Genomic DNA, 63,706 nt, shown 5'->3' with positions numbered 1-63,706 from the left:
GAACTCCAGGGAACCTTGGATGTCAGGGGATATACGAGAATGGATTAGGAAAAAAAGGAGGGCTTTTGGCAGATACAAAAGGCTAAAGACGGAGGAAACCCAAGAGGAGTACAAAAAGTGCAGGGGGATACTTAAAAAAGAAATTAGGAGATCAAGGAGGGGCCATGAAATAACACTGGCGAGCAAAATAAAGGAAAATCCTAAGATGTTTTATAAGTATATTAAGGGTAAGAGGATGACTGGGGAAAAAATAGGGCCCATTAGGGACAAAAATGGCAATCTGTGTGTGGAGCCGGCAGATGTAGGAGGGGTTCTAAATGAATTTTTTGCATCTGTTTTCACTATGGAGAAGGACGATGTAGACATAGAAATACGGCAGGGGGACTGTGATATACTCGAACATATTAACATCGAGCGGGAGGAGGTATTGGCGGTTTTAGCAGGCCTAAAAATGGATAAATCCCCAGGCCCGGACGAAATGTATCCCAGGCTACTGTGTGAGGCAAAGGAGGAGATTGCGGGGGCTCTGACACATATATTCAGAACCTCTCTGGCCACAGGGGATGTGCCAGAGGACTGGAGAACCGCTAATGTAATACCATTATTCAAGAAGGGGAGTAGGGAAAAACCGGGGAACTACAGGCCAGTGAGCCTAACATCAGTGGTAGGAAAATTATTGGAAAAAATTCTGAAGGACAAAATTAGTCTCCACTTGGAGAAGCAAGGATTAATCAGGGATAGTCAACATGGCTTTGTCAAGGGAAGATCATGTCTGACTAATTTGATTGAATTTTTTGAGGGGGTGACTGGGCGTGTGGATGAGGGTAACGCAGTGGATGTGGTTTACATGGATTTCAGTAAGGCCTTCGATAAAGTCCCCCACAGGAGACTGGTCAAGAAGGTACGAGCCCATGGAATCCAGGGTGCCTTGGCACTTTGGATACAAAACTGGCTTAGTGGCAGAAGGCAGAGGGTGATGGTCGAAGGTTGTTTTTGTGACTGGAAGCCTGTGGCCAGTGGGGTACCACAGGGATCGGTGCTGGGTCCCTTGCTGTTTGTGGTCTACATTAATGACTTGGATATGAATGTAAAAGGTATGATCAGTAAGTTCGCTGATGATACAAAGATTGGTAGGGTGGTAAATAGCGAGGAGGATAGCCTCAGTCTGCAGGACGATATAGATGGGTTGGTCAGATGGGCGGAACAGTGGCAAATGGAATTTAACCCGGAAAAGTGCGAGGTGATGCACTTTGGAGGGACTAACAAGGCAAGGGAATACACAATGAATGGGAGGACCCTAGGCAAGACAGAGGGTCAGAGGGATCTTGGTGTGCAAGTTCACAGATCCCTGAAGGCGGCGGAACAGGTAGATAAGGTGGTAAAGAAGGCATATGGGATACTTGCCTTTATTAGCCGAGGCACAGAATATAAGAGCAAGGAGGTTATGATGGAGCTGTATAAAACACTGGTTAGGCCACAGCTGGAGTACTGTGTGCAGTTCTGGTCGCCACACTACAGGAAGGATGTGATCGCTTTGGAGAGGGTGCAGAGGAGATTCACCAGGATGTTACCAGGGCTGGAGCGCTTCAGCTATGAAGAGAGACTGGGAAGATTGGGTTTGTTTTCCTTGGAGCAGAGGAGGCTGAGGGGGGACATGATTGAGGTGTACAAAATTATGAGGGGCACAGATAGGATGGATACGAAGGAGCTTTTTCCCTTCGTTGAGGGTTCTATAACAAGGGGACATAGATTCAAGGTAAAAGGTGGGAGGTTTAGAGGGGATTTGAGAAAGAACTTTTTCACCCAGAGGGTGGTTGGAGTCTGGAACTCACTGCCTGAAAGGGTTGTGGAGGCAGGAACCCTCACAACATTCAAGAAGCATTTGGATGAGCACTTGAAATGCCATAGCATACAAGGCTACGGACCAAATGCTGGAATATGGGATTAGAGTAGACAGGGCTGATTGCCGGCGCGGACACGATGGGCCGAAGGGCCTCTATCCGTGCTGTATAACTCTATGACTCTAACCTTGGACCTGGTCCTGTGTAATGAGCCAGGATTAATTAATAATGTCCCAGTTAAGGATCCCCTTGGAATGAGTGACCAGAACATGGTTACATTCCATATCCAATTAGAGGGTGAGATGGTTGGTTCTCAAACAAGCGTCCTGAGCTTGAATAAAGGAGACTATGATGGTATGAGAGCAGAATTGATCAAAGTGGACTGGGAAAATAGATTAAAGGGTAAGACGGTACATGAGCAGTGGTGTTCATTTAAGGAGTTATTTTACAACTTTCAAAAAATATATATTCCACTCAGGAAAAAAGGATGTAAAAGAAATGACAGCCATCCGTGGCGAATTAAAGAAATTAAGGATAGCATCTGACTAAAAACAAGGACATATAAGGTAGCCAAACGTAGTGGGAGGATAGAAGATTGGGAAGTCTTCAAAAGACAGCAAAAAGTAACGAAAGGATTGATTAAGAAAGGGAAGATAGATTATGAAAATAAATTAGCAAAAAATATAAAAACAGATAGCAAGAGATTCTATAGTTATATATAAAGGAAAAGGGTGGCTAAGGCAAACGTAGGTCCCTTAGAGGATGAGACCGGGAAATTAATGGTGGGAAACATGAAGATGGCAAAAATGCTGAACAAATATTTTGTTTCAGTCTTTACGGTAAAGGACACTAAGAATATCCCAACACTGGACAAACAGGGGGTTCTGGGGAGGAGGAGCTAAATACGATTAAAATCACTAAGGAATTGGTACTCAGTAAATTAATGGGACTCAAGGTGGATAAATCCCCTGGACCTGATGGCTTACATCCTAGGGTCTTGAGGGAAGTGGCAGTAGGGATTGTGGATGCTTTGGTAATAATTTTCCAAAATTCGCTGGACTCGGCAAAGGTCCCGGCAGATTGGAAAACTGCCAATGTAACACCCTTATTTAAAAAGGGTAGTAGGCAGAAGGCTGGAAATTATAGACCAGTTCGCCTAACATCTGTGGTGGGTAAAATTTTGGAGTCTATTATTAAGGAGACAGTAGCGGAACATTTGGATAAACATAATTTAATAGGACAAAGTCAGCATGGCTTTACGAAGGGGAAGTCAAATTTGCTTGAGTTCTTTGAAGACATAATGTACAGGGTGGATAAAGCCAGTGGACGTAGTGTGTTTCGACTTCCAGAAGGCATTCGACAAGGTGCCACATAAAAGATTATTGCTCAAGATAAAGAATCACTGGATTGGGCGTAATATTCTGGCATGGGTGGAGGATTGGTTATCTAACAGGAAGCAGAGAGTTGGGATAAATGGTTCATTCTCGGACTGGCAACCAATGGCCAGTGGTGTTCCACAGGGGTCGGTGCTGGGTCCCCAACTCTTTACAATCTATATTAATGACTTGGAGGAAAGTAGAGAGTGAGGAGGACATAAAAAACCTACAAGGGGATATAGACAGGCTGGGTGAGTGGGCGGAGATTTGGCAGATGCAATACAATATTGGAAAATGTGAGGTTATGCACTTTGGCAGGAAAAATCAGAGAGCAAGTTATTATCTCAATGGCAAGAGACTGGAAAGTACTGCAGTACAAAGGGATCTGGGGGTCCTAGTGCAAGAAGATCAAAATGTTAGTATCCAGGTGCAGCAGGTGATCAAGAAGGCCAACGGAATGTTGGCGTTTATTGCTAAGGGGATAGATTATAAAAACAGGGAGGTATTGCTGCAGTTATATAAGGTATTGGTGAGACTGCACCTGGAATACTGCATACAGTTTTGGTCTCCATACTTAAGAAGACATACTTGCTCTCGAGGCAGTTCAAAGAAGGTTCACTCGGTTAATCCCGGGGATGAGGGGGCGGACATATGAGGAGAGGTTGAGTAGATTGGGACTCTACTCATTGGAGTTCAGAAGAATGAGAGGTGATCTTATTGAAACATATAAGATTGTGAAGGGACTTGATCGGGTGGATGCGGTAAGGATGTTCCCAAGGATGGGTGAAACTAGAATTAGGGGGCATAATCTTAGAATAAGGGGCTGCTCTTTCAAAACTGAGATGAGAGGAAACTTCTTCACTCAGAGGGTTGTAGGTCTGTGGAATTTGCTGCCCCAGGAAGCTGTGGAAGCTACATCATTGAATAAATTTAAAACAGAAATAGACAGTTTCCTAGAAGTAAAGGGAATTAGGGGTTACGGGGAGCGGGCAGGAAATTGGACATGAATTTAGATTTGAGGTTAGGATCAGATCAGCCATGATCTTATTGAATAGCGGAGCAGGCTCGAGGGGCCGATTGGCCTACTCCTGCTCCTATTTCTTATGTACACGTAACCCCACCAGCAGGAAAATAAAGTTATCTGTTTTTAATACAACTAGACATTCTCTCTCTCTCTGCCTTTCGGGTCTCTTTCTCTCTTTGTCTGTCTAATTTAACCCATTGTGTATTCAGTATACTGGGACCTACTGTTTTCCGTGGCTAACCTGCCTGAACACCAACGACACCTTTGATTGGTGTGATGGTGTCCCAGCCTAATATAAGATATGGGATTTGAGAACCTCTCATTCACTCACTCACCTGACGAAGGAGATAATCTCCGAAAGCTTGTGATTTTCAAATAAAACTGTTGGACTATAACCTGGTGTTGCAAGATTCCTCACATGTATTCAGTGTACTCAGCTGTTTCTTGATATCATGTGGAGTGAATCGAATTGGCTGAAGACTGGCTTCTGTGATGGTGGGGATATTGGGAGGCAGCCGAGATGGATCATCCACTCGGCACTTCTGGCTGAAGATGGTTGCAAACGCTTCAGCCTTGTCCTTTGCACTCACCTGTTGGACTCAGCCATCATTGAGGATGGGGATGTTTACAGAGCCTCCTCCTCCTGTTAGTTGTTTAATTGTCCACCACCATTCACGACTGGATGTGGCAGGATTGCAGAGCTGATCTGATCCATTGATTGTGGAATCGCTTAGCTCTGTCTCTCGCATGTTGCTTCCGCTGTTTAGCATGCATGTAGTCCTGAGTTGTAGCTTCACCAGTTTGGCACTTCATTTTTAGGTACGCCTGGTGCTGCTCCTGGCATGCTCTTCTACACTCCTCATTGAACTAGGGTTGATCCCCTGGCCTGTTGGTAATGGAAGAGTGAGGAATATGCCGTGCTATGAGGTTACAGCTGAGAGCAGTAATACTGTCCTGACCTCTACTTTAGCTGAGATCAGCTAATTCAGGGCAGGTTTCATTTTTTTTCATTTTCCTTTTTTGTTTCCTTTCATCCATTAAAATGCCATTTTCACTTTTATATTATTTTTAATGTTCCTATTCAATCATTTATGTCTCAGTATTGATGTTAACATCCTTCATTAATTCGCTACATTTTCAGCACATCCGTGTAAGCATTCGATAATTGGCTGGCATTTTCCCTAATCAAAGCATATAACTTAATTACTAAATCCTAGCCTGTACAAAACATTCCATGCGTACCCTTTTTGCAGTTCTGAGTACACTTAGTGCAATCAATCTCCTGCCAAGTTTCACATTTTTAGAAGTCCAGTTGCTTGTGTTTGAAATAGATATTGTTTGAAGTGTATGAACTGTTTATTTTAATTTGCAGTTTATGGAGATCCTAAACCAAGCTTAACATTGACAAATCAAGTCTACATTATTGCAAACCTAACAGTACATTTTTGTTCACAGCAAAAAGTTAATCTTCTGCAGCCATTCTAAACTACTACAGGTACTATGTGCTATACCATTGATGCCCGTGTCCCCATTAAAACCATTAGTCTCCCTCACCCTGGTTGCCCCCGCCCCCGCCCCCCACCCCCGGTACGGCCCTCATCTCCGCTCCTTTAAGTCCAAGGGATGCAGACTTGAACATTTATGGTGGACAACTGGTTTAGCCATTCATCGCCAGATCTGGCTGGACCACATAAAGCACAATCGGGTCCTGTTCTCCTCTGCCAAAACTGCTCACTATTGCAGGGTCATCTTGGAATGCAAAGATAACCCCCGGCTTCTCTTCTCCACTACAAACCATCTTCTTAAACCCCTCTCCCCTGCCCTCTCCACCCTCACCTCCAACAACAATGCGAGGAGCTCATGGACTTCTCTGTCACTAAGATTGAGACCATCTGTTCAGCTGCTTCTGCCGCTTCCCACTCTTCTCAGAGCCCACCAAGCTAAACTTCCCCAAGGTTCCCCCCTGCTCTCGCCCTGAACACGCATCCTTCTCTAGTTTCTCTCCTATCTCCCCTCACGCCTTCTCCAAGCTCACCTTGACCATGAGCCCCACCTCCTGCTCCCTCGACCCCATTCCCACCAAACTGCTGACCCAACTTCCCTTCCTGGCCCCCATGTTAGCTGATATTGTTAATGGTTCCCTCTCCTCATGTACTGTCCCCCTCCTCTTCAAATCTGCCATCAGCAACCTCCTCATCAAGAAACCCACCTTTGACCCCTCTGTCCTTGTAAACTATCACCCCCATCTCCAACCTCCCTTTCCTCTCCAAAGTCCTTGAATGTGTTGTCACCTCCCAAATCCGTGCCCATCTTTCCCGCAACTCCACGTTTGAATCCCTCCAATCAGGTTTCCCTCCCTGCCACGGCCCTTATCAAAGTCATAAATGACATCCTATGTGACTGAGACCGTGGTAAACTATCCCTCCTCATCCTTCTCCACCTGTCTGCAACCTTTGACACGCTTGACCACACCATCCTCCTCCGGCGTCCAGCTGGGTGGGACTGCGCTCGCCTGGTTCCATTCTTATCTATCCAGTCATAGCCAGAGAATCACCTGGAATGGCTTCTCTTCCCGTTCCCGCACCGTTTCCTTTGGAGTCCCCCAGGATCTATCCTCGGCCCCCTCCTATTTCCGATCTACATGCTGCCCCTCGGCGACATCATCCAAAAACACGACGTCAGGTTCCACTTGTACGCTGACGACACCCAGCTCTACCTCAGGACTACCTCTCTCGATCCCTCCACTGTTTCTGATTTGTCACACTGCTTGTCCAACATCCAGTACGGGATGAACAGAAATTTCCTCCAACTAAATATTGGGAAGACTGAAGCCATTGTCTTCGGTCCCCGCCACAAATTCTGTTCCCTAGCCACTGACTCCATCCCTCTCCCTGCCACTGTCTGAGGCTGAACCAGACCGTTCGCAATCTTGGCATCTTATTGAGCTTCCGACACACATCTGCTCCATCACCAAGACCGCCTACTTCCACCTCTGTAACATCGCCCGTCTCCGCCCTGCCTCAGCTCATCTGCTGCTCTAACTCTCATCCATGCCTTTGTTACCTCCAGACTCGACTATTCCAATGCTCTCCTGGCCGGCCTCCCATCTTCCACCTTCCATAAACTTGAGCCCGTATCCTAACTTGCATCAAGTCCCGTTCTTCCATCACCCCCTGTGCTCAGTGACCTACATTAGCTCCCGGTCCGGGAACGCCTCGATTTTAAAATTCTCATCCTTGTTTTCAAATTCCTCCATGGCCTCCCCCCTCCCTATCTCTGTAACCTCCTCCAGCCCTATAACCCTCCTAGATCACTGCGTTCCTCCAATTCTGGCCTCTTGCGCATCCCCGATTTTAGTCACTTCACCATTGGCGGCTGTACCTTCAGCTGTCTAGGCCCTAAGCTCTAGAATTCCCTCCCTAAACCTCTCTACTTCTCTCTCCTCCTTTAAGATGCTCCTTAAAACATACTTCTTTGACCAAGCAATTGGTCACCTGTCCTAATATCGCCTTATGTGGCTCGGTGTCAAATTTTGTTTGATGATCACTCCTGTGAAGTGTCTTGGGACATTTTACTACGTTAAAGGTGCTATATAAATGCAAATTGTTGTTGTTGTAGTACTGTGTGCTTATGTATGGTGTACTATGTATTGTGTACTGACTGCTGTGTGGTGTGTACTGTGCTGTGTGGTGTGTACTGCGTACTATATGGTGTGTGGTGTGTACTGTAGTTGTGTGCTATGTAGTGTGTGTTGTGTGCTGTGTGCTTACTGTGTAGCATGTGATGTGTACTGTGTATTGTGTGCTGTGTAATGTGTACTATGTACTGTGTGCTGTGTATTGTGTGCTATGTGCTGTGTACTGTATATTGTGTACTATGTGGTGTGTACTGCGTGCTGTGTAGTGTGGTGTGTGCTGTGTATTGTGTGCTGTGTACGTACTCTGTATTGTCTGCTATGTACTTACTGTGTGCTGTGTAGTGTGTGGTGTGTACTTACTGTGTGGTGTGAGTTGTGTACTGTGTGCTTTGTGTTGTTTGCTATGTATTCTGTGTTGTGTGCTATGTATTGCAGAAGAGGCTGGGCTGCACATCAGTGCTTTTACATGGTTTAATGATTATGGGCTATAAATTGGACAGCATCGCACCCATTTTGTAGGTGCTATGCAGCCTCCTAAGGACCCAAAATGGTGTCCGGAATGCGCGCGCACACTTCCAGCGTAACGTGCATCAGACACCATCTTGGTAAAGGTGTTTTCACACGCGCAGATAACAAACGCTGGCACCACATAAAGTAGGGAGAATATTCAGTAGAACAGTGTGCAACACTGATTTTCAAATAAAACTGTTGGGCTATAACCCGGTGTTGTAAGATTCCTTACACTGATTTAAAGGGACAGATGCGATTTTGGAACTCATCGGTCCAGCCAACACACTGTCTTAACCACACACAGCTGAACAGATCGTAGCCGCCTGGAGGGCCCCCCACCACCGATATTTAAAGGGATCATGCAGGTTTAGCAGGTTAGTTGCTGAATTATTGCTTCTGGCTGCTGGTACAATTGTACGAGTTTGTTGAAGCTTCCTATACTTAGAGAAAGTTGCAATATTATATGGAGAGTGGTCTGGCAGATCCTGCATTACTGTTGGTGGCATTTAAAACAGTATGGTGAACAACCGCCAACCATGCGTAGCCTGCTAGGGCTCCCGCTGGGCACTGAACATGACTGGGAGCATGCAGAGAGGCCACACAGAGCAGATCAAGATGCAAGGAGAGGGAGGAGGACGCGCAGGGCACTGAGCAGGAGGCCATATCCAACGAGGGCCTTCAGGGGCCAATTCGCTTACCCCAACATGAGCAAAGATGTGGTTCACAAAAGAGGTCGTGACGGAGATATGTCAACTGCTGCAGCCTCAAAGCAGGGCAAGGACAGCATTGCCTGTGGTTGTGAAGGTAACCGTGGTGCTGAACTTTTACGGTTCAGGCTGCTGCTGGAGATATGTGCAACATCTTGCAGTTTGCAGTGCACTGCTGCATAAGGGAGGTCACTGAGGCATTGGACGAGCTGCGCAACAGATTCACAACGTTCCCTCTTGACAGAGAGAAGCGGAATGAGCGAGCATGAGGGTTTGCTCACATTGCAGGCTTCCCCGTGGTGCAGGGTGCCATTGACTGCACGCATATTGCTAAGCATGCTCCTCATCTCAACTTGGCCACCTTCATGAACAGAAGGGGGCTCCACTCTCTCAATGTGCAGCTGGTGTGCGACCACACGTAGTGCATCATGCAGGTCGATGGCCGCTACCCTGGCAGCAGTCATGATTCCTTCATTCTGTGGCAGTCCAATGACCCACCTATCTTTGAAAAGGCATGACAAGTCAAAGGCTGGCTAGTGGGCGACAAGGGCTATCCCCTCATGCGGTGGCTCATGACTCCGGTCAGGAACGCATGCACACATGCACAGCAAGCCTACAGTGAAAGCCGTACGGCCACACGAAATGTCATCGTGCACACCGTAGGTGTTCTAAAGCAATGCTTCCACTGCTTGGACCGTTCTGGAGGAGCCCTGCAGTACTTAGCGGAATGGGTGTCAAGATTTGTCGTTGTATGCTGCATGCTACACAACCTCGCCCTATCTGGCAAGACCCTGAGCCAGTGGCAGAGGAAGAGGTGGAGGAGTAGGTGGAGGAAGTGGAGGAGGAGCCAAGGAGGCAATAAGTGCACAGGCCCTGTCTGCCAGGGCTCTGTGTGCCCACTTTATTCAAGAGCGATATCAGTAACCTCAACAAGTCACCAACAGTTCTACACTCCTCACCTTTCCTCTCCCACATGCCCATCAAATCATCCTCCTTATGATTACACATTGCTTCCTCCCACAGCTCATTGCAGAAATAAAAACTGCAACGTCAAATACAAATTTATAAATCAACACATGAAATCATGTATACAACATTACACTATTCACCCTTGTGCATTTCCTTAGTGCCTATCGTTTGTGTGCCTTTTCCTTTCCTAGTGCTTGTATGAGGTGCATCCCCAGTGGCTGGAGCACGGGTGATAGAAGGCTGATGACCTTCAATAGAGCAGAGCGCAGATGGCCATGGAGGACAACCTCGAGCAGCTCTGGGCCTAGAGGGCCCGGCTTCAGACTGCATCATCTCGGCCTGGGCTGCAGCAGTCTGGCTTGGCTGGCTAACAGGCAACAACAAGGGCATGGCGGAGTGGCAGGGGTGGGAGCAGGAATGCTGTCACCCTGAGAGAGGACAGCAAGTTCGTGTTCCATGGCGCCACTGTCACTCTCTCGGGGCAGCACCTCAGCACTCCTGGTGATCTATTGGAGAACAGATTGCTGGACTGCTATGATGCCCTGGAAGCCCCAATCCACAGTAGTACCCAGAGCAACGATAGCAGCTGTCTGAGCCTGTAACGTAGCAGTCTGAGGTTCCAAGGCAGCAGTCTCAGCTCCAAATGCTGCACTCAGACCTTGGATGGCAGATGCTTGTGCTGTAATGGAAGCAGAGACATCAGCTATCAGACGCTACATCATGGTGGGTTCCACAGGTATGCTAATGGAGGTGACCACCCGTTCCATGTTGGAAAGGATGGGCTCCAAGATCTGCGCAAAGTCCTGTGCCAAGTTGGAGCTGGACTCCTCCATGCCGCTTCACATCGTGCGCAGACGTTCTGGTAGGCTTTCCAGTGCACCAAGCATTTGGTGGTGTACGCCCATCAGCCTTCTTCTGTAGCCTGGCCCATCAAAGTCATCATCTGACTCCTCGGCAGCAGAACTAGTGAGCGACCTTGCCCTCCAGCGAGCTGACATGTGTAGTAACCGTTCCCCCCGCCCCGGCTCCTGGGCACTCATGCCTGGTGTCTCACCACGTGCAGCTCTCTCCTTTATCCTAGCCTCTACATTACATATAGTATGTCTGAGCTGGTGGCTGCGAGTGTCAGATCAAGTGACTATGTAGCTTCAGTGTTCTCCTCCTCCTCCGCCGCCTCGGACAATGCCAGCTCCAGTTCTCGGGTATCTTCAATGGCAAAGGGACATGGGTTGAGTTGTGGAGCGGGGAGAGGAGAAAGTAAGACGTGCATGCTGACACCATCTGCAACTCGTGAGTCAGAAAAGATTGTGGGATGAGGGAGATGTGGAAAATGAAAAGGAGGATTAGGTATGCAGAGACCCTCATTGTCGATACCTCCAGCACCACCATTGGCCACGGTCACAGCAACGGCCCGTCCAATGGTCCCCAGTATTGTATCCTCCATGGGGGTGAGGACGTGTAGGCGTGCCTGTCCTCCGTCCGTTCCTGATGCCAGCTGTCATGCGCCGCCTTCTCCTGCAAGACAGAGCGAAGTGTATCAGTGAGTGTCCTGCCAGATGTTTGGATGATGTGGTTGTCACGGTTGAATAGTTGCCGGTGTGTGTGACCTGTGAGTTGTGTGTGTGGATTATAAAAGTGGTACTATAAGAGGGTGAGATGCAGCATCCGAAGTGCAGCACTGGGTACGGATGGGCAGTGTTTGTTGGTGGGTGGGTGGGTGACGGGGGGGTGTCGTGCGTGGAGCAGTTGGTAGGATGTGCCACTTGACACTTGAATTCACTCACCTTGACCACACTTTCTCCTGCACTGCATCCACATGCGTGGTGCAATGCTCCTGGCATTCACCTCCAGGTCCACTTCCACTACCTCTGCAGCTGGTGTCTGGAGGGTCTCCTGCATATACAGGATGGCCCTTCCTGCGTCCACCTCCTCCATCAAGGCCTCCAGTGCTGTAGGGTACTTACCCTTTCCCAATGATCGGCGTGACTCCAATATGGTACAATGGTGTTTTATTAAGCTTTACACAAAGGTCAGCACCTATATGCGCCCAAGCATTAGTTTACAGTTCAGAACAAGAACTATATCACCCGTTCCGTGCTGGGTAGAGGTCATGCCCACTTTGTAGGAGTCGTAAAGGAAGCTTCCACCCCGCCTGGGGTCTCTTCCGTCCATCGGCCTAACTCCACCTGGGGTTTCGTCTGTTCGTTGGCCCCTGGCCTTACTCCACCTGGGGTTTCGTCTGTTCGTTGGCCCCTGGCCTTACTCCGCCTGGGGTTTCGTCTGTTCATTGGCCCCTGGCCTTACTCCGCCTGGGGTTTCGTCTGTTCATTGGCCCCTGGCCTTACTCCGCCTGGGGTTTCGTCTGTTCGTTGGCCCCTGGCCTTACTCCGCCTGGGGTTTCGTCTGTTCGCTGGCCCCTGGCCTTACTCCACCTGGGGTTTCGTCTGTTCGTTGGCCCCTGGCCTTACTCCACCTGGAGTTTCATCTGTTCATTGGCCCCTGGCCTTACTCCGCCTGGGGTTTCGTCTGTTCGTTGGCCCCTGGCCTTACTCCGCCTGGGGTTTCGTCTGTTCGTTGGCCCCTGGCCTTACTCCGCCTGGGGTTTCGTCTGTTCGCTGGCCCCTGGCCTTACTCCGCCTGGGGTTTCGTCTGTTCGTTGGCCCCTGGCCTTACTCCGCCTGGGGTTTCGTCTGTTCGTTGGCCCCTGGCCTTACTCTGCCTAGGGTTTCGTCTGTTCGTTGGCCCCTGGCCTTCCTCTGCCTAGGGTTTCGTCTGTTCGGATCCAGATCCTCTCCTCGTTTGGCCCCTGCTGCCTGTTTCTTCTCCAGGGTCAGCCTTTGCTCCTGTCCTGGTTCTCCACAACCTAACTCTCACAATGGATCTCTCTTTTATGCCACTTTTGAGGGTGGGCACAGGGCTGGTATTGACAGAGGTGTTTACCTATTGGAATCTTTCAAAAGGGCGAGGTGGTCAATAAGGCATCGTGTAGATTTTTCTTCCACCACTAATTGCATTGACAGTGCACCTCCCCTTTAAGAGGTGCAGGCTGCCTTTAAGTAGCGTTGGCCACGCCCCATATCGGGCCCCATGCTGGTGCGTGCAGCCGCTCAACAGCGCAGGTAGCGCTGGCTGCACGCAGAAATCATGGAGATTATTAGGCAGCATGAATCTCGTGTGCTGCCTGCATCTCAACGACCGGGCGTGGGTTAATTGCGCACCGCGACCCCCGCGCCCAGTTTCGGGGGTTAACCAATTTAACCCCCCTACTGTTTAAATTGTCAGTCAGTGCTGCTAAGCTTTTCAACAACACTGCTCATCAACATTTTAAACAGCTAAGCAACCCTCTGCTCAGTGTTGCTTTCTTGGCTGAAGCTGTGGGCCTGTTACCTTCTAATCCAGATTTGGGCTAACAGCAATGAACAGAATGTATCAAGGAGGGAAGGTTTTGGATTGAGAGTTGATGGTAATGAATGGAGTGCTTTCCATATAGTGAGTTCAGCGTAAACCTGATCAGTTTAACTGAATTGTACAATTGATGGAAAGTGTATGGATTTAATACAAACGAGTTTTGGCAAGTAGCATTTGAGCATTATATTTGCATAATCACTATGAGCAGTGATCACATAAAGTGGATTCTATGGTATATGGATAGAAATCTAGCTTCTAGTCCGTTTCTGCTGCACCTCAAGTGTCACACAGTCATGTCATAAAGCATCACAATTGAAAATGTCACTTGAAATTGTACTTCCATATTGTTGACTCAAATGTCAGCTTCATAAAACACCAACAAATCATAGCCGAACAGATAGGGAATGTACGAATGAATAAGTAGTAAGTAGAAACAAAAGCAATCAATCAAGAATCAGCAATCAAACCATTCGGCCCATCGTGTCTGTGCCGGTTTTTTACTAGAGCAATCCAAAGCTGATCTCACTGCCCTGTAACTCTGCCCCGATATCTCTGCCTTTTATCCCTGCCCCGATATCTCTGGGATATCTCTGCCTTGTATCTCTGCCCCGATGTCTCTGCCTTATTATCTCTGGCCCGAATCTCTCGCCTGATATCTCTGCCTTGATCTCTGCCCTAAAATCTCTGCACTGATATCTCTGCCCCGATGTCTCTGCCCTAATATCTCTTGCCTGATATCACTGCCCCGATATCACTGCCCTGATGTCTCTGCCCCGATATCTCTGCCCCCGTGTCTCTGCCCCGATATCTCTGCCCCCGTGCCTCTGCCCCGATGTCTCTGCCCTAATATCTCTTGCCTGATATCACTGCCCCGATGTCTCTGCCCGCGTGTCTCTGCCCTCGTGTCTCTGCCCTGATGACTCTGCCCTGATGTCACTGCCCTGATGTCTCTGCCCGCGTGTCTCTGCCCCCGTGTCTCTGCCCCCGTGTCTCTGCCCCGATGTCTCTGCCCCCGTGTCTCTGCCCTCGTGTCTCTGCCCTGATGTCTCTGCCCTCGTGTCTCTGCCCTCGTGTCTCTGCCCTCGTGTCTCTGCCCTGTACCTCCGCTTCAAATATTTATCCAATTTTCCCTTTAAACACAGTGCTCTCTGCCTCAGCCACTCCCTGTGGCAAAGCATTCCACGTTCCAACATTCCTCTGTGTAAAGACATTTTTCCTAAATTCTTTCCCCATTCGCCTAGTGATAATTTTAAATTGTTGACCTCTTGTCATTGACTCCCCAGCTATAGGGAATGGGCTTTTACTATTGACTCTATCAAACCCTTCAATTTAAAAAACTCTATTAAATATCCTCTTCTCTGATCCAGTGGCAGTCGACCCAGAATCTCAAGCCTGTCATAACTATAGTCTCCCATCCCTGCCATACTCCTGGTCAATCTACACTGTATGTTCTCTATGGTTTTAATATCCCTTCTATAATGGGGTGCCTAAAACTGCACATAGTACCAGCATCAATGACATCAGGCAAGTGGGCGGGAGTCGGGTGAGCGTGGTGAGAGGCCGCAGCCGAGACCTACGGGAACAACCCCCAGCAAGGTAGGTGAAGGGTGGGTGCCAGGCGATCGTGGGAAGCCCAGGAGAGGGGAGGCCCAAGGGTTCCTTGTGGTGAACTCATGCTTCTCCTAGCTAACCCCCAAGGAAACCTTTAAAAAATAATGTTACCTTTTCGGCCCTCCTCTTTGTGTATGATGTAAAGGTACAATCTCTGGCTGCTTACTCTCAAGAAAACTGAAGAAACAGAAGATAAATTAGTACTGTTGAGCTCATTTAGTTTTGCGCTAGGGAGAATGTTAAATCCTTCCACCCAGCAGAGGCCAATCAGGAGCTAAAATATCCCAGCAGTGGACTTACCACTCTTTTCCTGCCCCGCGTCCATATTACCGTTGGGCAACTGAGGTGCCTGCCTGACTCAGATGGGAGCCTCATGAATAGATGTAAATCAGGGTCCCATGATATCATTAGGACCCCAAAACTATTTTAATGGTCTGCCAGGAGGAGCATAGAAAACATAGGAACTGAAGTTCCTCTCAAGCCTGCTCCAACCTTCAGTTAGATCATAGCTGATCTGTACCTCAACTCCATTTACCAGCCTTTGATCCATGTCTCTTGATACCATTAACTAATAAAAATTTATCAAACTCAGTCTTGAAAATTTCAATTGACCCAGCCTTTTGGAGAGAGACTTCCAGATTCCTACTACCAAAGTGCTTCCTGATTTCCCCAATGGCCTAGCTCTAATCTTAAGATTGTGCCCATTGTTTGGGATTCTACCACAAGAATAACAGAATCATAGAATTACAGAAAGGTTACAGCACGAAACGAGACCATTCGGCCCATCGAGTCCACGCTGGCTCTATGCAAGAGCAATCCAGCTAGTCCCACTCCCCTGCCCTTATCCAGTAGCCATGCAAATTTTTCCCTTTCAAGTACTTATCCAGTTCCCTTTTGAAGGCCATGATTGAATCTGCCTCCACCACCCCCTCGGGCAGTGCATTCCAGATCCTAACCACTCACTGTGTAAAAAAGGTTTTCCTCATTGGTTCTTTTGCCAATCACCTTAAATCTATGTCCTCTGGTTCTTGACCCTTCTGCCAACAGGAACTGTTTCTCTCTATCTACTCTGTCTAGACCCTTCATGATTTTGAACACCTCTATCAAATCTCCTCGCAACCGTCTCTGTTCCAAGGAGAACAACCCCAGCTTCTCCAGTCTATCCACGCAACTAAAGTCCCTCATCCCTGGAATCATTCTAGTAAATCTCTTCTGCACCCTCTCTAAAGCCCTCACATCTTTCCTAAAATGCGGTGCCCAGAACTGGACACAATACTCCAGTTGTGGCCGAACCAGTGTTTTATGAAGGTTCATCGTGACGTCCATACTTTTGTACTTTATGCCTCTATTTATAAAGCCCGGGATCCCGTATGCTTTTTTAACCACCTTCTCAACCTGCCCTGCCAACTTCAACGATTTTGCAAATATGTCCTCAGATCTCTCTGTTCCTGTACCCCTTTTAGAGTTGTGCCCTCTAGTTTATATTGCCTCTCCTCGTTCTTCCTACCGAAATGTATCACTTTGCAATTTTCTGCGTTAAATTTCATCTGCCACGTCTCCGCCCATTCCACCAGCCTGTCTATATCTACTTGAAGTCTATCACTATCCTGCTCACTGTTTACTACTCTTCCAAGTTTTGCATCATCTGCAAATTTTGAAATTGTGCCCTGTACACCCAAGTCCAAGTCATTAATATATATCAAGAAAAGCAGTGGTCCCAGCACTGACCCCTGGGGAACACCACTGTACACCTCCCCCAGTCCGATAAACAACCATTCACCATTACTCTCTGCTTCCTGTCCCTTAGCCATTTCTGTATCCATGTTGCTACTGCCCCCTTTATTCCATGGGCCGCAATCTTGATGATAAGCCTACCTTGCGGCACTTTATTAAACGCCTTTTGAAAGTCCATATACATCATATCAACTGCATTGCCCTCATCTACCCTTTCTGTTACCTCATCAATAAACCCTATCAGGTTAGTTAAACACAATTTGCCTTTAACAAATCCGTGCTGGCTTTCCCTAATCAAGCCTCATCCCACCCTCGGTCCAAGTGACTGTTAATTCTGTCCCGGATTATCGTTTCCAGAAGTTTCCCCACCACCAAGGTTAAACTGACTGGCCTATACTTGCTGGGTTTATCCTTACACCCTTTGCAATTCTCCAGTCCTCTGGCACCACCCCCGTATCTACGGATGTTTGGAAGATTATGTACCTCCGCAATTTCCACTCTTTACTTCCCTCACCAATCTAGGATGCATTCCATCTGGACCGGGTCACTTATCTACTTTAAGTACAGCTAGCCTTTCTAGTACCTCTTCTTTATCAATTTTCAGCCCATCCAGTATCTCAACTATATCTTACTTTACTGAGACTCTGGAAGCATCTTCTTCCTTGGTAAAGTCAGATGCAAAGTACTCATTTAGTACCTCAGCCATCCCCCCTGCTTCCATGAGTAGATCTCCTTTATGGTCCCTAATTGGACCCACCCCTCCTCTTACTACCCGTTTACTGTTTACATGCCTGGAGAAGACCTCTGGATACCCTTTTATGTTGGCCGCCAGTCTATTCTCATACTCTCTCTTTGCCCCTCTTATTTCCTTTTTCACTTGCCCTCTGAACTTTCTATATTCTGCCTGGTTCTCACTTGTATTATCAACCTGACATCTGTCATACGCCCCTTTTTTCTGTTTCATCTTACTCACTATCTCTTTTGTCATCCAGGGAGCTCTGGCTTTAGTTGCCCTACCTTTCTGCCTTGTGGGAATGTGCCTAGACTGTACCTGAACCATCTTCTCCTTTAAAGGTCGCTCACTGTTCAATTACAGTTTTCCCTGCCAATCTGTGATTCCAATTTACCCGGACCAGATCTGTTCTCATCCCATTGAAATTGGCCCGCCTCCAATGGAGTATTTTTACTTTAGAGTGGTCCGTGTCCTTTTCCATAGCTATTCTAAACCTTATGATACTATGATCGCTGCTCCCTAAATGTTCCCCCACTGACACTTGCTCCATTTAGCCCACCTCATTCCCTAGAACCAAGTCCAGCAATGCCTCCTTCCTCATTGGGCCGGAAACGTACTGGTTAGGAAAGTTCCCTGGACACATTTCAAAAATTCCTCCCTTTCTGTGCCCCTTATATTATTATTGTTATCCCAGTCTATATTAGGATAGTTGAAGTCCCCAGTTATCATTACTCTATAGCTTTTGCACCTCACTGTAATTTCCCTGCAAATTTGCTCCTCTATATCCTTCCCACTAGTTGGTGGCCTATAGAATACACCCAGTAGTGTAATGGCACCTCTTTTATTTCTTAACTCTAACCAAATAGATTCTGTCCTTGACTCTTCCAGAACATCCTCTCTCTCCAGTACTGCAACATTCTCCTTAATCAATACTGACACCCCCCCCCCCCTCCTTTCTTTTCTTCCCTATCTTTCCTGAACACCTTGTATCCAGGAATATTTAGTACCCAGTCCTGCCCTTTTTTGAGCCAGGTCTCCATTATCACCATGACATTGTATTCCCATGTGATTATTTGCTCCTGCAGCTCACCAACCTTGTTTACCACGCTTCGTGCGTTTATACACATGCACTGCAAAGCAGTCCTAGACTTTCTTGTACTCTGTCTTAGTCTGATCCCACGTAATACTGTACCATTACTTGCTCTAGTGCTATCTTTCTCTCCCGATCCTTTGTGCCCCTTGATTTTCCTTTCCAATGCTACATCCTAATGCCCTTCCCCCTGCCAAATTAGATTAAACCCCCCCCACAGCACTATTGAACCTCCCTGCGAGGGCATTGGTCCCAGCTCCATTGAGGTGCAACCTGTCCGGCTTGTAGAGGTCCCACCTTCTCCAGAACCTGTCCCAATGCCCCAGGAATCTAAAGCCCTCCCTCCTGCACCATCTCTCCAACCACGCATTCATCTGCTCTATTCTCCTACTTCTATGCTCACTAGCACGTGGCACCAGGAGCATTCCGGAGATTACTACCTTTGAGGTCCTGCTCCTTAATCACTTTCCTAACTTCTTAAAATCTGCCTGCAGGACCTCATCTCTCTTTCTACCTATGTCGTTGGTACTGATATGGACCATGATCTCCGGCTGTTCGCCCCCAACCCCCACCCCAGAATGTTCTGCAGCCGCTCAGTGACATCCTTGAAGCTGGCACCAGGGAGGCAACATACTATCCTGCAGACATGTCTGCGGTCGCAGAAACGCCTGTCTGCGTAAATCTCCTCTGTACCCTCTCTAGTGCAATTACATCCTTCCTGTAATGTGGTGACCAGAACTGTACACAGTACTCAAGCTGTGGCCTAACTAGTGTTTTATACAGTTCTAGCCTAACCTCCCTGCTCTTATATTCTATGCCTCGGCTAATAAAGGAAAGTATTCCATATGCCTTCTTAACCACCTTATCTACCTATCCTGCTACCTTCAGGGATCTGTGGACATGCACTCGAAGCTCCCTCACTTCCTCTATTCCACTCAGTATCCTCCCATTTATTGTGTATTCCCTTGCATTGTTTGCCCTCCCCAAATGCATTATTTCATACTTCTCCGGATTGAATTCCATTTGCCACTTTTCTGCCCACCTTGACCAGTCCATTGATATCTTCCTGCAGTCTACAGCTTTCCTCCTCGCTATCAACCACATGGCCAATTTTTGTATCATCTGTAAACTTCTTAATCATGCCCCCTACATTTAAGTCCGAACCATTAATATATATCACAAAAAGCAAGGGGCCTGGTACTGAGCCCTGCTGAACCCCACTGGAAACAGCCTTCCAGTCACAAAAACACCCGTCGACTATTATCCTTTACTTCCTGCTACTGAGCCAATTTTAGATCCAATTTGCCACTTTCCCTTGGATCTCATGAGCTTGTACTTTTTTGACCAGTCTGCCATGTGGGACCTTGTCAAAAGCCTTGCTAAAATTCATGTAGACTACATCAAATGTATTACTCTCATCGACCCTCCTTGTTACCTCCTCAAAATATTCAATCAAGTTAGTCAGACACGATCTTCCCTTAACAAATCCACGCTGACTGTCCTTGATTAATCCGTGCCTTTCTAAGAATTGATTCCAATAATTTGCCCACCACCGAGGTTAGACTGACTGGCCTGTAATTATTCGGTCTATCCCTCTCTCCTGTTTTAAACAATGGTACAACGTTAGCAGTCCTCCAATCCTCCGGCACCACAGCTGTATCCAGTGAGGATTGGAAAATGATGCTCAGAGCTTTCGCTATTTCCTCCCTTGCTTCTTTTAACAGCCTGGGATACATTTCATCCGTCCCTGGTGATTTATCTACTTTCAAAGATGCTAATCCCCTTAATGCTTCCTCTCTCACTATGTTTATCCCATCCAATATTTCACACTCCTCCTCCTTAACTACAATGTCTGCATCGTCCCTCTCTTTTGTGAAGACAGACACAACCATACCAACATCGTCCGCCTCCACACATAGGTTACCTTTTTGGTCTCTAATAGACCCTACTCTTTGGCTGTCCAACCCTTTTTCTTTGTGGGATCATGTTTACTGAACCCCTTGAACGTCTCCCATTGCTCTGACATTGATTTACCTTCGAGTAGCTGTTTCCAGTCCATTTTTGCTAAATCACTTCTCAGCTTAGTAAAATTGGCCTTTCCCCAATTGAGAATTTTAACACCTGTTCTATCTTTGTCCTTTTCCATAACTATGCTAAAACTAACTGAATTATGATCACTACCAGCAAAATGCTCTCCCACTGATACTCCTTCCACCTGCCCAGCTTCATTTCCTAAAACTAAATCCAGAACTGCCCCCTCTCTTGTTGGGCTTACTATGTACTGGCTAAAAAAGTTCTCCTGAATGCAATTTAAGAATTTTATACCCTCTATACTCTTCACACTGTTTGTATCACAGTTAATATTAGGGTAGTTGAAATCCCCTACTATTACTGCCCTATTGTTTTTGCACTTGTCAGAATTTTGCCTACATATTTGCTCCTCTATCTCCCTCTGACTGTTTGGGGGTCTATGTTCCTTCGCTCAAACCATAAGGCCTAATTTGATGATCCTTCTAACATATCATTCTCTCCTCACAGCTGTAATTGTTTCTTTAACCAAAATTGCCACCCCTCCTTTTTTTTTATCCCCCTCTGAAAACCCTGTAACCAGGAACGTTGAGCTGCCATTTCTGCCCCTCTTTAAGCCATGTTTCTGTAATAGCTAAGATATCATATTTCCACATGTCTATCTGTGCCCTCAGCTCATCTGCCGTATTCACTATACTCCTTGCATTGAGGTATATACCTTTAAGCACTGCCAAACTCCTGTGTTGTTTATTTTCTAACCTTTGTTTCCTCTGCCTTCCTAAGTCACTTACTAATTTTCTGCCTTCCATTTCCAGTTCTGCTTCTCTCCAATCTGAATCTACACTCAGGTTCCCATCCCCCTTCCAAACTAGTTTAAACTTTCCCCAACAGCACTACCAAACTTCCCTGCAAGGATATTGGTCACATCCTTGTTCAAAAATGGGTGTAAGGATAAACCCAGCAACTATAGGCCAGTCAGTTTAACCTCGGTGGTGGGAAAGCATTTAAAAACGATAATCCAAGGACAAAATTAACAGTCACTTGGACAAGTGTGGATTAATAAAGGAAAGCCAGCACAGATTTGTTAAAGGCATCTCGTGTTTAACTAACTTGATTGAGTTTTTTGATGAGGTAACACAGAGGGTTGATGAGGGCAATGCAATTGATGTTATGTATATGGACTTTCAAAAGGCCACATAATAGGCTTGTCAGCAAAATTGAAGCCCATGGAATAAAAGGGGCAGTGGCAGCATGGACATGAAATTGGCGAAGTGACAGAAAACAAAGAATAGTGGTGAACGGTTGTTTTTTGGACTGGAGGGAGGTGTACAGTGGTCATAGAATCATAGAAAGTCACGGCACGGAAGGAGGCCATTCAGCACATCATGTCCGTGCCTGCCAAAAAAGAACAGCTTAATCTCACATTCCAACACTTGGTCCGTAGCCCTGTAGGTTACGGCACTTCAGGTGCACATCCAAGTACTTTTTAAATGAGTTGAGGGTTTCTGCCTCTACCACCCTTTCAGGCAGTGAGTTCCAGACCCCCACCACCCTCTGGGTGAAAAAAATTCTCCTCAGCTCCCCTCTGGTTGGTGTTCCCCAGGCGTATTAGGACCACTGCTTTTTTTGCTATATATTAATGACTTGGACTTGGGTGTACAGGGCTCAATTTCAAAACTTGCAGATGACACAAAACTTGGAAGTGTAGTAAACAATGAGAAGGATAGTAATAGATTTCTAGAGAAAAAGATAGACTGGTGGCATGGGCAGACACATGGCAGATTAAATTTAACGCCGAGAAATGCGAAGTGATACATTTTGGCAGGAAGAACGAGGAGAGGCAATATAAACTAAATGGTGCAATTCTAAAGGGGATGCAGGAACGGAGAGGCCTGAGGGTATATGTGCACAAATCTTTGAAGGTGGCAGGACAGATTAAGAAAGTGATTAAAAAAGCATACGGGATCCTGGGATTTATAAATAGAGGCATAGAGTACAAAAGCAAGGAAGTTATGTTGAACCTTTATAAAACACTGGTTCGGCCACAACTGGAGTATTGTGTCCAATTCTGGGCACCGCACTTTAGGAAGGATGTGAACGCTTAGAGACAGTGCTGAAAAGATTTACTACAATAGTTTGAGGGATGAGGAACTTCAGTTACGTGGATAGACTGGAGAAGCTGGGGTTGTTCTCCTTAGGGCATAGAAGGTTGAGAGGAGATTATATAGAAGTGTTAAAGATCATGAAGGATTTAGATAAAGTTAATAAAGAGAAGCTGTTCCCATTGGCGGAAGGGTCAAGGACACATATTTAAGGTGATTGGCAAAAGAATCAAAGATGACATGAGGAAAAACTTTTTTGCACAGTGAGTAGTTATGATCTGGAATGTGCCGCCTGCAAGGGTGGTGGAAGCAGATTCAATCGTGGCTTTCAAAAAGGAATTGGATAAATACTCGAAGGGAAAAAAATTTGCGGGGCTCCAGGAAAGAGAAGGGGAATGGGACTAATTGGATAGCTCTTACAAAAAGCAGGCATGGGCGTGATGGGCCGAATGGCCTTCTTCTGTGCTGTAACCATTCTATGATAAGTAACCACATTAATACTGACTATATAAATAGACTAACAAATGCTGTGTCCATTTAACCTCCAGCAACAACCATCAATGTCATTAGATCTGGTATCTTGCTCAAATGGCCATTATTCACATGTGAACCTATTATTCAATCATGAGGGGGTATCATAACTGAAATGAGTGCAGCGGGCACAGAGTGACCAACTTGAGAGTTTAGCAAGTGTGGGAGTTCGAAGTGGGGGAAGGACGTGCTACTTTGCCTTGCTTTTGCTAAGTTTTTCCGTAGAGCGGCGGCGGACCTGAGCAGCAGCAGACCAAGAACGGGGATAAAAGCAGCAGCAGACCTGCAACAAGAGAAAACTGTAGTGTGACGTCATAGGTGAGACAAGTAAGTGATTGATAGTGACTGAGGGCTAAGTTTTAAGTTAACATATAGCATATAATTAAATTTTAGAAACTAAACTTAATTTAATTAATCTAATAAATTAAACGAGGTAAACAATTTGATTAACACTAAATTAATTAAATAAATAAAATAATGGGAGAACAGGATATGTGCTGCTCCTGCAATATGTGGGAGCTTGTGGACATTTTTGTCCAGGGCAACTACATCTGTAGTAGGTGTCTGCGGCTCGAGTAACTTCAGCTCCGAGTTGAGGAGCTGGGGTCCGAGCTGAGGACATTGCGAGACATCAGGGAGGGAGAAAGCTACCTGGACAGAGCTCCAGGAGGCAGCCACACCCCTTAGATTAAATTCTTTAGAATTGACACGTGGTCAGGGACAGGAGGGTGTGACTGCGAGTGAGGCAGGTATGGGGATCCTGGAGATAGTATTGCAGCAGCCTCAGTCCCAGCGCTTGTCCATTAGATTTGAGGTTCTTGCAACCCTTGTGGACAGTGCGGGGACTGCGGGGAGGACGAGCAAACTGAACACGGCACCATGGTACAGGAAGCCGTTCAAGTGTGGGGAGTAAAAAGGAAGGTGGTTGTAGTAGGCGACAGTATTGTTAGGGGGATAGACACTGTTCTCTGCAGCCACGAGCATGAGTCCCGAAGGCTATGTTGCCAACCCGGGTGCCAGGGTTAAGGACATCTCCTCGGGGCTGGAGAAGAACTTGGAATGGGAAGGGGAGGATCCAGTTGTCGTGGTCCATGTGGGTACCAACAACATAGGTAGGACCAAGAAAAAGGTTCTGCTGAGAGTTTGAGCAGCTAGGGACTAAATAGGCAGACCCCCAAATAGTCAACGGGAAATTGAGGAGCAAATATGTAAGGAGATTACAGGCAGCTGCAAGAAAAATAGGGTGGTAATAGTAGGGGACTTTAACTTTCCCAACATTGACTGGGACAGCCATAGCATTAGGGGCTTGGATGGAGAGAAATTTGTTGAGTGTATTCAGGAGGAATTTCTCATTCAGTATGTGGATGGCCTGACTACAGAGGGGGCAAAACTTGACCTCCTCTTGGGAAATAAGGAAGGGCAGGTGACAGAAGTGTTAGTGAGGGATCACTTTGGGACCAGTGATCATAATTCCATTAGTTTTAGGATAGCTATGGAGAATGATAGGTCTGGCCCAAAAGTTAAAATTCTAAATTGGGGAAAGGCCAATTTTGATGATATTAGACAGGAACTTTCAGAAGTTGATTGGGAGAGTCTGTTGGCAGGCAAAGGGACGTCTGGTAAGTGGGAGGCTTTCAAAAGTGTATTAACCAGGGTTCAGGGTAAGCATATTCCTTATAAAGTGAAGGGCCAGGCTGGTAGAAGTAGGGAACCTTGGATGACTCGGGAGATTGTGGCCCCAGTCAAAAAGAAGAAGGAGGCATATGACATGCGAAGGCAGCTGGGATCAAGTGGATCCCTTGAAGAGTATAGAGATTGCCGGAGTAGAGTTAAGAGAGAAATCAGGAGGGCAAAAAGGGGACATGAGATTGCTTTGGCAGACAAGGCAAAGGAGAATCCAAAGAGCTTCTACAAATACATAAAGGGCAAAAGAGTAACTAGGGAGAGAGTAGGGCCTCTTAAGGATCAACAAGGTCATCTATGTGTGGAACCACAAGAGATGGGTGAGATCCTGAATGAATATTCCACATCGGTATTTACGGTTGAGAAAGACATGGATGTTAGGGAACTTGGGGAAATAAATAGTGATGTCTTGAGGAGTGTACATATTACAGAGAGGGAGGTGCTGGAAGTCTTAACGCGCATCAAGGTAGATAAATCTCCGGGACCTGATGAAATGTATCCCAGGACGTTATGGGAGGAAATTGCGGGTCCCCGAGCTGAGATATTTGAATCATCGACAGCTACAGGGGAGGTGCCTGAAGATTGGAGGGTAGCAAATGTTGTGCCTTTGTTTAAGAAGGGCGGCAGGGAAAAGCCTGGGAACTACAGACCGGTGAGCCTGACATCTGTAGTGGGTAAGTTGTTAGAGGGTATTCTGAGAGACAGGATCTACAGGCATTTGGAGAGGCAGGGACTGATTAGGAACAGTCAGCATGGTTTTGTGAGAGGAAAATCATGTCTCACGAATTTGATTGAGTTTTTTGAAGGGGTAACCAAGAAGATAGATGAGGGCTGTGCAGTAGACGTGGTCTACATGGACTTTAGCAAAGCCTTTGACAAGGTACCGCATGGTAGGTTGTTACATAAGGTTAAATCTCACGGGATCCAAGGTGAGGTAGCCAATTGGATACAAAATTGGATTGACGACAGAGACAGAGGGTGGTTGTGGAGGGTTGTTTTTCGGACTGGAGGCCTGTGACCAGCGGTGTGCCTCAGGGATCGGTGCTGGGTCCGCTGTTATTTGTTATTTATATTAATGATTTGGATGAGAATTTAGGAGACATGGTTATAGAACAAAGAGATCTAGGAGTACAGGTTCATAGCTCCTTGAAAGTGGAGTCACAGGTGGATAGGGTGGTGAAGAAGGCATTCGGCATGCTTGGTTTCATTGGTCAGAACATTGAATGCAGGAGTTGGGATGTCTTGTTGAAGTTGTACAGACATTAGTTAGGCCACACTTGGAATACTGTGTACAGTTCTGGTCACCCTATTATAGAAAGGATATTATTAAACTGGAAAGAGTGCAGAAAAGATTTACTAGGATGCTACCGGGACTTGATGGTTTGACTTATAGGGAGAGGTTGGATAGACTGAGACTTTTTTCCCTGGAGAGTAGGAGGTTTAGGGGTGATCTTATAGAAGTCTATAAAATAATGAGGGGCATAGATAAGGTAGATAGTCAAAACCTTTTCCCAAAGGTAGGGAAGTCTATAACGAGGGGGCATCGATTTAAGGTGAGAGAGGAGGGATACAAAAGGGTCCAGAGGGGCAATTTTTTCACTCAAAGGGTGGTGAGTGTCTGGAACGAGCTGCCAGAGGCAGTAGTAGAGGCGGGTACAATTTTGTCTTTTAAAAAGCATTTGGACAGTTACATGGGTAAGATGGGTATAGAGGGATATGGGCCAAGTGCAGGCAATTGGGACTGGCTTAGTGGTATAAACTGGGCGACACGGACATGTTGGGCCCAAGGGCCTGTTTCCATGTTGTAAACTTCTATGATTCTATGATTCTAAATTAAAAAGCAGAACCACAAAAATAATAATCTTTGGATTATTACCTGAGCCACGGGCAAATTGGCACAGGGTCAATAGGATCAGAGAGATGAATGCGTGGCTCAAAGATTGGTGTGGGAGAAGTGGGTTTCGATTCGTGGGGCACTGGCACCAGTACTGGGGAAAGAGAGAGCTGTTCCGTTGGGACGGACTAGACCTGAACCATGCTGGGACAGAGTTCTAGCGAATCGAATAACTAGGGAGGTAGATAGGGCTTTAAACTGAATGGGGGGGTGGGGGGGGGGCGGCGGTGGTAGGGTCACGGTGGAGAGAAATCTAGAATGCTAAAGAGAAAAGACAAAGAAGCAGTGCAGGAAAGTGACTGGGGTAAGGATAACCAGATTGTGTCAGGAAGGGACAGAGTGTACAAACAAAAGAGTGCACTAACAAATAGGGTCCGGGTAAGAAAAAATGGTAATAAGACAAATAGGGCCATAATACAAAAAAATGTTAAGGTGTCTAAAAATGTTAAAAAGACAAATCTAAAGGCACTGTATCTGAATGCACGAAGCATTCTTAATAAGGTAGATAAATTAACAGTGGAAATAGATGTAAACAGACACGATATAATTGCGATTACAGACATGTGGCTGCAGGGTGACCAGGGCTGGGAGCTGAATGTCCAAGGGTATTCGATATTTAGGAAGGACAGGCAAAAAGGAAACGGAGGTGGGGTGGCATTGTTAGCAAAGGCTGAAATCAGAGCAATAGTGAGAAAGGATATTGGCTCAGAAAATCAAGATGTAGAATCAGTCTGGGTGGAGTTAAGAAGCACCATGGGGCAGAAAACACTGGTGGGAGTTGTCTATAGGCCTCCACAGTTGTGGTAATGTAGGGGATGGGATCAAAAAGGAAATTAGAGATGCATCTAACAAGGGTACTACAGTAATCATGGGTGACTTTAATCTGCATATAGACTGGCCAAACCAAATTAGCAATAATACTGTGGAGGATGAATTCCTGGAGTGTGTACGAGATGGTTTTTTAGACCAGTACGTTGAGGAGCCAACCACGGAACAGGCTATCCTAGATTGGGTATTGTGCAATGAGAAGAGTTAATTAACAATCTTGTTGTGCGGGGTCCTTGAGGGAAGAGTGACCATAACATGATCGAATTCTTCATTAAGATGGAAAGTGAAGTAGTCCAATCCGAAAGAAAGGTCCTAAATCTAAACAAAGGAAACTACGAAAGTATGAGGAGTGAGTTGGCTCTGATAGATTGGGATTGGGGGTAATATACTGGCATGGATTGAAAATTGGTTAACAGACAGGAAACAGAGAGTAGGAATAAATGGGTCTTTTTCTGGGTGGCAGGCAGTGACTAGTGGGGTACCGCAGGGATCAGTGCTTGGGCCCCAGCTATTCACAATATATATCAATGATTTGGATGAGGGAACCAAATGTAATATTTCCAAGTTTGCTGATGACACAAAACTAGGTGAGGTCGTGAGTTGTGAGGAGGATGCAAAGAGGCTTCAAGGCGATTTAGACAAGTTGAGTGAGCGGGCAAATACATGGCAGATGCAGTATAATGTGGATAAATGTTAAGTTATCCAGTTCGGAAGGAAAAACAGAAAGGCAGAGTATTATTTAAATGGTGATAGATTGGGGAATGTTGATGTACAAAGGGACCTGGGTGTCCTTGTACACCAGTTACTGAAAGCAAATATGCAGGTGCAGCAAGCAGTTAGGAAGGCAAATAGTATGTTGGCCTTCATTGCAAGAGGATTTGAGTACAGGAGCAAGGATGTCTTACTGCAGTTATACAGGGCCTTGGTGAGACCACACCTGGAGTACTGTGTGCAGTTTTGGTCTCCTTACCTAAGAAAGGATATATTTGCCATCGAGGGAGTGCAGTGAAGATTCATCAGACTGATTCCTGGGATGGCAGGACTGTTGTATGAGGAGAGATTGGGTCGACTCGGCCTGTATTCACTCGAGTTTAGAAGAATGAGAGGGGATCTCATTGAAACATATAAAATTCTGACAGAGCTAGACAGACTGGATGCAGGGAGGATGTTTCCCCTGGCTGGGGGGTCCAGAACGAGGGGTTACAGTCTCAGGATACAGGGTAGAACATTTAGGACTGAGATGAGGAGAAATTTCTTCACTCAGAGGGTGGTGAACCTGTGGAATTCTCTACCACAGAAGGCTGTGGAGGCCAAGTCACTGAATATATTTAAGATGGAGCTGGATAGATTTCCAGACACAAAAGGCATCAAGGGGTACAGGGAGAGAGCGGGAATATGGTATTGAGATAGAGGATCAGCCATGATCATACTGAATGGTGGAGCAAGCTCGAAGGGCCGAATGGCCTACTCCTGCTATTTTCTATGTTTGTGATAGTTATTGTCTATTAACAAATTAAGGCTGAGTTCAATTCAAGATTGATAATGCAGAATTAACAGTAATTACCAAAAAACTAATGTTATCACAGAAGTATATTGCTATAAACATTAAGTATGTAGCAATATTGGTTCAGTTGGTAAGGGCAGCATGGAAATGAGCCATAAGGACCAGAAGGTCAAAGGTTTGATTTAACTGATCTAAACCAGGGTAGCAGTTGAGGTGTTAAAATTGGCCACGTTGCCCCTGGATTATGGAGGGAAGGACTGTTCAAGTTCCATCTCCCTGATTACTATCTGTGACCTTTTCTGGAAAGTGTTCATGTGCGGATGTCAGATTAGGAAAATACTGGGCTTAACTGTGATGCCTCTAAGGTAGAATATCCTGCTAATTATCTAAGCTAACATGTGAAGAATAGATACTTGGACAAGGTACAGGAGGATGCTCATGGAAAAGTACCTCAGCATGAGTCAGCACCTTCAGGAGAGAATTGGTGGAATTTAATCGGGTAGAATAAAAAGCATACAGTAGCATTACCACAGAGGAATTTGTAATAGTTCTTGTTCTTATGCACATTGCAATGGCCACAAATGACATTTTTGTTATTTGAACATTACAGGCAGCATGTGATATATGTCTGTCTATTCTTTTAATACTGTGTTAAAATTGTACATATATACAGTTGCAGTTCTTGAAAACTGTCAGAGAAATGTATCCTAGCAAGATTCGCTATAGAACGGATTGTTCCAAATTCATGTTCAGTGACGCTGAAAGGACAACTGGCTCTATCCTCTAAATTGATTGAAACAAATCGCAGAGTACAGTGGGAGCGCAGCAATCAAGTTAAGCCATCAGGAAATACTTCTTTGTGATTTGACTCAAAAAACAGACCATTAGACAGATCAGTTTTCTTCTTAATGTAAGTTGCCTCACTTCAAAGCTGCGTTTCAAGCTGAAATCATTTTCGGTGTACAAAGGTTGAACTGTATGCAGGGACTACAGTAGCAGCTGGTCTCTGTACAGAACAGAAATACTTCTTTTTAAATTTATTTCCATGTAGTATATTTGGATTTTCAAAAGGCATTCGATAAGGTGCCACATAAAAGGTTGTTATACAAGGTAAGGGCTCATGGGGTTGAGGGTAATATACTAGCATGGATAGAGAATTGGTTAAAGGACAGAAAAGAGAGTGGGATAAATGGGTCATTCTCAGGCTGGCAGGCTGCACCTAATGGAGTACCGCAAGGATCAGTGCTTGGGCCTCAGCTATTTACAATCTTTATTAATGATTTAGATGAAGGGATTGAGTGTAATGTATCCAAGTTTGCTGACGATACAAAGCTAGGTGGGAAAGTAAACTGTGAGGAGGACATAAAGAGTCTGCAAAGGGATATAGACAGGTTAAGAGAGTGGGCAAGAAGGTGGCAGATGGAATATAATGTGGGGAAATGTGAGGTTATTCACTTTGGTAGAAAGAATAGAAAAACAGAATTTTTTTTAAATGGTGAGAAACTATTAAATGTCAGTGTTCAGAGAGACTTGGGTGTCCTCGTACAAAAAACACAAAAGGTTAGTATGCAGGTACAGCAGGCAATCAGGAAAGCAAATGGGATGTTGGCCTTTATTGCAAGGGGGTTGGATTACAAGAATGAGGAAGTCTTCCTACAATTGTACAGGGCTTTGGTGAGACCACACCTGGAGTACTGTGTACAGTTTTGATCTTATCTAAGGAAGGATATACTTACCTTAGAGGCATTGCAACGGAGGTTCACTGGATTAATTCCTGGGATGAGAGGGTTGTCCTATGAAGAAAGGTTGAGTAGAATGGGCCTATACTCTCTGGAGTTTAGAAGAATGAGAGGTGATCTTATTGAAACATATAAGATTATGAGGGGACTTGACAGGATAGATGCTGAGAGATTGTTTCCCCTTGCTAGAGAGTATAGAACTAGGGGCATAAACGCAGGATATGGGGTTGGCCATTCAAGACTGAGATGAGGAGGAATTTCTTCATGCAGAGGGTTGTGAATCTTTGGAATTCTCCACCCGAGAGGGCTGTGGATGCTGAGTCATTGAATATATTCAAGATGTGGAGATGCCGGTGATGGACTGGGGTTGACAATTGTAAACAATTTTACAACACCAAGTTATAGTCCAGCAATTTTATTTTAAATTCACAAGCTTTCGGAGGCTTCCTCCTTCCTCAGGTGAACGTTGTTGGAAAATGAATATATACGAATATATTCAAGGCTGAGATGGATAGATTTTTGGATTCTAGGGGAATCAAGGGATATGGGGATCGGGCAGGAAAGTGGAGTTGAGGTCGAATATCAGCCATGATCTGATTGAATGGCGGAGCAGGTTCGAGGCGCCGTCTGGCCTACTCCTGCTCCTATTTCTTATGTAAAGAACATTTCTATGTTACTTCCCGTCATATTTTCATTTTTGGATCCATCATGACAGTTCAAATCTTATGTATATGTAATAGGTTTTCACAAGCATTATTTATAAGATGATGCACTGCACCTTATTCAATTGCAGAACTAAAAAAGAAAATACTTGCATTTATACAGCACCTTTCACGACCTCAGGACGTCCCAAAGCAATTCACAGCCAATTAAGTACTTTTTAAGTGTATTGTCATTGTTGTAATGTAGGAAACGTGGCGGCCAATATGCACACAGCAAGGTCCCACAAACAGCAATGTGATAATGACCAGATAATCTTTCTCTTGTGATGTTGGTTGAGGGATAAATATTGGCCAAAACAGTGGAGAGAACTCCCCTGCTCTTCATCAAATAGTGCCATGGGATGTTTTACCTCCACCTGCGAAGGCAGATGGGTCCTCGTTTAACGTCTCATCCAAAAGACGACACCACCGACAGTGCAGCATTCCCTCAGTACTGCCCTGAAGTGTCAGCCTAGATTTTGTGCTCAAGTCTTTGGAGTGGGACCTGAACCCATAATCTTGTGACTCAGAGGCGAGAGTGCTACCTCCGAGCCACGGCTGACACGTTAAATTTAATTTACATTCAATTTAAATTTACATTCAATTTAATTGAGGTATTTCTTGGTGACGCTCATCGGTACTAAAAATGCTCATCCCTCCTCTGTTCTGATAATAAAAATGAACTGTTAGAATCTGTTAAATAAACATAACTAAAGGAATAACTTATTTATGCATAGAGTAATTGGTAGGCCAGATTTATGAGGCATGACGTATAACTTTTAAATTCGAACTCACCACTCCTTATGGTCTCGATGCTCTTTAGTACTGATTGTGTTGTGTAAGATGTTCTTGAGGACCTTCCCCATTGCAAATGCTAATCTAATGGGGTTTAGCGACTAGCCAGTCACCATGTAAAAGCTAGTTTCTTGTTTATCTTTGTTGCAGTGGACTTTGACTTAGTCAGAGCTTTTAAAAGGAATTAGGTCAATTGGTTGTTTGTGAGAAGATAGAGGGATACGTTTTTTGGTAAAAAGATCAAAAATGGTCTGTATATATCTGAAGCAGGAACAGTGTAACCTGAGTGAACACCCACTGACATTGTCTCCTTTTTACCTTCTTCTGCTCCATCAATTACAGTGATTATTCATGTTGTAAGTAGAGATGTCAATATCTGATAAATCCTACAGATGGGATTTTTGGTCATAAGTTGTATATGTCAAACTTAAAATATAATTGCTTTTAAAAGCAGCAAGTTGCATCTATTAGTTCATCAAAGGGAATATTGAATTTTTCTTTCTCTGTTCGCAGTTTATCTGCCCGTGGGATTTCCAAATGTTTTCCCTTGCCATAATTAAAGATCTCTCCTCTGACTCCTGTCAGCCACAGTGATGGAGGGAACTGACTTTTTCATATTGGATGTGCTATTTCTGAAAATTGAAAGATCCGATCTGAAGGGAGGCAGTCTATCAAAAAGGGTTGAATTCATTGGGCCTAATTGCTTTTTCCTGTTCCTAAAAATGTTTATGTTTTTATCAAAACTAAGGGCCAGAAATTTTAATGGAGGGATTTCACTAGCACTATGAATACTGGCATAAACCTGTCTCTACAGTTACCAACATAACAACTTGCACAGCTGTAGTACCTTCCAAAAAATGTGAAAGAGTCTATGAGCTTGAGTGTTTACAAGACGTTCACTTCATTTACACTGAGCATTGTGCAGGAGCCCATATTTTTCAAGACTCCACTGGTCATGTGGAGACTCCCTGGTAGTGGCCCCAGAGAGAGCTCATCAGTCCCAGGATATTGGCCAAGGCATTAAGCAGAATCCAGGGGGTGAGGCAATTGGGAGGGGGAAAGGGGAGGGGGGAGGGTGTGGTCGCCAGCAGCGACCAGGAAGATGCCAAGTAGAAAAATAAAAACGGACCTATTGGGAAGCAGGCTCCAGAATGGAGCATGCTGCAGTCAGTCGCTAACGAATGTTGGAAGCCAAAGAGAGCCTCATATAGACATTAGACTGCCTATTTGCGAGGGAGAGGGCATACCACCTGTTTCAGGTGAGGACCCTGGACGCCTGTACAGGAGCCTTTACCATTGTGGCAGGCGGTGCACTTCCGATCCAGAATGTGCACCCACTCGCTGCCCATCATATTGAATGCTTAGAAGCCCGTTTTACCTGTGTATTTGTTGTGTGCTAACAAATTTCTAGGCCATGGGATCTATGATTTTATGTTCTAGTTTTGTTTGCAGTATAAAAATTCACTAGTTTGCTTTGTTTTTGGAGCCAGGTTCTCTGTTCTCTTTCAGAAATCTTGTTGACAAGATACCAGAGGAAGTAAGATATTATAGACCTAACCACCTGTACGGATTCTTAATAATGTTATGGGCCTGCTCCTTTCTCTAATATTGATTGCCCTGCTAATCGGGAACACAGGAACTGGAAATGCTGCCACTGATATATAATGCAGGTATGACATTGCTGTTAATTGTTTTCATTAGGGAGGCAGTTTGTTCTTACAGCAGAACTATGTGGAGTGCCTTGAGTTTCATTTTGGTTACTCACTATAAATGAAGTGAACATCTTGGAAACATGATTACCAAAAGAAGATAAATGATCTTCTAAGATGCTTCCAACAGTCCGAAACACCTTTCAATCACTACATGTCCACCTTCTTGGCAGTGAAAGAAAAACACTGTGCAGAAAGAGGTGCAGGGAGATAAAAGAGGTTACAAAACAGAGGCACATGCATATGAAAAACAGACTGTCATTTATAGAGTGCCCGTCACGACCCCAGGCCATCCCAAAGCTATTTACAGCCAATGAGATACTTTTGAAGTGTACTCAATGTAGGGAAAGCCAGCTACAATCCTCAAGAACAGTTTCCATCAAATGAAATGTTTAAGCTTGCACATAAAATCACTGCACAGAAGCCTCGATTTTCTGATGGATGTTTTTGAGGAAAACAAAGAAGCCGCGATAAAGGCCTTACTCAAATTTCTTTTTATTTGTTCATGGGATGTGGGCGTCGCTGGCGAGGCCAGCATTTATTGCCCATCCCTAATTGCCCTTGAGAAGGTGGTGGTGAGCCACCGCCTTGAACCGCTGCAGTCCGTGTGGTGAAGGTTCTCCCACAGTGCTGTTAGGAAGGGAGTTCCAGGATTTTGACCCAATGACGATGAAGGAATGGCGATATATTTCCAAGTCGGGATGGTGTGTGACTTGGAGGGGAACGTGCAGGTGGTGTTGTTCCCATGTGCCTGCTGCTCTTGTCCTTCTAGGTGATAGAGGTCACGGGTTTGGGAGGTGCTGTCGAAGAAGCCTTGGCAAGTTGCTGCAGTGCATCCTGTGGATGGTACACACTGCAGCCAATGTGCGCCGGTGGTGAAGGGAGTGAATGTTTAGGGTGGTGGATGGGGTGCCAATCAAGTGGGCTGCTTTGTCCTGGATGGTGTCGAGCTTCTTGAGTATTGTTGGAGCTGCACTCATCCAAGCAAGTGGAAAGTATTCCATCACACTCCTGACTTGTGCCTTGTAGATGGTGGAAAGACTTTGGGGAGTCAGGAGGTGAGTCACTCGCCGCAGAACATCCAGCCTCTGACCTGCTCTTGTAGCCACAGTATTTATATATAGCTGGTCCAGTTAAGTTTCTGGTCAATGGTGACCCCCAGGATGTTGATGGTGGGGGATTCAGCAAAGGTAATGCCGTTGAATGTCAAGGGGAGGTGGTTAGACTCTCTCTTGTTGAAGATGGTCCTTGCCTGGCACTTGTCTGGCGTGAATGTTACTTGCCACTTATCAGCCCAAGCCTGGATGTTGTCCAGATATTGCTGCATGCGGGCACAGCCTGCTTCATTATCTGAGGGGTTGCGAATGGAACTGAACACTGTACAATCATCAGCGAACATCCCCAATTCTGACCTTATGATGAAGGGAAGGTCATTGATGAAGCAGCTGGAGATGGTTGGGCCTAGGACACTGCCCCGAGGAATTCCTTCAGCAATGTCCTGGGGCTGAGATGATTGGCCTCCAACAACCATCTTCCTTTATGCTTGGTATGACTCCAGCCAGTGGAGAATTTTCCCCATGACTCCCAGTGACTTCAATTTTACTAGGACTCCTTGGTGCCACACTCGCTCAAATGCTGCCTTGATGTCAAGGGCAGTCACTCTCACCCCACCCCTGGAATTCAGCTCCCTTGTCCATGTTTGGACCAAGGCTGTGATGAGGTCTGGAGCCTGGTCCTGGCAGAACCCAAACTGAGCATGGGTGAGCAGGTTATTGGTGAGTATGAGCCGCTTGATGGCACTGTCGACGACACCTTCCATCACTTTGCTGATGATTGAGAGTAGAGGGTAAGTCAGTAAGTATTTAGTTAATTGGTTAGTATTTTTTAGCGGTTAGTGTTTTAGATAAACAGTAAATTGCCTTAAAGCTAAACAAACAATTTAAATAACTGTAGCTAACTGTAGTCACCATGGGAGACTTGGCTGCATGGGGGGCAAAAGAAATGCAGTTGTTATAGGGGATTCGATAGTCAGGGGGACAGACAGGCGTTTCTGCAACCACCGACGTGAGTCCCGCTTGGTGAGTTGCCTCCCTGGTGCCAGGGTAAAGGATGTCACTGAGAGGATGCAGAACATGTTGAGGGGGGAAGGACAACAGCCAGACATCGTGGTCCATGTGGGAACTAATGACATAGGAAGGAAAAGGCTCGAGGTCCTGCAGTCAGAGTTTCAGGAGCAAGGGAGGAAGTTAAAAAGCAAGATCTCAAAGGTAGCAATCTCTGGATTACACCTGTGTGCCACGTGCTAGTGAGTATAGGAATAGTAGGGTTGATGAGGGTAGTGCAGTTGATGTGTGTATGGATTTTCAAAAAGCATTTGATAAAGTACCACATAATAGACTTATTAGCAAAATTAAAGCCCAAGGGATTAAAGGGACAGTGACAGTGGGATACAAAATTGGCTACGGGACAGAAAGCAGTGAGTAGTGGTGAACAGTTGTTTTTCAGACTGAAGGGAAGTATACAGTGGTGTAACCCAGGGATCGGTATTAGGACCACTGTTCTTTTTGATATATATTAATGACCTGGACTTGGGTATAGAGGGTATAATTTCAAAGTTTGAAGATGACATGAAACTCGGAAATGTAGTAAACAATGTGGAGGATAATAACGGACTTCAGGAGGACATAGACAGACTGGTGAAATGGGCAGACACAAGGCAGAGAAGTGTGTAGTGATGCATTTTGGTAGGAAGAATGAGGAGAGACATTATAAACTAAATGGTACAATTTTAAAGGGGGTGCAGGAATAGAGAGACTTGGGGGTGCTCATACACAAATCTTTGAAGGTGGCAGGACAAGTTGGGAAGGTTGCTAAAAAAGCGTATGGGATCCTGGGCTTTATTAATAGAGGCGTAGAGTACAAAAGCAAGGAAGTTTTGCTAAACCTTTATAAAACAATAGTTATGCCCCAGCTGGAGTATTGTGTTCAATTCTGGGCCCCACACTTTAGGAAAGATGTCAAGGCCTTAGAGATTTGGTACAAGGGATGAAGGACTTCAGTTATGTGGAGAGGCTAGAGAAGCTGAGGTTGTTCTCCTTAGAACAGAGAAGGTTAAGGGGAGATTTGATAGAGGTGTTCAATATCATGAATGGTTTTGATAGAGTAAATAAGGAGATACTATTTCCAGTAGCAGAAGGGTTGATAACCAGAGGACACAGATTTAAGGTGATTGACAAAAGAGCCAGAGGCAACATGAGGAAACATTTTTTTATGCAGCGAGTTTTAATGATCTGGAATGCACTGCCTGAAAGGGTGGTGGAAGCAGATTCAATAATAACGTTCAAAAGGGAATTGGATAAATACTTGAAGGGAAAAAATTTACAGGGCTATGAGGAAAGAGCAGGGGAATGGGACTAATTGGATGGCTCTTTCAAAGAGCAGGCAGAGGCACGATGGGCCGAATGGCCTCCTGCTGTGTGCTGTATCTACTATGATTTCATGACTCCGAGTGAGGCCCCGCCCATAGTACACACCTCATCGACGTAAAATGAGTGCATGACTGTGTGATGGGCAGGGCCTGCTTTGCATTGCTTTCTAAAGCAGGAATGCTATTATTCTTGCATTGAATGCTTTGATGTCTAGTTTTTTTGGCAGTTGACATTTCTCTTCCTGTGCACTGAACATCCTGCATACTTTGTTTCTCTCCTTTTGTTGAAAACCTACGTTAGGCTAAGACATAGTTTTTCAGAGTCTTGGTAAATCCTGCTGCAGTATAAGTTGTAACTAACAGAATTGGGAGGATGAGAATCCCTTTGGCTGTTCCCATGGTGCTGCATGAATTTAACAAGAAAAACTGGTTCATGGGGACATGACACCATAAGAGGTATGTTTGTAGTTGTCAATTCCGAAGGACCCATGCTTACAGACCAAGCCACTAGTATCAGAGTATGCCACAGAAGACCTGTCTTCAGTGCATCTATGTTGTTGCAGAGACAGTGATGAAGCTATACCACAGGCTGAAGACTGATTTGCAAACAACTTCAAGAACTGCCACAGTTTTCCTCAATAATGTGATGGTTGCTATGGCATTAAGCCTCTATGTAATAGGATCCTTCCATGCCACCTGGGAGTTCATATACCAGAAAAGCTGGTATGCAGTTAATTCCTGTATAAAGCAAGTAACATGAGCTATGTTTGCCAGGGGAAACATCTTCAGAACTTTTCCAGTGGAAATTGGCACTATAGATGGAACCAAACTTTTGCGGCCTGGATGAGTCAGTGTTTCATATCTACATGGAGTATGAGAGGTTACAGCCCCTCTTCCACGATTTGAAGGGGCTGCTCCTCAACTTCCGGCTGCACATCAGTCCCACGCTCCTAATCTTTGGCCACCCGGTGTGGAGGAGGGTGGGCAAGTCGGAGGAACTCCTCGTGGGTCTACTCTTGGGCTTGGCCAAGGTGGCCATTCACAGGTCCAGGTTGGACGCAGCCTGTGGGGGTGGTCACTCTGGCTGCCTGCCTCTCTTACACGGCTTTGTTCACGCCAGGGTGGCCCTGGAGAAGAAGCACAAGGTGTCCGCCAGTACGCTTGAGGCCTTCCAAGACCAGTGGGAACCGTAAGGATTGGAATGCCTAGTCGACACCAGTAACAACATTATGATTCAATTTGACAAGTTTCCTTTGACCTTTTTTTTATAATTTGGGTTTCATTAGTTGTCCCCCTTAAAAAAAATGGAAGCAATATGATGCATACATCTACAGGAAGAGGTACTAATCCATAAATGTGCAGGTGATTTCAGACCACAGAAATGTCATACTGCCACGAAGCCTTCTTTATGCAGCGGTCCACAGTGCATAAATTATTTGACAATCTGAGTGAATAAACAGGTGGCTGGTGGTACAGACTAGGCTACCTTTTTCATCGATGGCTCATGACCCCATTTAGGAATCCCTATACAACAGAGAGCAGATACATTAAGGCCCATTCCACCACCCGAGTTTCTGTTGAGCAGACATAAGGGTGCTGAAACAATGCTTCCATAGTTTGGACTGCTCAGGTGGGGTGCTGGTCTACAGTTTCACTAAAGTCTCCAAAAGCATCACTGTATGCTGCATGCTGTGTAACTCTGACATCCAAAAAGAAGTGAGCATGCAATAGGATGAGCAGTAGACTAATGGAGCTGAATGTGTACAGGAAGATGATAAGAAAGATCAGGAGGATGATATGGACGAAGGTGGTGCACAGGCAGGGGAATTGGTGTGAAAGTTTGTCGTCAAGATCTACTTCCAGTAATGGACACCACCCGAAATTTTGTTTTCCCAAAGAACTGACACAAGTTGTAGCTCCAAGAACATGCTACATGTTCCTTCACAGAAGCTGAAGTAAAGAAAGAACTTGCATTCATATAGCGCCTTTCATGGCCATAGGATGTCCCAAAGCGCTTTACAGCCAGTGAAGTACACTTGAAGTGTCACTATTGTAACATAGGAATCATCTTTCAACACTCTTCAGCACACAATACCTTGCTACAGCCCTGCGCAATAAGCACTGAGGGTGGATTTCCTTGTCATTTTTGTAATATTAGTGGTGTATAAATGGGGAACGAAAATTTTTGTGGCAGGAAAATCAAATAGGAACTGTTTTTGCACATTTTCAGCCATTAAATCGCTTCCCAAGTTTCTACAATTATTTAATCGTTGTTACACATTTTTGAACTAGCCAGCCTGTTCGAAAGTTTCTATTATTACAATAAAAAATTGCGAGAAACATTGCCTGCTGCTTTTATCAATTGCAAGGTATACATGAGCTGGCCAGCCTTGCCTTGATCTCCGAGAGACCAAATTACTGAGTGTGCAGCAGTCCTTCACCATAGTAGATCTCCATAGCCTAAAGACATTATGGACAATTTTGCCAGTCCACCATTGAAGGTTGCAAAACTGAGAGCAGGGCACGCTTGAATTTTCGATATGCACTGTTGGAGGGCAAGGTTCCCTACTAGCAGCGCAAACTCATAAAATTACCACTATTATGCACTCAGATGTTTAAAAATAATTACACTTGAAATTCACAAAATCAGTCATTGTGTATTTCATTGTTTACAGAATTATAAACTACTGGGCAATTTGGGCCTGCATGGCGTACTTGCCTTGTGGGATCATCAGTTGTATGTCCCATGGTGTACTTTCAGTCTCTTTAGTCAAAGGCTGTTGAACTCTCATCGGCAGTTTCTAATACAGTACTGTGTGTGCAGCTTTAGAGTCATAGAGTCATACAGCACGGATAGAGGCCCTTCGGCCCATCGTGTCCGCGCCGGCCATCAGCCCTGTCTACTCTAATCCCATATTCCAGCATTTGGTCCGTAGCCTTGTATGCTATGGCATTTCAAGTGCTCATCCAAATGCTTCTTGAATGTTGTGAGGGTTCCTGCCTCCACAACCCTTTCAGGCAGTGAGTTCCAGACTCCAACCACCCTCTGGGTGAAAAAGTTCTTTCTCAAATCCCCTCTAAACCTCCCGCCTTTTACCTTGAATCTATGTCCCCTTGTTATAGAACCCTCAACGAAGGGAAAAAGCTCCTTCGTATCCATCCTATCTGTGCCCCTCATAATTTTGTACACCTCAATCATGTCCCCCCTCAGCCTCCTCTGCTCCAAGGAAAACAAACCCAATCTTCCCAGTCTCTCTTCATAGCTGAAGCGCTCCAGCCCTGGTAACATCCTGGTGAATCTCCTCTGCACCCTCTCCAAAGCGATCACATCCTTCCTGTAGTGTGGCGACCAGAACTGCACACAGTACTCCAGCTGTGGCCTAACCAGTGTTTTATACAACTCCATCATAACCTCCTTGCTCTTATATTCTATGCCTCGGCTAATAAAGGCAAGTATCCCATATGCCTTCTTTACCACCTTATCTACCTGTTCCGCCGCCTTCAGGGATCTGTGAACTTGCACACCAAGATCCCTCTGACCCTCTGTCTTGCCTAGGGTCCTCCCATTCATTGTGTATTCCCTTGCCTTGTTAGTCCCTCCAAAGTGCATCACCTCGCACTTTTCCGGGTTAAATTCCATTTGCCACTGTTCCGCCCATCTGACCAACCCATCTATATCGTCCTGCAGACTGAGGCTATCCTCCTCACTATTTACCACCCTACCAATCTTTGTATCATCAGCGAACTTACTGATCATACCTTTTACATTCATATCCAAGTCATTAATGTAGACCACAAACAGCAAGGGACCCAGCACCGATCCCTGTGGTACCCCACTGGCCACAGGCTTCCAGTCACAAAAACAACCTTCGACCATCACCCTCTGCCTTCTGCCACTAAGCCAGTTTTGTATCCAAAGTGCCAAGGCACCCTGGATTCCATGGGCTCGTACCTTCTTGACCAGTCTCCTGTGGGGGACTTTATCGAAGGCCTTACTGAAATCCATGTATACCACATCCACTGCGTTACCCTCATCCACACGCCTAGTCACCCCCTCAAAAAATTCAATCAAATTAGTCAGACATGATCTTCCCTTGACAAAGCCATGTTGACTATCCCTGATTAATCCTTGCTTCTCCAAGTGGAGACTAATTTTGTCCTTCAGAATTTTTTCCAATAATTTTCCTACCACTGATGTTAGGCTCACTGGCCTGTAGTTCCCCAGTTTTTCCCTACTCCCCTTCTTGAATAATGGTATTACATAAGCGGTTCTCCAGTCCTCTGGCACATCCCCTGTGGCCAGAGAGGTTCTGAATATATGTGTCAGAGCCCCCGCAATCTCCTCCTTTGCCTCACACAGTAGCCTGGGATACATTTCGTCCGGGCCTGGGGATTTATCCATTTTTAGGCCTGCTAAAACCGCCAATACCTCCTCCCGCTCGATGTTAATATGTTCGAGTATATCACAGTCCCCCTGCCGTATTTCTATGTCTACATCGTCCTTCTCCATAGTGAAAACAGATGCAAAAAATTCATTTAGAACCCCTCCTACATCTGCCGGCTCCACACACAGATTGCCATTTTTGTCCCTAATGGGCCCTATTTTTTCCCTAGTCATCCTCTTACCCTGAATATACTTATAAAACATCTTAGGATTTTCCTTTATTTTGCTCGCCAGTGTTATTTCATGGCCCCTCCTTGATCTCCTAATTTCTTTTTTAAGTATCCCCCTGCACTTTTTGTACTCCTCTAGGGTTTCCTCCGTCTTTAGCCTTTTGTATCTGCCAAAAGCCCTCCTTTTTTTCCTAATCCATTCTCGTATATCCCCTGACATCCAAGGTTCCCTGGAGTTCTTGGAACCACCCTTGACCTTTACGGGAACATGTTGCCATTGTATGGTCTCAATCTCCCTTCTGAAAGACTCCCATTGCTCCGATGCGGATTTTCCTACAAGCAGCTGATCCCAGTCCATTTTGGCCAGATCCTGCCTTATCCTATTAAAATCGGCCTCCCCCCAATTTAGAACCTTTATTTCCGGCCCCTCCCTGTCCTTTTCCATGACCACCTTAAATCTCACCGAATTATGGTCACTGTCACCAAAGTGCTCACCTACTAGCACTTCTTCCACTTGGCCGGCCACATTCCCTAGAATTAGGTCCAGTACCGCCCCCTCTCTTGTAGGACTTTCTACATGCTGGCTCAAAAAGCTCTCCTGGATGCACGTTAAGAATTTTGTACCCTCTAAGCCTTTTACACTCTGAGTATCCCAGTTAATATTGGGGAAGTTGAAATCCCCCACTATTATTACCCTATTATTTGCACAATTTTCTGAGATTTGCCTACATATCTGTTCCTCTATCTCCCCCTGACTGTTTGGGGGCCTATAGTACACTCCCATCAAAGTGCTTGCCCCCTTTTTGTTTTTAAGCTCCACCCATATGGCCTCATTAGAGGAACCTGCTAATATATCATCCCTCCTTATGGCAGTAATTGATTCTTTAATTAATATTGCGACCCCCCCCTCCTCTTATACCTCCCCCTCTGTCTCGCCTGAAGATTCTGTACCCCGGAATATTGAGCTGCCAGTCTTGCCCCTCCCTCAACCATGTCTCTGTGACAGCAACAATATCATACTCCCATGTGTTTATCAACACCTTCAGTTCATCCACCTTATTCTCAAGACTCCTTGCATTAAAATAGATGCCATCCAGCCTTGCCCTTACATATTTGCCCTGTCTTCCAAGCTGACTTGTTTTTTTCTCTATATTTGGCTGCACATCACCCCCTATTGTAGCTCCACTCTGTATCCCATCCCCCTGCCAAGTTAGTTTAAACCCCCCCCAACAGTGCTAGCAAACCTCCCCGCAAGGATATTTGTCCCGCTCTGGTTCAGGTGCAACCCGTCCGACTTGTACAAGTCCCACCTTCCCCAGAAGCAGGCCCAGTGATCCAGGAAACTGAAACCCTCCCTCCTGCACCAACTCTTTAGCCACGCATTCATCTGTTCTATCCTCCTATTTCTATACTCACTAGCCCGTGGCACTGGGAGTAATCCAGAGATTACAACCTTTGAGGTCCTGCTCTTTAATCTGCTACCTAGCTCCCTAAATTCTTCATGCAGGACCTCATCTCCCTTCCTACCTATGTCGTTGGTCCCAATGTGGACCATGACCTCTGCCTGCTCACCCTCCCCCTTGAGAATGCCCTGTAGCCGCTCAGTGACATCCATGACCCTGGCACCAGGGAGGCAACAAACCATCCTGGAGTCACGTTTACGGCCACAGAAACGCCTGTCTGTTCCCCTTACGATAGAATCCCCTACCACTATAGCTCTTCCACTCTTTTTCCTCCCAGCCTGTGCAGCAGAGCTACCCCTGGTGCCAGGAAGTTGGCTGCTGCTGCCTTCCCCTGATAAGTCATCCCCCTCAACAATATCCAAAGCGGTATATTTGTTTGAGAGGGGGATGGCCACAGGGGACCCCTGCACTGCCTGCCTGCTCTTCTTACTCTGCCTGGTGGTCACCCAATTACTTCCTGCCTGTACAACCTTTACCTGCGGTGTGACCATCTCACTAAACGTGCTATCCACGACGTTCTCAGCATCGCGAATGCTCCATAATGAATCCATCCGCAGCTCCAGTGCCGCAATGCGGTTTGTCAGTAGCTGCAGCTGGATACATTTCCCGCACACATGGTCGTCAGGGACACCGGAAGGGTCCCTGATTTCCCACATAGAGCAGGAAGAGCATAACACGGGGCTGGACTGTCCTGACATGACTTACCCTTTAACTAATTAATTCAAATTAAATGAATCCCACCAATTTCACTTCAATTAAAAAGGTATACTCAAGGGCCCTTGCTGAACAGCAGTCCCCCACTACACAACAGAGACCAGAGAATCCACAAACTCTAACCTTAGACAAATTCAGCAGGAAAATACTTACCAGCCAATCAGTTACCTCTTCCTTGGTGACGTCCCACTTGGATTACTTTTTGCTTCTTATTTATCTTAGGTCCAGGAGTTAAGTCCCTGTGATGTCACACAGTAGTTGTCTCTTGGACACATCCTGAGCAGTGGCCTTGACAGAACAGATCAGGTTAAACATCACAACTGTGCACCAGATCCCAGACGATCTATGAGCAATACGATGGGAGATCAGCTAGGTTTTTTTTCACAAAAGGTGATAGTTACAAGACCACAAATGTTTTCATTCAAACTATAGTTTATGTGGCTTGAGCAAGTACATATCCCAGATGTGTATATATGCAGATGAAAACATTTGTGTTTTCACAAGTATCAACCTTTTTGGAATTGTGATGCCACACTCAGTTAACTTTTTAGGGCCATTCTCTAGTAATACTTAGAATTCATTCCATTAATAAGGCTAACACTAGTTCTGAGCTGGAAAACAGCACTATCTTTTTATTTTTACTCCCCCCTCTCATCAAAGTTAGCACACAGAGGAGAATTTAAGAAGATATAGGGAAAGGGCAAGGCAATGGCACTAAATGGTTACCTCATTCAGAGAACTGGCACAGGAGTGATGGGACAAGTGATCGCCCTCTGTGCTGTAAAATTCTATGATTCAATGAAAATAAGATGGTTCTGAAGCTGGGAGAATAATTATGGAACCAAAAAGGGAGCCTGATGCGAGCCAGAGCCAGGGGTTGTGCTGTCACTTGGTAACTGTGGGGTATTCAGCCTGAGGTATTGGCTCTGGAACTGGTATGATGGAAGCCTGAGAAGCGACACGAGGCAACGTATGAGAAAGGGAAAAGAGTAGCCAGAATGCGGGAGGAGTTAGAGATAGGAAACAATCTCTGAGGAGCTAGTGAAGGAATATCATAGATATTCTTGTGTGCCAGAGGGACTCCCTTACAGCCCTTGTTCCCTGGGAGAATGACAAAGAAAGACTTGTATTTATATAGATAATCCATACTTGTATTTATATGGATAATCTCCGAAAGCTTGTGATTTTCAAATAAAATTGTTGGACTATAACCTGGTGTTGTAAGATTCTTTACATTTGTATTTATATAGAGTCTTTCACGACCCCAGGACATCCTTCACAGCCAATTAAGTACTTTTGAAGTGTAATGGAGGAAACACATTGAAGGTCTCTCAGGGGCTGAGCCCACAGGCTGTCCCTCTCCCCAATCTCTTGGCTCATTCTCTGCTCTGTGTTGGTTGTCTCAGACCAGACGGCCCCATGTTTCCGCACCAGACCGCGGGCCCTGATGACCATCAATGATTCTTCCCAGATTCTTCACACTGTCACCCAGTCACTGCATCCATTCCCCCTATTCACCCAGTCACTGCATCCATTCCCCCTATTCACCCAGTCACTGCATCCATTCCCCCTATTCACCCAGTCACTGCATCCATTCCCCCTATTCACCCAGTCACTGCATCCATTCCCCCTATTCACCCAGTCACTGCATCCATTCCCCCTATTCACCCAGTCACTGCATCCATTCCCCCTATTCACCCAGTCACTGCATCCATTCCCCCTATTCACCCAGTCACTGCATCCATTCCCCCTATTCACCCAGTCACTGCATCCATTCCCCCTATTCACCCAGTCACTGCATCCATTCCCCCTATTCACCCAGTCACTGCATCCATTCCCCCTATTCACCCAGTCACTGCATCCATTCCCCCTATTCACCCAGTCACTGCATCCATTCCCCCTATTCACCCAGTCACTGCATCCATTCCCCCTATTCACCCAGTCACTGCATCCATTCCCCCTATTCACCCAGTCACTGCATCCATTCCCCCTATTCCCACGCACACTCCAGGTGACCTTTCGCCCATTGTGGATTTTTTTCCTTTTAACTTTCTTCCTATTTCTTTACACTCAGGGAGCACAGTGACATTACAGTATAAATAATCGGGTTTATAATCGCCATAACCTGAGGTACCGCACGAGCGCTCGCTCCCCTCCTGCAGCCGCGGGTTTGAATCCGGCCGGTACCACCTCACCCGCCATGAAGGGGGGAAACCGGACTACTCTTTGTCTGATGGTACTGATCATTCCAGACAGAGAGAAAGAAAAAAAAAATCAGAAAATATGAAAAAATCGTAAATATTGACATTAATAATTCTCGTTGATAAAAACCGGGCGCATTAATTATTTTAATTAGGTGACGGTTGCCTCCTCATCGCACCCCACACTTTCTTGGCTTGTGTTGCAGTCCAACCAACAAACCGTCAATCGTTTGGCGGGAAGGAGAATTATCCGCCCCAGAAACGGCAACGTATGAGAATGGGGAGAGTAAATACCCCCCCCCTGGGGGCAAGAGAGGGGGAGAAATAGAGAGTAAATACCCCCCTGGGGGCAAGAGAGGGGGAGAGATAGAGAGTAAATACCCCCCGGGGGCAAGAGAGGGGGAGAAATAGAGAGTAAATACCCCCCCGGGGGCAAGAGAGGGGGAGAGATAGAGAGTAAATACCCCCCCGGGGGCAAGAGAGGGGGAGAGATAGAGAGTAAATACCCCCCGGGGGCAAGAGAGAGGGAGAGATAGAGAGTAAATACCCCCCGGGGGCAAGAGAGGGGGAGAAATAGAGAGTAAATACCCCCCGGGGGGCAAGAGAGAGGGAGAGATAGAGAGTAAATACCCACCGGGGGCAAGAGAGAGGGAGAGATAGAGAGTAAATACCCCCCAGGGGCAAGAGAGGGGGAGAAATAGAGTAAATACCCCCCGGGGGCAAGAGAGGGGGAGAAATAGAGTAAATACCCCCCGGGGGCAAGAGAGGGGGAGAAATAGAGTAAATATCCCCCGGGGGCAAGAGAGGGGGAGAAATAGAGAGTAAATATCCCCCGGGGGCAAGAGAGGGGGAGAAATAGAGAGTAAATACCCCCCGGGGGCAAGAGAGAGGGAGAAATAGAGAGTAAATACCCCCCCCCCCGGGGGCAAGAGAGGGGGAGAAAATAGAGAGTAAATACCCCCCGGGGGCAAGAGAGAGGGAGAGATAGAGAGTAAATACCCCCCGGGGGCAAGAGAGAGGGAGAAATAGAGAGTAAATACCCCCCGGGGGCAAGAGAGAGGGAGAGAGAGAGAGTAAATACCCCCCGGGGGCAAGAGAGGGGGAGAAATAGAGAGTAAATACCCCCCGGGGGCAAGAGAGAGGGAGAGAGAGAGAGTAAATACCCCCCGGGGGCAAGAGAGGGGGAGAAATAGAGAGTAAATACCCCCCGGGGGGCAAGAGAGAGGGAGAGATAGAGAGTAAATACCCCCCGGGGGCAAGAGAGGGGGAGAAATAGAGTAAATACCCCCCGGGGGCAAGAGAGGGGGAGAAATAGAGTAAATATCCCCCGGGGGCAAGAGAGGGGGAGAAATAGAGAGTAAATATCCCCCGGGGGCAAGAGAGGGGGAGAAATAGAGAGTAAATACCCCCCGGTGGCAAGAGAGAGGGAGAAATAGAGAGTAAATACCCCCCCCGGGGGCAAGAGAGGGGGAGAAATAGAGAGTAAATACCCCCCGGGGGCAAGAGAGGGGGAGAAATAGAGAGTAAATACCCCCCCCCCCCGGGGGCAAGAGAGGGGGAGAAAATAGAGAGTAAATACCCCCCGGGGGCAAGAGAGAGGGAGAGATAGAGAGTAAATACCCCCCGGGGGCAAGAGAGAGGGAGAAATAGAGAGTAAATACCCCCCGGGGGCAAGAGAGAGGGAGAAATAGAGAGTAAATACCCCCCCCCCCGGGGGCAAGAGAGGGGGAGAAAATAGAGAGTAAATACCCCCCGGGGGCAAGAGAGAGGGAGAGATAGAGAGTAAATACCCCCCGGGGGCAAGAGAGAGGGAGAGATAGAGAGTAAATACCCCCCGGGGGGCAAGAGAGAGGGAGAGATAGAGAGTAAATACCCCCCGGGGGCAAGAGAGGGGGAGAAATAGAGAGTAAATACCCCCCGGGGGGCAAGAGAGAGGGAGAGATAGAGAGTAAATACCCCCCCGGGGGCAAGAGAGGGGGAGAGATAGAGAGTAAATACCCCCCAGGGGCAAGAGAGGGGGAGAAATAGAGAGTAAATACCCCCCGGGGGGCAAGAGAGAGGGAGAGATAGAGAGTAAATACCCCCCCCCCCCGGGGGCAAGAGAGGGGGAGAGATAGAGAGTAAATACCCCCCGGGAGGCAAGCGAGGGGGAGAGATAGAGAGTAAATACCCCCCGGGGGCAAGAGAGAGGGAGAGATAGAGAGTAAATACCCCCCCCCCCACGGTGGGCAAGAGAGAGGGAGAAATAGAGAGTAAATACCCCCCCCCCCCCGGTGGGCAAGAGAGAGGGAGCAATAGAGAGTAAATACCCCCCGGGGGCAAGAGAGAGGGAGAGATAGAGAGTAAATACCCCCCGGGGGCAAGAGAGATAGATAGTAAATACCCCCCCCCCGGTGGGCAAGAGAGAGGGAGAGATAGAGTAAATACCCCCCGGGAGGCAATAGAGGGGGAGAAATAGAGAGTAAATACCCCCCCCCCCGGGGGGCAAGAGAGAGGGAGAGATAGAGAGTAAATACCCCCCCCCCCCGGTGGGCAAGAGAGAGGGAGAGATAGAGAGTAAATACCCCCGGGGGCAAGAGAGGGGGAGAAATAGAGAGTAAATACCCCCCGGGAGGCAAGCGAGGGGGAGAAATAGAGAGTAAATACCCCCCCGGGGGGCAAGAGCGAGGGAGAGATAGAGAGTAAATACCCCCCACCCCGGAGGGCAACAGAGGGAGAGAAATAGAGAGTAAATAACCCCCCCCCCTCCGAAGGGGCAAGAGAGGGAGAGAGATAGAGAGTAAATACCCCCGGGGGGGCAACACAGATGGAGATTCAGAGTGTAAATACCCCTGGGGGGCAACAGAGAGGGAGAGGTGGACAGTAAATACCACCAGGAGGGCAATAGAAGGAGAGTGTTAGAGAGTAAATACCCCCCGGGACAACAGAGAGGGTGAGATAGAGTGTAAATACCCCCGGGTGGCAACAGAGAGGGAGTGTTAGAGAGTAAATACCCCTTGGGGCAACAGAGGGAGAGTGTTAGAGAGTAAATACCCCCGGGGTCAACAGAGGGAGATTTAGCGAGTAAATACCCCCCTGGGGGGGCAACAGACAGGGAGAGTTAAAGAGTAAATACCCCCCTCCCCTGGGGGGCAACAGGGGGAGAGTTAGAGAGTAAATACCCCCTGGGGGCAACAGAGAGGGAGAGTTAGGGAGTAAATACCCCCCTCCCCCGGGGGGCAACAGAGGGAGAGTTACAGAGTAAATACCCCCCGAGGGGCAACAGAGGGAGAGTTAAAGAGTAAATACCCCCAGGGGCAACAGGGAGGGAGAGTTAGGGAGTAAATACCCCGCGGACTATAGAGAGGGAGAGTTAAACTGTAAATACCCGGGGACTATAGAGAGGGAGAGAGAGTAAATACCCGGGGGGAGGGGGGCACAGAGAGGGAGAGTTGGAGAGTACATGTTGCGAGGGGATCTGCAGAGAGGGAGAGTTAAAGAGTAAATACCCCATGGGGCTACAGAGAGGGAGAGAGAGTAAATACTCCGGGGGCTACAGAGTTGGAGAGTAAATGTTACGTGGGGGTCTACAGAGAGGGAGAGTTAGAATAAATACCCCCGGGGCAACAGAGAGGAAGAGTTAGAAGAAATATCCCCAAGGAACTGCAGAGGGACAGTTAGAGAGTAAATACCCTGGGAGCTACGGAGAGGGACAGATGGAGACTAATTACCCCAGGGTCTATAGAGAGGGAGAGTTAGAGAGTAAATACCCAGGGAGCTATGGAGAGGGACATATGGAGAGTAAATACCCCCGGGGCAACAGAGAGGGAGAGTTAGAGAGTAATTACACTCGGGGGCTACAGAGAGGGAGAGTTCGAGTGTAAATATCCCGGGGTCTATAGAGAGGGAGAGTTAGGGAGTAAATACCTCTGGAGGGCTACAGAGAGGGAGAGTTAGAATAAATACCCACAAGGGACTACAGAGGGAGAGTTAGAGAGTAAATACCCTGGGAGCTTTGGAGAGGGAGAGTTAGAGAGTAAATACCCCAGGGGGCTACAGAGAGGGAGAGTTAGAGAGTAAATACTTGTGGGGGGGGGTGACTACAGAGAGGGAGAGAGTAAATATCATGTGGGGCTACAGAGAGGGAGAGTTAGAGATTAAATACCCCCAAGGGACTACAGAGGGAGAGTTGGAGAGTAAATATCCCAGGAGCTATGGAGAGGGAGAATAAATACTCCAGGAGTTATGGAGAGGGAGAATAAATACCCCAGGAGCTATGGAGAGGGAGAATAAATACTCCAGGAGTTATGGAGAGGGAGAATAAATACCCCAGGAGCTATGGAGAGGGAGAATAAATACCCCAGGAGCTATGGGGAGGGAGAATAAATACCCCAGGAGCTATGGGGAGGGAGAATAAATATCCCGGGGGGGCTATGGAGAGGGAGAGTTAGAGAGTAAATACCCCGGGGGCTACGAAGTTGGAGAGTAAATGTTCCGACAGAGTCTACAGAGAGAGTTAGAGTTAACACCCCTAAGAGAGGGAAAGTTATAGAGTAAATACCCGGGGGTGGGGGGTGGGCGCTACAGAGATATCAAGAGTAAATGCTGCGAGGGGATCTACAGAGAGGAAGAGTTAGAGAGTAACTACCCCGAGGGCTGCAGAGAGAGAGTAAATACCCGGGGGAGTGTGGGCTACAGAGAGGGAGAGTGCTGCGAGGGGATCTACAGAGAGGGAGAGTTAGAGTAAATACCCTCAAGGGACTTCAGAGAGGGAGAGTTAGAGAGTAATTACCCCGGGGACTATAGGGAGGGAGAGTTAGAGAGTAAATACCTGGGGGGGGGGGCTAGAGAGAGGGAGAGTTAGTGTAAATATCCCCGGGGGGCTACAGAGAGGGAAAGTTAGAGAGTAAATACCCTCGGGGGCTACAGAAAGGATGATTAGAAAATAAATACCCTGGAGGCTACGGAGATGGAGAGATAGATAGTAAATACCCGGGGGCTACTGAGAGGGAGGGTTAGGGAGTAAATACCCGGCGGAGGGGGGTGGTGGGCACAGTTAGATAGAAAACAACCCAGAGGGGAGAGGGAGTGGGAATTGCAGATAGAAACAATACTTAAGGGAAGAGAAAGAAAAACAGCATTAGGGATGGTTAGAAAAATATCACCCAGGGACTATTGGAAATCAAGTCTAGAGGTGTGAAAAAGGAGGGATTCTATATACTGACTAAATTCATTAAATAAATACAATTAAGTAAAAGGACTATGAAAAATTCAAGGGATGTCCTGAGCTGTAAAGTAAGGTGAGGAGAGATAGAGAAAAACAGGACATTTGGTCAATTAGAAAACTATTAACAAAAGGGGAAAAATATTCACTTAGTTGTTCTTATTATTACAAATTCAACAAATTAATTAATTCAATGTGTTTAACAAAAGGAACTTAGAAACAAGAAGTAATGGAATTATTTGAGGACTGAACTAAGTAATAATTTCAGGAGTCTGTAAAAACCTAGCAACGAAAACAAGAAAATGAAGAAAGTGACTCATGCAGCAAATCTGGATAAACTGGTAGAAAACTTTGCCCTTCTGGAGCAGGTAAGAAGAGAAGGAAAATATGAGAATACACTGAGTAGCTATGAAATATGGTGTATACCCAGAATACGCAATGAGTTACGATTGTCACCTTTTTCCCAAGCAAAAAACCAGATGAGAAAGGGCATTTAAAAAAAACTGCAGATACATAAAATGAGTCCGGTCACAGATGAGTAAACACAAGTTGGGTCTGCTCAACACCTAGGAAGGATCTCTTTGTAAATGTAGCAGTGGAAAACCGGACTTTCATTGGTCTGTTTTCATTCATCAAAATTAGCAGTTTGACACACTCAAAACTGGACCAGATAGGTGGTCATCCTAACAACGAGGCTTGTGAGGTGTAAGTTACAGAATAAATTCACTGATTCCAAGTTCCCAGCAACGAGCTACGCTTGAAGGGAGTATAGGCCAAACAGTTGGCATTACGGTATTGTAATCACTCGAGTATTGCTCCCAGTTAATGAATTAACCTGGATATTCCATGAGTGGGCTAACCTGCTAACTCAGCTAGACAAAAGGGCTGGTTTTAACCCTGCCCACCTGACGGGAACAGGGTGGGTGGGTGGTTAAAATGGCAGCCGCATGCTTCCTGCTGCAGTCCTAGAATCGTAGAAAGGTTGCAGCATGGAAGGAGACCATTCGGCCCATCGAGTCCTCGCCAGTTCTATGCAAGAGCAATCCAGCAAGTCCCACTCCCCCGCCCACTCCCTGTATCTCTGTGAATGTTTTCCTTTCAAGTACTTATCCAGTTCCCTTTTGAAGGCCATGATTGAACATAAGAACATAAGAAATAGGAGCAGGAGTAGGCCAATTGGCCCCTCGAACCTGCTCCGCCATTCAATAAGATCATGGCTGATCTGATCCTAACCTCAAATCTAAAGAACACAAGAAGTAGGAGCAGGACCCGGCCACTCAGCCCCTGGGCCCGCTCCGCCACCCACAGGGCCTTGACCGATCCGAACTCAGCTTCATGTCCAATTTCCTGCTCGCTCCCCGTAACCCCTAATTCCCTTTACTTCTAGATTGAATTTGCCTCCATCACCCCCTCGGGCAGTGCATTCCAGATCCTAACCACTCGCTGTATAAAAAAGTTTTTCCTCATGTCACCTTTGGTTCTTTTGCCAATCACCTTAAATCTATGTCCGCTGGTCGTTGACCCTTCCGCCAATGGGAACAGTTTCTCTCTATCTAGGCCCTTCATGATTTTGAATACCTCTATCAAATCGCCTCGCAACCATCTCTGTTCCAAGGAGAACAACCCCAGCTTCTCCAGTCTATCCACGCAACTAAAGTCCTTCATCCCTGGCATCATTCCAGTAAATCTCTTCTGCACCCTCTCTAAGGCCTTCACATCTTTCCTGAAGTGCGGTACCCATAACTGGACATAATACTCCAGTTGTGGCCGAATCAGTGTTTTATAAAGATTCATCATGACTTCCATACTTTTGTACTCTATGCCTCCAATTATAAAGCCCAGGATCCCATATGCTTTTTTAACCCACTTTCTCAACCTGCCCTGCCACCTTCAACGATTTGTGCACATATACCCCCCAGATCTCTGTTCCTGTACCCCTTTTAGAGTTGTGCCCTCTAGTTTATATTGCTTCTCCTTGTTCTTCCTACCGAAATGTATCACTTTGCATTTTTCTGCGTTAAATTTCATCTGCCACGTGTCCGCCCATGCCACCAGCCTGTCTATATCCTCTTGAAATCTATCACTATCCTCCTCACTGTTTACTACCCTTCCAAATTTTGTGTCATCTGCAAATTTTGAAATTGTGCCCTGTACACCCAAGTCCAAGTCATTAATATATATCAAGAAAAGCAGTGGTCCCAGCACTCACCCTTGGGGAACACCACTGTACACCTCCCTCCAGTCCGAAAAACAACCATTCACCATCACTCTCTGTTTCCTGTCCCTTAGCCAATTCTGTATCCACGTTACTACTGCCCCCTTTATTCCATGGACCGCAATCTTGATGATAAGCCTACCGTGCGGCACTTGCCTTTTGAAAATCCATATACACCACATCAACTGCATTGCTCTCCTCTTCTCTCTGTTACCTCATCAATAAACTCTTTCAGGTTAGTTGACACGCAACCATTTAACTACCACGTTTTTGGAGGAGTCAGGGCCTCATTATTATCATAGAATGGTTGCAACACAGAAGAAAGCCATTTGGCCCATCGAGCCCATGCCGGCTCTCTGCAAGAGCAATCCAACTAGTCCCAGTCCCCTGCCCTTTCCCCGAAGCCCTGCAAATTTTTTCCCTTCAGGTACTTCCCTTTTGAAAGCCATGGTTGAATCTGCCTCCACCACCCCCTCAGGCAGTGCATTCCAGATCATAACCATTCGCTGCGTAAAAAAGTTTTTCCTCATGTCGTCTTTGGTTCTTTTGCCAATCACCTTAAATCTCTGCCCTCTGGCTCTTGACCCTTCCGCCATCTACTCTGTCTAGAACCCTCTGTCTGTCTAGACACTTATTATTTAAATGTTGGGGTCTGATGATGTAATTCAGTCCCTGAAGCGATTTTAACTGCCAACTGCATCAATGACGCTCAGTGCCAGACCATCCAGAGAAACCTGGCTGGTGGAGGGAGGATTGGGTCCAGAAGAGACACAGGTAAGTTTAGTTTTAAAACATTTTTTGTTTCCTTGTGGGCCAGGAGGAACAGGTGTGCTTCTCCTGGCCTTACTAGGAAACCTTTGGCCTCCCCTTCCCCCTCCCCAATTGCAATCACCTCCGGATTCTCCTTCACCACTTACCTGATTGTTCCCTTGGGTACCTGGTGGCAGCCTTCTGCCGCTCCTGTCTACTGGCAACGTAGCAGTTCTTGACCTGTCCAACTTCTGAAATGGTAAATAGGTCCGGGAGTTAAAATGGCCCCAGTCTCATGCCGTGCTGTCACGGGTGCTTCCAGGCCGCCACAGACCCCACACGCCACAATCCCGCCCAGAGTTAAAATCAGGCCTAAAGTCTTAGGGGTAGATTTTTGTCTTTACTGCTGCGTAGTGTTTCAAGTGGCTTATAATTATATCCTGCGACTCTTATGCATTTTTCTTATATATCATGTTAGGTAAACCAAATTTTGACTGCAATTTCAAATAGTTTAGATGAAATAAATTACATAATTATATTCATTCAAGCCAACTGGTTTTTATTCAGTTTTTCTTCTAATTATTATCATGATTTGCTTTTGGTAAAAAAAAAGCTCATGTTTTGGCCCCGTAGCAGTGGCCCCATTCTTTCAATGCAGAGAAAGTTTTTGATCAGGAAGGATGGAAATAGTTCCATGTATCATGTAGTATTCCAAAGGTTTTGGCTGTTCATTTTTAAAATGTGTAGCAATCTTGAATAGTGAGTGTTTACTACTGATCTTGAGCAATGGCTGTTTTCTCTTCCACCTTTCAACTATGCTGTGGAATGTGCAGGAGTTTCATTCTTCTTGCTATTTGTCTTGGCACTAATTTCATGAAAGCAATAGATATAAATCTGGAGAACTAATTCTCCTGTCTGTAATGGATGTAAACCTGGATGGGAGCTTGTCCTTCTGCCTCTGCAGTATGTAGCAAACTTAGAAACAAAGGAAACTTTAACAACAGGGAAAAGAAATTTGTTCCACCAAGCCTGCCTTATTTGATTGACCTCAATCTCACCTTCCCAACCTCTTGCCATATTCCTCAAAACCTTTATTTTATACCAAGATATCTAGGGTGCTAATTTCTTTTGTGTATTAGAACTAGTGTATGTGCTAATTATATGTTCAACTGTGGAAATGTTCTGCTTTAGTTAACAGAAATCCTGGAGGTAAGTAAATCTAATGCACAGACCAGCCATTCATTTTTATTTGTTCATTGGATATGGGTGATTTTGGCAATGCTCCGCATCCTATAGGTAGAACATGCTGCTTGGCCAGTCTGTGGGACATTTCTTCCAACTTGGTTCACTTGGGGACCAGTCCCCATCAGTGAGAAGAGCTTTAATAGGTTGACTGGGCTGCGATTGCCTTAATCGTGTCCTGACAATGGTGCCTGGATCATTTTCAATATATCTGTTTGATTTTCTTCTTATTAGTGAACTTCATAACAATTGTTTTACAACTGGGTGGTTTGTTAGGCCACTTCAGAGGGCATTAGGAATCACTGTGGGACAGTAGTTACATGTCGGCTACACTGGATAAGGATGACCATAACAGCATAAGAGACCATAAGAGATAGGAGCAGGAGTAGGCCATTCGGCCCCTCGAGCCTGCTCCGCCATTCAATGAGATCATGGCTGATCTGATTTTTACCTCAACTCCACTTTCCCGCCTTTTCTATCTTCCCTGAAAGACATTAGTGAACCAGTTTGGTTTTTAATGACAAGAAAAGGCTGGTTTCAAGATCACTTTGTCAGGTGCCAGGTCACAAATTACCAGATTTATTGAAATTGGTTCTGCAACTTACCAGAGTGCAATTTGAACGCAGTACCATAACCACTACATTACCGTACCCTTTCTGGAGGTGCTTGCTTCACGCATATGCCAACAATTTTCACAAGGGTGCTACATATCGTCCGCCGTAACTTGGAGGAAGATCACTGGAAACCCCCGAGAAATGACACAAACAGCCGTACTGCTGTTTCCCCAGGGTTTCTGCTAAGTGTTAATACCTCATAGTGTTAATTTTGCACAACTGAAGCTGGAATGAATGTACTAAAGGTAGAATCCATTAGTGGCGCCTTTCCTCACCACTCTCCCACCTGAAAGAAAATAGAAGAGAAAAGCAGAAGAGGATGGAGGGAGAAGCAAAAGTAAGAGTTATTCCTAATAAGCCATATCATAAAAGGGCAGATGGCACAGTACTAAACACAGTCATCATCATTAGATGTGAAGTATTGACAGTATTCTGCAACAAGTATAGATGTAGCAAAACCATTTTTTATTCAAGAGGTCAAAACTTAAGACCTTTGTTGGCAATACCTTGTCCTTCGAGACAGATTGGAGTAGAAATTCGTATGCATTTCATCAAACGGGCGCAGCAAATACCAATTTCTGAGCTCCAGGTGCTGCACCTGATCTGTGCCTTGATGTTTTTAAGTGTCCCTGGCGGCCGCCTGTAATTTGCGTTAGATCAATTTTCCAACTTTGCCTGCATTTCCCATATGTGGTCCTGGTGGGTGAGGCAGCTCCCTGGGAAGGAAGAGTTGTAAAATTACCTCCATAGAACTGGTTTTACAAATGTCCATTAATTTTAATGCACGGAAAATTATGGGGAGCGCACCTCCAATTTGCTGGATGGTGGATGAGGTTCTGAGCCAGGAGTACACATTCGGAAAATTGGCCCAAAGGATTATCATTACTGGAGGGCGTGGTTTTTTTTGGTGGTGTAGTTACTAGCAATAACTAAGTTACCATTTATTTTGGGTTGATAATATTATGGATATCACCCTTAATGCTAAGCATTAGCTTTAGCCATTTCTTTGTTTTTAGATTCGTGTCTGCAGAAATAAGGCTGGACAAGTACTATCCACACATGTAGGACTGTACATGACAATGGGAGTGAACTTCCTTGGGGCTTCTCCTGCTCCATTGCTATAACTTTGGTTGAAACCTTGTTAACACGCATAATAGGATTTCCGTCGGTTATGGTGGCAGAGCAAGAGAAAGGAAATTCACTGCCAATTTTTTTTTTCCTATTTCAATATTTAATTATATATTTTTTTAGAGTTGTACTTACTAGGTGGAAATACTATTCGCCGCTCCCAGTATGTTCCAGTCAGCACATAATAAAATTGACAGCCTGGAGAGTTCAAAACTATCCTTTTGTGTAACTGAATACATGCTAGGACAGATTCTCTGATTGGGCTTCTAGTGAGGAGGGGCATTGCAGGGAACATTGGTTGAGAGATTGTGGGTTCACAGCCCCTGATTTTTATCCATAGTTTAAGTGGACAGAAAATTTGGGGCAGTAGGCCCATGATTTCCCAACCAACACTCCCTGTGTCTGTCACTACTTTCCCAATTAGGGAATCAGCTTTGCTTTCCTCACATAATGAAAATGTCAAGTCATGATATATATGTTATTATAATACCTGAAAAGATCCCCCATGGGTAGTGTGCATCACCCTATTCCATTTTTTTGTTCAGCATTGACCGAGGGATGTCATTAATGTAATGTTCTGTTTAATAATGACACCACTGTTTAACTCCCTTCCTGAGAGAGAAACAGGGGGCTAAATTGGGCCGCGCAGCGCCTGTTCTGTAGGTGCTGCGCGGACTCCTAAGCTCCGAAAATGGCATCCGATATGCACATGGGTGACGTGCGCAGGATGCCAACTTGGTAAAGGTGGTTGCGCACGCGCACCTAACGAACACCGACAGCATATAAAGAAGGGAGATTATGACATAGATCAGTGTGCATTGCTGATCTGAAACTGCTGAGGGCATTTTTGAACTCCCCACTCCTGCCATCGCATTGTCCTAACCTCGCATAGCTGAACAAGAGTTAAAGGGCATGAAGGACTCCCCCACCAGCGCTATTTAAAGGATCATGCAGTAGTTACAGGCTAGTTGCTGGATTAGTTATTCTGGCTGGTACAATTGTAGGTGTTTGTGGAAGTTTCCTATATTTGCAGAATGTTGCAATATTATATAGAGAGTGGTCTGAGTGGTCTTGCAGTACTGTTAGTGGCATTTAAAACAGTGTGCTGAACAACGTTGCTCCCAGATATGGGTGGCAGACTATGGCTCCCTCTGGGAATTAAACAAGACTGGGAGCATGCAGAGAGGCCACGCAAAGCAGGACAAGCTGCTAGAAGAGGGAGGAGGAAGAGGATGAGGCACAGGACACTCAGCAGGAGGCCATATACAACAAGGGCCTTCAGGGACCAATTCTCCTACCTCAACTTCAGCGACCACCGGGGCATCCGACAGCTGCGGTTCACGAAAGAGGTCGTGACTTAGATTTGTCAACTGCTGCAGCCACAACTGGAGCCTCAGAGCAGGGAAAGGACAGTGTTGGCCAGGGGCTGCAGAAACTACTGAGTTTATTCCAAACTGCTAACACACAGGCAAAAGCAACTTTTGAACTGAAGTAACCTGAGTTCAGTCGCTGGCCTGAGCTGGCTGGAACCGGTTTGAATTAGCTAAGTTTTGTGAAAGACAAAGGAGATGTGATAAGACACAAGTCCTTATTTAGAAAAGGAGTAATGAGGTAATGCTACCTAAGTCCTTGGGGAGCCAATGAGGAGAGGACACAGACTAGGCGAGCAAGCCTAAACCAACGGGGGAGAGAGAGACAGCACAGCTTGAAGAGATAAGATTCGGAATAAGAATGAAGAATCTGGGGCGTGGAGCCAGAGCGAAGACTCCGGAGACTAACCATCGTGGAAGTGGAAGAATCTACGTCAGGGATGTAGAGACGACGTCGAGAGAGAGAGAGAACGGAACGCCTGGCCAGCGTCAGCTCTCCTTTTCGGGTATTATCCTTTATATTCTGTGACCACTCAGGGAGTGTCAGAGAAACCTAGTGGGTGTGCATTTAGATCCTAGTTTGGGTATAAAACTGTATAACCTGGTGCAAACTGCATGTCTATATCTAACCAGATGTATAAGCTGTATGTATATGATCTAACGGCGTGAATAAAGCGAATTGAGAGTTAAGAGAGAATTGGACTTAGGTAGCATTACCTCATTACTCCTTTTCTAAATAAGGACTTGTGTCTTATCACATCTCCTTTGTCTTTCACAAAACTTAGCTAATTCAAACCGGTTCCAGCCAGCTCACGCCAGCGACTGAACTCAGGTTACTTCAGTTCAAAAGTTACTTTTGCCTGTGTGTCAGCAGCTGGGAATCTCAGGTTACTTCAGTTCAAAAGTTGCTTTTGCCTGTGTGTTAGCAGTTTGGAATAAACTCAGTAGTTTCTGCAGCCCCTGGCCAACATCTGCATTTCCTGTGGCTGTCAAGGTAACCGTGGCCCCTAATTTTTACGGCCTTGGGTCCTTTCAGGCTGCTGCTGGCGACATAAGCAACATCTCGCAGTTTGCAGTGCACTGCTGTATAGGGGAGGTCACTGAGGCTCTGTATGCAATCCTAAACAGATTCATCATGTTCCCTCTTGACAGAGACAAGGAGCAGGAGCGAGCACGAGGGTTTGCTCATATTGCAGGCTTCCCCATGGTGCTGGGTGCCATGCGTGCTCCACATCTGCACGTGGCCATATTCATGAACAGAAGGGGATTCCACTCCCTGAATGTGCAGCTGGTGTGCGACCACATGCAGCGCATCATGCAGGTCAATGTCCGCTACCCCGGCAGCAGTCCGTGCCACCTGTATTTCAACCAGCATGGCAAAAACATAGAAACATAGAAAATAGGAGTAGGAGTAGGCCATTCGGCCCTTCGAGCCTGCTCTGTCATTCAGTATGATCATGGCTGATCCTCTATCTCAATACCATATTCCCGCTCTCTCCCCATATCCCTTGATGCCTTTTCTATCTAGAAATCTATCTGGCTCCTTCTTAAATATATTCAGTGACTTGGCCTCCACAGCCTTCTGTGGTAGAGAATTCCACAGGTTCACCACCCTCTGAGTGAAGAAATTTCTCCTCACCTCAGTCCTAAATGTCCTACCCCGTATCCTGAGACTGTGACCCCTCGTTTTGGATCCCCCAGCCAGGGGAAACATCCTCCCTTCATCCACTCTGTCTAGCCCTGTCAGAATTTTATGTTTCAATGAGATCCCCTCTCATTCTTCTAAACTCGAGTGAATATAGGCCGAGTCGACCCAATTTCTCCTCCTACGACAGTCCTGCCATCCCAGGAATCAGTCTGGTGAACCTCCGCTGCACTCCCTCTGTGGCAGGTATATCCTTTCTTAGGTAAGGAGACCAAAACTGCACACAATACTCCAGGTGCGGTCTCACCAATGCCCTGTATAACTGCAGTAAGACATCCTTGCTCCTGTACTGAAATCCAAGTCAAAGGCTGGCTACTGGCGGCAAAGGTTATCCTCTCGTGAGGTGGCTCATGATTCCGATCTGCAACGCACACACACGTGCACAGCAGGCATACAATGAGAGCCATGCTGCTCGAACCTCATCGAGCACACCATAGGCATCCTCAAGCAACGCTTCTCCTGCATGGACCGCTCTGGAGGAGCCCTGCAATACTCAGCTGAGCGGGTATCAAGATTCGTCGTCGTATGCTGCATGCTGCACAACCTCGCTATTATAAGGGGGCAGCCCTTGCCACCTCCTATCTGGCGAGAACCTAAGCGGGAAGCAGGGGAGGAGGGAGAGACGGAGGAGGAAGTGGAGGAGAAGGAGGAAGTGCAGCAGTAAGTGGAAGAAGAGGCAGGGAGGCAACAAGGTAGACAGGCCCAGTCTGCCAGGGCTCTGCGTGAACAGATTATGAATGAGAGATACCAGTAACCTCAAGGATACCACCCCATTCGCCAACAATCCCACACTCCTGATCTTTCCGCTCCTACATGACCATCAAATCGTTCTCCTTATGGTTACACATTGCTTCCTCCCTCAGTTCATCGCAGAAATGAAAGCCAACACAAATGCAAATCCAAATCCAAATATGTCAATTAACATGCAATAAAGCAAACAAAATGAGACTATTCACTCTTGTGCATTTCCTTAGTGCCTGTCGTTCGTTCGCCTTTATCTATCCTAGTGCTCCTATGTAGTGCATCCCCAGTGGCTGAAGCGTGGGTGGTGGAGGCAGCTGACCCTCAATGGAAGAGAGTGCAGATGGCCTTGTGGATGACCTCGAGCAGCTCTGGGCTGGGAGGGCCCGGCTGCAGATTGCACCATCTCGGCCTGGGCTGCAGCAGTCTGGTCTAGCTGGCTAACGGGCAAGGGCATTAGCGGAGTGGCAGGGGTGGGAGCAGGAATGCTGTCATCCTGCGAGAGGACAGCAGGTTCCTCTCCCATGGCGGTACTGCCACTCTCCCCGGGCGGCGCCACAGCACTCCTGGTGATCTGCAAGAGAACAGATTGCTGGAGTGCTGTGACGCCCTGGAAGCCCCATTCCACAGTTCTACCCAGAACCACAACAGCAGCAGTCTGGGTCTGTAACGGAGCAGTCTGAGCTTTCAAAGCAGCAGTTTGAGTTCCAAATGAAGCATGCAGACCTTGGATGGCAGCTGTTTGTGCTGAAATGGAAGCTGAGACATCAGCCATCAGACATTGCATCATAGTGGGTTCCATAGGTGTGCTGATGGAGGTGACCACTTGTTCCATGTGGGAAAGGATGGGCTCCAAATTCTGCGCAAAGCCCTGTGCCAAGTTGGAGCTGGACTCCTCCATGCCCCTTGACATTGTGCCCAGGCTTTCCAGTGCACCAAGCATTTGGTTCTTGTACACCCATCAGCCTTCTTCTGTAGCTTGGCCCATCGAAGTCATCATCTGACTCCTCGGCAGCAGAACTAGTGAGCGACCTTGCCCTCTGGCAAGCTGGCAACTGTGGTATCTGTTCCCCCCGCCCAGTGTCTCACCATGTGTAGATCCCTCCCTCCTCTATCCTAGCCTCTAAAGTATGCACAGTGTCAGTATCTGAGCTGGTGGCTGCAAGTGTAAGATTGAGTGACAGTGTGTCTGCATCATCACTATTGTCTTCCTTTGCCTCCTCTGACAGTGCCGGTTCCAGGTCTTGGACACCTGAAATGACAAAAGAACACGGGTTGAGTTGTGAGGGGACAGGAGAAGGTAAGACTTGCATGCTGACATCATCTGCAGCATGTGAGTCAGAAAAGATTGTGGGCTGAGAGAGAAGTGGGAAGCGGGAAGGAGGATTAGGTATGCAGAGACCCTCATCATCGATACCTCCGGCGCCGCCAGTGGCCACGGCCGCAGTGACGGACCGCCCAATGATCACCAGCACGGTGTCCTCCTTGGGGTGAGGACATGTAGGCTCGCCTGTGCTCCCCAAGGTCGTTCCTGCTGCCTGTTGGTCTACGCCACCTTCTCCTGCAAGAAAGAGGGAAGTGTGTCAGTGAGTGTCCTGCAAGATGTTTGGGTGATGTGGCTGTCATGGTTGAATAGCTGCCAGTGTGCGTGACCTGTGAGTTGGGTTGCAAGAGTGGTAATGTGTGAGGGTGAGATGTAGCATCTGATTCGCAGGATTGTGTACTGATTGAAAGAGTTTGTTGGTAGTGTCGTACGTGGATCAGTGGATGAGGCTAGTGGTGCAGTTGATAGGATATGCCACGTGAATGTTGAATGCACTCACCTTGACCACTCGTGTCAAATCATTGAACTTCTTCCTCCACTGCATCCATGTGCATGGAGTGATGCTCCTGGCATTGACCTCGTCCGCCACAGCCTCCCACTGGCCTCTTGAGGATGTGTCTGGAGGGCCTCCTGCCCCCCCTGCAGATATAGGATGGTCATCCGTCTGTCCACCTCTTCCATCAAGGCATCCAGTGCACAGTCTGAGAACCTTAGTGCACGCTCTCTCGCAGGTGCCATTCCTCAATATCTTCCAGCCCAGGAATCACATCACACCACTTTCTGCAGCCGCAGAGCACCTCCCCATTAAGAAGTGCAGGCTGCCTTTAAGTAGTAAGCAGTG

The 63,706-nt window shown here is 46.5% G+C and overlaps 1 long non-coding RNA gene across 1 annotated transcript; it reads right to left on the bottom strand.

The window, feature by feature from the left end:
• Positions 1-12,075: 12,075 nt before the first annotated feature.
• On the bottom strand, positions 12,076-46,536 carry LOC137320405 (uncharacterized). Its single transcript, XR_010962505.1, has 4 exons — positions 46,498-46,536; positions 44,526-44,660; positions 15,195-15,260; positions 12,076-13,014 (listed from the first exon to the last, which is right to left on the bottom strand). It is a non-coding gene; the product is annotated as an uncharacterized lncRNA (long non-coding RNA).
• Between the last annotated feature and the right edge of the window lie 17,170 nt (positions 46,537-63,706).

Source organism: Heptranchias perlo, chromosome 4 (genome assembly GCF_035084215.1).
Source record: "Heptranchias perlo isolate sHepPer1 chromosome 4, sHepPer1.hap1, whole genome shotgun sequence".
Lineage (NCBI taxonomy): Eukaryota > Metazoa > Chordata > Chondrichthyes > Hexanchiformes > Hexanchidae > Heptranchias > Heptranchias perlo.
This window is presented reverse-complemented; position numbering and strand designations above follow the sequence as displayed.